At 39.0% G+C, this 72,089-nt stretch overlaps 2 long non-coding RNA genes across 2 annotated transcripts; one reads left to right on the forward strand and one right to left on the reverse strand.

Moving 5' to 3' along the window:
• Window positions 1–2,369: 2,369 nt before the first annotated feature.
• LOC310889259 lies at window positions 2,370–30,688 on the reverse strand. Its single transcript, XR_014576485.1, has 4 exons — window positions 30,651–30,688; window positions 29,894–29,995; window positions 14,139–14,275; window positions 2,370–4,004 (listed from the first exon to the last, which is right to left on the reverse strand). It is a non-coding gene; the product is annotated as an uncharacterized lncRNA (long non-coding RNA).
• On the forward strand, window positions 17,798–31,950 carry LOC310889260. Its single transcript, XR_014576486.1, has 3 exons — window positions 17,798–17,931; window positions 19,619–19,680; window positions 29,653–31,950. It is a non-coding gene; the product is annotated as an uncharacterized lncRNA (long non-coding RNA).
• Window positions 31,951–72,089: the final 40,139 nt, after the last annotated feature.

The following is a 72,089-nucleotide window of genomic DNA, read 5'->3' on the forward strand; positions in this document are numbered from 1 at the left end:
TGGAAATTTAATATTGCAGACTAACTCCTTAGCATCCAGAACCTGAAAACCACTGATGCAAACTGCTGCTCACTGTCTTACTTTGTTTTTGAAAGGCAAAAGCGTTAAGAGGAAGACTAATAGAACTACTGAAATCTTTTAAGAATGCGGAAAGTTGGGTCAGCAATGCAGCATATTTCAGAAAGGGATAGAAACAAAAGGAGAACAAAATGGACATAAAAACAGTAAAGGGAAGCATCACAGTAACTACAGCTATAGCAGAGATGTCATTTTCAGCAACAAAATGGATTACTGTAAGATAACCAGACCCAGAGGCAGTTGGAAGAGATTCTAAGCAGGTAAATACTATTCTTGGAGCTTGTGGTCCATCTGGTCAGCTTCTTCCATTCTTCTCACTGGGCTTCTGCTACTGTCACAGTGATCTGTTTTTTTTCAAAGCTGGAGCAGTTACATTCCTATAGGCAAGCTAACTGTAAGAAAAGCTTGGTAGAAAATAAATGCCCACATCAGTGTAACTCTGGGAAAACATATGAAATACCATGCTCATTTGTCAAGCTAGGTACACAGACATCCTCCTGGCAGGCTAAGAGAGAAGAGCATAAAGCATCTTCTCAGCTCTGCAAAATTTTCTCCTTTGCTTTTCAGAAGTCATGCAGAACTGAGCATTTGCTTGTAATTCAAGGCAGGTATTGCTTGCTGCCTCAAGTCTTCTAATCACCCTTAGTATTTATCTGTCAGTTTCCCAAAAGCATACCTTTCTATTATCATGCATCCCTTTTGTGACAGCTAATTCTTATCTTACTGATAAAACATTTCATCAGATGTACTGCTAGAGGAAAAGCAAAGTTGCTTGGAATAGAAGCAAGATGCCAACACCATTCATATTCAAAGCAAAACTGTCTCTAACAAGTCAGTCTTTTTCCTTTACAATGAACATGTGAGAATTCCTGGAAATTTCTGAATTACTTTTTTTTTTTTTTTTTCGCTAACCTGCAATAATACATATGAAACATAATAGTGATCAGAATGCACTGAAGTACACCTTAGTATATATGAACTCTGAGGACAGATTATAAATAGAGCGTGGGTTCTATTAATTGTATGAATAAAACTGCAGGACAAATAGAAGTTTTTAAAATCCTTGCAACAGAAAACTACCTGTTCGGTAGCTGCGAACAGCTATATGTCAGTCGTCACAGAAGTAGATATGCCCATGTCAAATAAGTGAGTACATCTTAGCAGCAGTCATCAGGGACTTAGTGCTAGCATGTGATAATAGTTTTGAATCTATAAACAACCCACATTGGCTTCTTGTCTCTTGTCACCTGGACTAAAATTTATGCAGGTCTTCAGGAAGATGCTTTTTATAATGTTTTTAGAATTTCACTTGCAATTATAGAACAAATAGAGCACTGACAAGATTAAGCTACATATCCCCCCATATGTAGTAGAAACAGTCATCATGAGATATATGCTCATGAATATTATGTGCACTTCAAAAGAAATCCCCTGCATGCATAAGCAATAACTCTTAGTAAACAGAAGCTGTTTGCTTGAACTGGTCCAGTTAGGATTACATGCTTCCATGAAGGCTCATATTTTTAAATACTCTCCCAAGACCATCCATTGAAGAAACAAAAGGAGAGAAAGAAGGCTTAAAAAAAAAAAAAAAAAGAGGATTGACATTTTTACTGCATAGAAATACTGTAAGATTTTGCTTCAATTAATAGCTTAATTGACTATAATGACATATCCGACATCTGCAATTTCTCTCTCATTGTGAGATTGAAAAATAGACGATTAGGGTAATTTCATTCAGCCTGTAATGCAATTGGATAGAGTATTAAGCTTTCTTTGTCCTGGAGTATCTGGTACAATGCTGAATATATAGGCAGGATTCACACTAATGTTTAAAAATCAACATGATGCTTCAGGTTCATGCACAATACATTCAGTAAAGCTCACTCAATGTACAAAGGAACTGCTTCAAATAATGTACCTGCCTAAATGATTTTTCCAAGGTATTGTAAGTACAGAAAACATGTACAAAAAACAATCTCCAGTTATCTTCTCAGTCCACATGCAATTCCATATAACTTTTATAGGGACATAATAAAGAATAATTGTCAAAGAACTACAGTGCAATTCTTAGGATAATCTGGTCTTTAGAATTTGATGAGTAAATGACTTAATGATCAAAAGATAATTCATACAGTATTATCTATTTCTCAGATGTTAATACAAAGCAAATTGCAGTGCAAGCTTTTTAAACATGAAGCAATACAAAATGAATCTGAGCATAATAATCACTTTTAAAAGTTTTCAAGTTTTATTTTTCAAATACAGTTTGTTTTTTCACTGATAGAACCAACAACTTATTTACACGTAGGGAAAAAGGTAGAGTATACAGGGTTGTCTTACCTAGTAAAGTCAGTTTTGAATGTTGCCACAGTTTATGTACACACCATTCAGTGTCAAAGATAGAAGATAAAGCTCATGGTAACAGGTAAAAGAAACTCATATGGGATAATACCAAATCAACTGTGAGAAAACATCTCTCTCAATTTGTATACTTGATGTGGTATTAAACCATAGGTTAACCCATTTAAACAGACTTGTAGACTGCTTCAGCATTTTTAGGATGTAATTTTCTTGGCAAATTTCTTTTAAAATCTCTTTCTAGAACTGTGTATTCCACTGCACTCACAGAAATGGAAGATGAGGGTGATTGAGAGATACAGGTGGGGTATGTAGGGTTGATCCTTAACACCTAGCTATATAAGAAAAGCAACAAATTCTGCCACCAGTGTTTCTGTACCCATACAATTTGAAAGAGTCATTTCAGTGGAACATCAGGATTAACAAAATGGTGAATACTAAACTACATAAAAAGCTTTGGGAAGCACCTTCACATAGTTATATGCTATAATTGAGGATGAATACTGACTTATACTAGATTTGACTGCTGAATATCCCAGTCCCTTTCGAAAAAAATGTTTGTATTTATTAGAAATAATTTGATTTTGTTTTGATTTCTGCATTGCAGAGCAAATACAATACATTATCAGAACAAAAGATTTTGATCAGTCACAAACATGTTCTTGAATTTTCCTTTGCAGAGAATTTGAAAAAGCCAGCTTTTCATTCTGATTCAGAGTGAAGCAACATGTCAAAACCTCTGTGTGTTTTAGGAAACATGTCCAACTTTTGTAGATTTCTACTCAATATTAATAAAAATTGTATTTTAGTCACAGCCTTATATAAGCCATCCCAAAATATTCTCTTCAAATGGGTCTGATCATGGTTTTCTGTTTGCTGTAGTGAAAGCCACACATAATTTGGCTTGTAGATAAAGTGAACACTTGTTCATGTCCACTGAATGTATAATTACGTAGCTGTTTCTTTTGGTAATTAAGATCAATGTGCCTATCATTCAAAGAATGCAAATTGGTTGGTATTATGCCATGAATATTTCTGCGCACATGTCAAATTGTCTAGAATTTACATAGAAACAAAAGAAAAAGTTGTGAGAACAGGGATTTGAACCATCCAAATTACTGTCTTAAAATAAATAAATAAATAAATAAATAAATAAATAAATAAATAAAATCTGCACTACTTTATCACAGCCTTTCCTTCAAAAAATTGAATTTAAATGCAAATACCTATTTGTGTGTAGTCTGTATAATTAAGATTTTAGTATATTATACAACCATTATGATTGATGGCTCACCTTTCAGAGAGACTGACATGAGATAGACTGAAGAGGTAGGGAATACCTTACCCTTATTACAGATTTAATATTTTCTTTATTTGACAGGCAGAACACCTTACATGATCTAATTAACCTGATCTGATAACACTCTTGGGTTACACACTTAACTGTCTGAGGCTAATCAAACACTGTTGGTAGTTGGGATGTCCTGTTCCTTCCTGCTGTCAGAGTTCTTCTGTATGCTACCAGTGGAGACTTCTTAAGACGCGGAAGACTTGTTGCCCTCCACCTGAAGGAAGCAGTAAGGTAAGTCAGTGAAAATTAAACATACAGCCTGATACAGTATGCTTCATTTTCTGGATAGAGGGGTATCTGAACTACCTGCCAAAAAAAAAAAAATGCATAGAAGCTAGTGTGAAAACACTCAAATCCTATGCACTGAAACACAACACTAACGTCTATCCAAATATGCATCTACAGGGCAGGTTATATTCCCTATAATCAAAACGTGAAAAGACCTGAATAACAATTGGTTTAGATAGATCAGAAAAGAAGAGAAAAACAAGAGTCCTGAAATTTTTGGAGAAGATTTTTGGAGAACTACTTTGAACAATATTTAAATCCTTTTGAGTCTTAGAATCCAATTCAGAAGAAGTGAGTTGAGCACCCATTCAGTAGATATTTCATATAATAATGCTAGGAATTCTAAAAGTAGGCTACAAAAATCAATTCATTATTTTGGGATTCCAAATTAGTGGAGAGATGTCTGGAGAGAATAAGAAATGAGTATATTTCGAGCACAGAGGATGAGAAAGGATGTAAATAGGAGATAACCAAGAAAAAGAGAAGACGAGATAAACTGCTTTAAATCTTTACATTCCAATTAGCACACATACACACACAAAAGATTTTATAGTATTTTGCCTGATTAATGTAAAAATAATTTTCTAGTCCAAGCAGTTTAAACTTAATTAGATTTTACTAAAGAAATTATTTATCTTGTTTAATCAATATGGAAAGTGGGAATAATTTTTTTAATGAGAAGATGTTGTTAAAATTATTTAATAGACGGACAGACACCTGAAATGTATATTTAAGCATGCTCTGTCGGGGAAAATCAGGCTACACCAAAGGAAGAGGACCATTCCATATGTGTTTCCTTTAGATCTTGGCTATACTATAAATTGGTTTCAACATAGCTGCGCCCTTTCTTGGTTGCAAAGTATTTTAATTTTTACAACAGTGAAACTCCGCTGAGGAAAACTAGCTCCCATGCAAAGCAGAAATGCCACATACAGATAACCCGAGTAAGTTCTGAACAACCTGTTTCTGCCTGTGTGGTTCAGCTCAGCACTGTCCAAAACCACAAGCTCAAATCCTGATGGATACTTAGCTCAGTCCTACCTATGTCCCAGAGGGAATAACCTTATAGAAAAAAAAAAAAAAAAAAGGGCCAGAATGAATGAGGTACAGGAGTCATTCTTGTTTAGAAGAAAGGTTGGCTGATACTAAAAAATGTCAGAGGCCATTAAAAGTATTTGCTTTAAGATATTGTTTCTGCTGACCTTCTGACATATGTCTTGACAGAACATTATCTCACACTGCCTACTTGTAGTTTTAGAGGAAGCTGTCACTGAAGCTACTGCAATAGCTCACTCATTTATTTGGTAATTCTTAGTAAAAGCTCAGTATCTCAAAGATGTTCTACATAGCCCCCATTCACCAGCTATTATAACATTGAACAAAAGTGTCAATTTTCATTGAGAATCCCAGTAATTTATTTTTTGTTATGCTTATCTTTCAGATGAATGCCACTGTGTCCTAGCTGACAAGAGCATTAATGTACTTGGTATTCATGATATGCTAAAAGTTTTCCTGTCTCATATGTTCAGATGTGTTGTTATTCACGCAGTTTTAAAGTTAACATTTTTGTCTAATGACTGTAGTTTTTACACTTTCATTCATTTATGCTTCACATTTACTACATTGCTGGATTATTGTCATTATTTTTTGGTTCATTTCTCCAGTAAGACCTTGTACTAAAGAAAAGGGTGAGGTTTGTTCAGACACATCCTTCTTAAAATATCCATTTGATTGCTGATCAAACAAGGTAGTGGTTTTTCTTTCCACTCTTTGTGTTTAATGGGCTTGGTTTGCCCTTTCTTGTTGCTCTTCAAAGATATTTAAACAGGAAACGAGAAAAGTGTCCTTTCTTCCCTCTTCCAGTTCTTTACGAGGTGGATAGCATTTATTTTCTCAAGTGCATGTTTTAACCTTGATTTTTACTTTACAATATGGGATAGAAATAGGACCTTCTTCACAGAGAACCAATTCTAGCCATTTAGACTGTGAAATACGCCCAATTTTTAATGACAACAAGTGAAAATTTTGTAGTGGAAAACAAAGCTCCTTCCCTGGCTATTTAGGGAGTTGAAGCTGAAAGGTAAAAATTGGCAAGGAAATTAAAAAATGAGCCAGTGCTACAGCATTTTATGAAGTTAAGCTTCTCATGTTTACAAGAACAATTCTACAATTTCATGTATTCCAAGAAATATATTTATAACTGTTATTTGAAAACATTTCTTTGTTTCATTTCTGCAATGCCCCTGCCATGGGCAGGGACACCTGCCAGCAGCCCAGGCTGCCCCCAGCCCCATCCAGCCTGGCCTTGGGCACTGCCAGGGATGGGGCAGCCACAGCTCCTCTGGGCAGCCTGGGCCTGGGCCTCTGCACCCTCTGAGGGAAGAATTTCTTCCTCACATCTAATCTAAATCTCCCCTCTTTTAAAGCCATTACCCCTTGTCCTATCCGTACACCCCCTGACACAGAGTCCTTTCCCAGCCCCCTTTAGGCACTGTCAGGCAACTGTAAGGGCTCCCCGAGGCCTTCTCTTCTCCAGGCTGAACAACCCCAACTCCCTCAGCCTGGCTCCATAGCAGAGAGGTGCTCCAGCCCCTTGGTCATCCTCGTGGCCTCCTCTGGGCCCTCTCTAACAGGTCCCTGTCCTCCTTGTGTTGGGGGCCCCAGGGCTGAGCAGAGGGCTCCAGGTGGGGTCTCACGAGAGCAGAGCAGAGGGGGAGAATCACCTCCGTCGCCCTGCTGGTCATGTTATATGACTAGCATTTCCAGACTCCTTTATAACATATATTCACAGAATCACAGGTTTGATGTGGAAAAAGACCTCAGGAGCTCATCTGGTTCCAGCCCTGCTCCAGCAGGGCCACCCAGAGCAGGGTGCCCAGGCCCACGTCCAGGTGATTTTTGAAGATCCCCCAGGAGGAGACCCCACAGCCTCTGGGCAGCCTGTGCCAGTGCTCAGCCACCCGCACAGCACAGAAGTGCTGCCTGGTGCTCAGGAGGAGCCGCACGTGTTCCAGTTTGTGCCCACTGCCTCTTGTCCTGGTACTGGGCACCACTAACAAGAGCCTGGCTCTGTCCTCTTTGCACCCTCCCTTCAGGTGTTTATACATGTCTTTGACTGACATACCTTGCCTTAAGGGCGTGTTGCTGGCTCGTGCTCAACTTCATGTTCACTAGGGCTCACAATCCTTTTCTGCCAGCTCTTCTCCAGCTGGGAGGTCCCCAGCATGTCCAGGTGTCTGAAGTTGTTCCTTCTCAGGTGCAGGACTTCTCCTTGCACTTCTCCTTGTTGACCCACTGGTGTATCTGCCACTACTCTGAGTTTTTTTATCAACAGACTTGCTGAGAGTGCACTCTGCCCATCATTCAAATCATTAATGAAGATGGTAATTCCATGCATGTCAAATTTCATGCATGTGGAGAAGCATGGAATTAGACCTGTTCTGACAATAAGGTTTAAAAATGCAATCTCGCATGACTAACAATAAATGGCTATTTTGACATTTGAGTCTGTGGTTAAAACAATTTTTTTGTATCATACGTATTTGTAAAATAATGTCAGCTTACTGTGGTCTTCCTTTAGACAGCCCAGTGCATCTCTGAGTGATGGAGAATGAACACATGACTTTCCCCCTCCAAATCTGTATTATGTGCAAGAGACTTCAGGAAGTCTTCCATCCGTATGAAAGCTATGCATTATGAGCTCTAGTACTTGAAAGCTACATAAGTAGAGGTTCCACAGGAGAAGGTAAACTCTGTCCTACTGCTATTTCCTTTGATCCAGTTTCTATTTAGATATATCAAAACTTAGAGGGAAGAATCAGCTGTCATCATAAGAACCAGGCACTTCTCTTTTAAACTTAGAACTTTATCTTTTTACTTTTAAGTGCTAATGCCAGATAAGGAGGGGAATACGTAGCTATTTGCTGAAGGAGGACTAAAATTAGTATTTACGTATATGAGGATTTGGGAAGGAATGAGAAAGACAAACACATGGGTGAGGGAAAAAGTCTCATATTCAGATTTGTCACATTCCTAGTCAATGTAATTGCTAAGAGTTAACAAAGACACTAAATGCTGGACAAACAAGCTTGTTACCAGTGCATTGTGACTTAGCTTGCATGCAACAGTTCATATCCATTGGCACATTGCATCTCACTTCCATTCTGATCCCTGGGCAGTCCTATCTTTTGTCCTTTAGTCCCCCTGTTGACAGGATGTACTGAAAAACAGATTCTGCCAGAAGGACATGACTGTAGGGTTCTGTTCTCCCACTCCTATGGTGGCCATTTGAGAAATGGGAATGTATATTGTACATTTTTTTTTGACAATAGTAAGCGACATTTCACTTATTACACTTAGTAAGGTCCCGAGTGTAAGCGTAGTGAAGTGTCATGTGACACTTGATATCCTTCCCCCCCATACAGAAATAACCACTTCCTTTTGAAAAGTAATTCAGAGTATCTGAGTCATTAAGGGTCTGTCTCAGAATATGATTTCCATCACGTTGCTGTTTTTGTGGTTTGCTTATCATGTGAATTATCTACATCAGTCTTTTTGTCTGTTTCACATTTCACATTTCTCTCTTTTCACCCTTGCCGTCTCTAGGGAAAATAAAAACATAAAATTTGAAGCAAAGGTCATTTTAGATTTCTGTTCATTTGTTTTCAGTATCGTTATCTGAGTTACAAGAGTTACATTAGCGATGAGATTGGCACTTTCTGTCAGTTGGCACTGATTGGCCCTGGTTTGACAGGGTGAGACTGTTGCCTGTAGCAATAATAAAAGTAACCTTAAAAAAGCCAAGAAACCTGTTGAGTAAATCACGTAGGGTAAATTCATGTTTAACTATTGCTGCAGTGCTACTAATACTAAAAGGAACTGATAACAATAGGGAAGGGTTGCACTGAACTTCTCATTTCCTCCAGTGTCCCTTCTCTTGTAGCATATTCAGTGTCTTAGCTATTTTAGCTGACTTTTCATATTGAAAGCTGTCTCTGTCTTTTTATATGAAAGGCCCACAATGTAGTTCAACAAACAGGTAATTCAGACTTTGAGTCCCCTCTCTGTATAACTTGCCATCCCGCCTTCCATTTAGATATATAATTTCCTCTTCTAGGAAAGTGTTTCAAGCTTTCTTACCATCAACTGCTTAACATCTGATTCTTATCTTCTCTTTTACTTAAACTTTTGCCAGTCTTCCAGTAAAGAAAAGTTAAAGTTGCTTCCTTTCCCTTTGTTATTACACTCCTTTCTGAGTTCGTGCGGATATACTGCTGTAGTTTCTGTGCAAGATAATGTTACATGAGGAGATGTTTGAAAGCATAAAAGGGCAGGTAGTTATTATATTAAATGTTGTAGCCTACAAAGAAAAGAGGTGTGAGTTGAGACTCAGCTGGGAGTTATACATCCCATGAAACTTCACTCAGCCTACAGTTTTGGGATGGGCATTCTGCAACTGAGCCTCGAGACTTCAGTCATGATCAAGAAGATGGATTGGTTACAGTTTTTAGATGTAAAAAAAATCTTTCAGACTTTGGGGGTTTCCAAACATATAGTTCTTATTTAAGAACAGTTGTGCTGTAAACTTGTAGCTTTTATATATATATATATGTTTAAAAGCTTTTTGTGGCAGATAGTAATTAATATTCTACCTGACTTTGCATATGTTCTTTGGTAATTAAATTCAAAGGAGGAGGAAAGAAAGGAAATGCAGTATTCAGTTTCTGAAGTAACTATTTTAAAAGACTCCAGAAGGCAGAGGACTCTGTGACACTATTAAACACTGAAATGATAATTTCATTTCATTGTGAAAAATTTATAATTTATAATTTATTTGATCTGCACTCAAGGCAAAGCCTCATTAATAAATTATTGTACATTCACTGCTTCAAATCTTGTTTTCTTCACTTCAGAGATACTACAACATCCAATAACACAAGGTGTTAAGCTTACAGTCTGTGTGTTCTTACACACTACAAAATCTGCAGAATTGTGAAAGGAATAGACTGTCCATTTCCTACTAGCATTGTTTAGAGTACTTCTTACCTCATTCTTACTACTATTTTCTTGCAACTGAAGGCTGCTTGGATCACTTAAGTGATCGTTAAACCACTTAACAATGACAAAGTCCACTGCTGGAAAGCTGTGGAAATGATTTTCTCCAGAACTGATTCCAGAACAATCCAGAGGAGTTCAATAGAACAGCTTCTTTCTCTGTGAGACGTATTTGTGAATATTGCACTTGGTTTTCATCTTCATTTAGGATTTTTGTTTTGTTTTGTTTTGTTTGGATGGTGGGTGTGGAGGGTGTCAAGTCTCAAATGAAGAGTAGACCAGAACAAGCCATGAAAGCACAAAGAACTGATACATCTGATGCATACTGAAAGCATATTAAAACGTCTGTGTATGGCATTCAGAGAGAAGACAAACATTAGCTTGAATAGTATTTGATTGTACTGGTTAAAATTTATCTCTGTGGTAACTCCCTGATGTTAAAAGAGTCCTTTTTTTTTTTTTTATCCTTTTTTTTCCTTTGTTTTTTAGCCAAAAGAGCATTATTTTTACATTTTAGTAAATATAAAAATATGATTAATTTAATGTAAGTCTGAAATTTTATATCAACATAAATCAAGGCATCTATATTTAGCCTTCCCAACAAAGCTAATTCATTAGTAGGTCCAAATATGTCCAAGCCACATAAGCAAAACTAATTCTTGTGTAGATGTTTTCTTCAAGTTTATTTAACTGTTCCCTCTCTTGCCAGGTCAGGCAATCTTGACCTGTCAGATGGAGATTTATAACAGTTATATGCACCTGGTTTTTTTTGTTGTTTTTTGTTATTGTTTTGCTTTGGTGTGGGTTTTGTTTATTTTTTTGCCTTGCTTATGTTGTCGTTGGTGGGTTTTTGTGTGTGTGTTTTTGTGGAGGGGGTTGGGTTGAGTTTTTGGAATTATCTACTAATCTGAGATTTTCTGCTACAACTAGTGAGTTAGATCTTAAAGAACTATATCTCAGTTTAATCAGCTTTTATATTTTTTTCTTTTTGAAACTGAGAAAAAAATAAAGGAACATGAAAAATAAAGCTCTTTCTGACACTTGAGACAGTTGAAATGGAGTTACTTTTACCGTTTTACTTTTATTAAACAATCCAGAAGTTTTGCTGTTTTCCATTGAATTATTCAAGGGCTCAGTACCTAACTGTGAACTAAAATCATTTAAATATATTTGTTTCTTTTTAGTCTTTCTCTTGACCACAACAAGATATGCAGATTGAGTTTTGCATTCACTGCAGTGACAAACAACTGTGCTTTATCGGCCTTGCTTTTCAGTAGTTAGGACTAGTTTCATATTTTACCAAATCAAAAGGACACTTGAGATATCTTTGATTCTGTAGAGAACCTGGACATACTAAGTATCTGAATATGATCGAGAGAATGTCTTGACTGCAATCACTTGTAAATGGGTTTAGCGGTGAGTAGAGATACTGATCTCTACTACTGAGATTTAAGCTCTCCATATCATCACTTAGCTAAACACAAACATCCCTTATTTCTCATGTCCTTCAGTGACAGTATCTTCTTGTTTCAGATAAAAGGAAGCTTTGCTGCTTTTATTCAAACCCTACAGAAATTAAAGATTGCCAGAAAATAAGCTGTAGTTCATGGACTTTACCAGATAAATGTTTAAGCCTCGCTCTGTGTGGTATAAATTATACCACCTATCATGTCAAGCATGGACAAACATCTGAGATTCCATCTGATGTCTTCCTGCACCTTACCAATTACTAACAGCTCATTTGAAGCTTCAGTTCAGACTTGACATATGGAACAGAAATATTTTACTGACTCAAACGTTCAAGCTTTTATAATCAGCAAACATTAGTATCTCCTGGGCAACTAGTTCATGTGTTTTGAGTCCATAGTTGAAAACAGTAAAGCAATTAGGTATGTTCCCAGGCTACACGAGAACAGGACAGTAACAGGTATTTTTACTATTTTCCTTTCTGCAAACATAATATTTTGCATCTGTAGTGTATTCAGATATAATGATGCTTTAAACACAGAAAGGCTGGTAGAACAGGTTATTATTTGAAAATACATCAGGCACATAGATCCCAGTTCTTATTAATATCACTTGTTCTGTTTTCATTTTTAGTTCTTCTAAAAGGATGTGCACCCGTGGGGAAAAAATATGTGTTTCTTAACTAAGCCTAACAATTGAGGTAATAAACAAACTCTCTCACAGACCATTAGGTACATGGCTAAATAATGCCCAGTATTTAAATGCTATGTAAGGATCAAGGTAGATCTGAGAGAAATGAATACTCATAACTAAGAATATTGGCTGAAAGAAGGCAAAGATTGCGACAGTCCTGTAGTTAATATGTTATTTGAAGAGATTTCCCTAGCAGATGGACTAAGAAGGTGTTTGTTTTTGTTTTTTTTTTTAAAAACTAGAAATATTGGAGATGCTGCACTGTATTTTGTTTGTTTGTTTGCTTTCTCACAGCTCTTTGTATAGCATCATAACTGCATTGTATGTGAAGATGTACTTCTCCATTATATTCCTTCCTATCCTCCTGTTTTACGCATCATAATCAACATAAAGGGAGTACATAACAACACTGCTACTTGAAGCCAAATGAAGTAACATGGTTAATGTTAATAAAGGCCATTATCTCTGTAGACAGAAGATCTCAATATGTTCTCTCTTATCTACTTTATGACCTTCTTTCAGTCAGTTCATTCCATTGCAACACTTTGAACTCTTCAAGCCTCAGATTTTCCCTCTGTCTCTTGATTATTTGGACTGAATTTCTTCTGGGTGGGGCTGGTTCTCTTGCTGTTCTTGCGCAGTATGTCATGCAATGCAGATTGACCTCAGTTTTGTCAAAATGTAAGATAACAATCGTACCACTTTCTCTCTCATTTGAAGGTGGTTCATCCTGGTGGAAAACTATTTGCTGTGCAAGCATCCTCCATTGTTTGGCACGGATTTGGCAACCACAGTACCAGTCAAGCTCTGGTTATGGTTGTTCATCCTTTTCCACTTTGTAACAGTATTCTCTTATCTGGCATCCAATTACACTAGTATCTGTATTCTGACATTTTCTATGTATATATAATGATAATATTTAATCTTTGCTTCAGAGAGCATGCTTACATACAAAAATTACGACAGTAAGGCATGTGTGAGGGATGGGAATTCTGATGTAGCATATTGGATGAATAAAACCTTGACACTGACTACAAGTAATTTATGGAAAATTTATTCTGTCCACTCTGAATCAAATAATTCTGCATGTCTTCTTGCATTATTTGAACTGATGATGTCCTTTTAAATCTTTCACCATACATTTGTACACTAGGGTTTCAGTGACTTAAAATGTGTAAATAGAAGTAGCTGCATAAAGGATGTCATAGAAACATCATCCATGAGAACTTTGCTGCTTAAAAATGAAGTATGCTAAGAACAGAGATTTTTCTGTTATTAATGAAATGGATTGCTTCTGATAAATGCAAATAGACAAGAGTGATAACAAAGTCATGAATTAAATAGTTGCTTAAAAGTAAGAGTCACATAGCACTGCTGCACATGACACCTTTCCACTGCAGTTTATTCACTTCAGAATTAAAAGAGGATAATCCCTGTTTTGAAGAGAACAAATGATGAGTGGTCTGGAAAAGTTGCCTTATTCTTGTAATACATAAAGTGACATCAGGCGCATACTGCTTTAGATTTCAGATATTTTCTTCCAAAAATAAGTGGTTTTTTTGTTTGTTTGTTTGTTTGTTGTTTTGTTTTGTTTTTCTGGCAGTGTTGTAAGACAACCTGGTGTACTCAGAAATTGTTGTCAGGTTTAATTTGTAAAGGATAGACAGGTGGATCATAACAAGCTTATTTCAGATGAATGCATGGTCATGATCATAATTGTTTGCTGTTATTCACATAAAATCTCTGTGGGTGATAATGCCCTAATGAATAGAAAGAAGCAATAAGAAGAAGTTAAAACTGTCTTTTTAGTGATCATGGCACCAATCTGAGGAGTCTGTCATCTTACCTGGTTTTCAAGTAATGCTTTTGAAGACAGGTGAGGACAAATACCATTCTTCTGATAGGATTGACTGAACTGGCTGATGTACAATAATGTGGGAAATCAGAAGGTAAATGGGATACCAGCTTGAAGGTTACATATGTCTACAAGAAACCAAAACATGAGCTTTGTCATAATTGCATTGCCAACAACTGCTAAAATGTAGATTACTACATTCAAATGAAAGGAATTCCCTGAATATATTGTGCCATCAACATCTATTAATTGGGCTCAATGATAATTTGTGATACATGTATGTATATGTACATATACATTTCGGTGCATATCTACATGTACACGTATATATATTATGTGTGTCTCTATATATGTACACAAACATACAGGATTCATCTTATTTAGCCATGGCTGTTTATCACAGATATCCTGTCCACTGCAGGTGAGTGAACTATTTATAATCAATGGAAACACATAAGGACCTCCAGTAGGCATTTCAGTTTGTAACAAGGCTGATGTCAAAGAGATACCCCCTTGGGGGGTATCCCCTGACAATGCAGGGCACCCATCCTAGTTTAAGCATTCAACTTCTGACCAGCCTAAACAAGGAGAAGTGAATCTCACCCACTGTCCCCCACAATTCGAGCTAGCCTGTCCTTACGGTTAAAAAAATATATGTTTTTTTAACTGTGATTCTACCTTCCAATTTCAAGACATGATATCTTGTTATACCATTGTGTGCTATGTGGAAGAGCTATCTCTTACTAATTTTTGGTTTAAATCAATAGATTATGGTGAAAGGCTCGCTTGGGTAAATTAAATGGATTACAGTCCTGTAAAGAACCACATGGCTTTTGTTCAAGGATTCATCTCTTTCTGATACCACACACTATGCCAGTGCCTCCAGCAACAAACAAAATGTTACCATAACCTTCCAGCCTGTATTTTCTTGCTTAAACACCCAGGAATCACAACATATTTTTGATTTTATAGCAACGTGCTGGAAAGTACTATTTGGATTTTTTATCCCTCATGACCAGCAAGTCTTCCTGATGAACACTGGGAATTGCCTCTCCCAACAACAGCTGCTACTGTGCTACCTACAATGGTAAAATCGGGCTGTCTGGGTCAGGAGGGTGTCAGGTAGGAGGCTTATCTGCCACCCACCGATTTGTGTGGTAACAACTTAGACTTCTGTGGCAAATATGGGAAGGTTGTTTGGCTTTTGCTGAAAGCAGGGGGAAGCACGCCTGTAAGTTCGCCTGCTTTCATGTGAGGGTTAGGGTATGCCTTTTGTATATTAAGAGGAAGAAGAAACTGCCTGACACATGGATATGGCTATAGTGATTACCAAACTTGAATCCCCCTGCTGGATTTCATCAGAAGAGACAGAGTTCATGTTCAAGGAACAAAATCTAAAACTTGAAAGGTTTCTGTTTGATACAGTATAAGTTTTTATTTATGAGAGTCATGCTATTTCTCAGTGACTTTAAGAAATACCTAATTTTTCTTCACACTGTTGTCCATTTTATTGGTAACGTGTTGGTCCTGTACCCAATAGTGAAATGTTAAAATTCACATCTTATTTGCACCAGCTTTACAGTATCTCATAAGAATATTCACAGTTATTTGTGATACTCACCATACTGGTAGCAACCAGGTTTTCAGCTGGTAGAGCTACATGTTAGAATTACACTTTCACTGATGTAGTGAAAAATGTTTTATCTCATTCACCAAAGACCATATGAAATTGGTGTTAAAAAATGGGATCTGTCATTAAATCCAATCCAGATTTATTTATTTATTTTTCTTCCAGAGGAACTAGACTGCTTATTGACTTAATGTTTTGATGATAGAAAAACAGAAAGCAACTTTTCTTTTAACCCAAGTATATTTTAGAATTTTCTAGCTGCAACAAAATGCTTAACAGTAAGCAATACAATACAAATATACAAGAAACTTAGCCAACAAATTTGTTAGTCTGCACAGAAAGTGTCATAAGTATTGCTTTCATCTTCCCATTAAGGATCTGGGTTTCAGATTTCATTTCAAGGTACGTTCTTTCCGCAATAATCCAAGTGGAATAGCTGAATTTAAACCTTCTGGTTTTGACACGACTTATGTGTAGTGTTTGTTGAAGCAGTATCAGTCATCTCCATACATCAACTATAGCCTTTCAGAACCTGATACAGATCTTGTTGAAATTACTGAGAAGCTATTTGTTGACTTCGGGAGGTTATGGATCTTGCTTTCAGATGTTAACAAGAGAGAGCTTACCATATAAATTTATTGTCAGTGTCAAGTGCTAGCAACCTCTATACAAGACAGACACTTCCTGGAGAAGCTGGCAGCCCATAGCTTGCACAGGTACACTCTTTGCTGGGTTAAAAACTGGCTGGAGGGTCAGGCCCAGAGAGTGGTGGTGAATGGAGTTAAATCCAGCTGGCGACTGGTCACCAGTGGTGTTCCCCAGGGGTCGGGGTTGGGGCCCATCCTCTTTAAGATCTTTCTTGATGACTTGGATGAGGGAATTGAGTGCACCCTCAGTAAGTTTGCAGATGACACCAAGTCAGGGGGAAGTGTCGATCTGCCGGAGGGTGGGAAGGCCCTACAGAGGGACCTGGACAGGATGGGTCAATGGGCAGAGGCCAATGGGAGGAAGTTCAACAAAACCAAGTGGTGGGTGCTGATCTTTGGTCTCAACAACCCCATGCAGGGCTACAGGCTTGGGGCAGAGTGGCTAGAAAACTGTGCAGAGGAAAGGGATCTACGGGTGCTGGTTCACGTTTGGCTGAACATGAGCCGGCAGTGTGCCCAGGTGGCCAAGAAGCCCAGCAGCATCCTGGCTTGTATCAGGAATAGTGCAGCCAGCAGGAGCAGGGAGGTGATCGTCCCCTTGTACTCTGCTCCGGTGAGGCCACGCCTTGAGTACCGTGTTCAGTTTTGGGCCCCTCACTACAAGAAGGACATCGAGGCCCTGGAGCATGTCCAGAGAAGGGCTACAAAGCTGGTGAAGTGCCTGGAACACAAGTCCTGTGAGGAGCGGCTGAGGGAGCTGGGGGTGTTTGGTCTGGAGAAGAGGAGGCTCAGGGGAAACCTCATGGCTCTCTGCAGCTACGTGAAAGGATGGTGTGGGGAGCTGGGGGTCGGCCCCTTCTCGCAGGTGATAGGACTAGAGGGAATGGCCTCAAGTTGCACCAGGGGATGTTTAGGTTGGAAATTAGGAGACATTTCTTCTCAGAAAGAGCAGTCAGGCATTGATTGGAATGGATTGCCTGGGGAATTGGTGGTGTCACTGTCCCTGGGGGTGTTTAAGGAAAGGCTGGATGTGGTACTTACCAATGTTACACACATGGTTTATCAACAGTGGTATTTTCCAATAAGCCCCATGGTTTAGTGTGTGGTAGGGGAAAGTTGGACTAGATGTTCTTGGAGGTCTTTTCCAACCTTAATGATTCTGTGATTCTAAGATTGGTGGAAGCTTTATTTCATAAGAATATTTGTCTTTGAGACATTGCGTTTTGAGAATTGTGAGTTTGCTTGAACACAGAATATTATATTCCACCAAGTGTGGAAACATTCCTGTGGGTGAGGGTGAATCAACTCATTTGTCTGTATTAGTCACCAGGGATCTGTCTTGGTGCAGTACAGTCAGCCCTTTGCCTTTAGAAAAGAAACCAGTAATAAGTGTAAAGCAAATCATCCTCCCCTCATTTGTTTCTGTAAGACAGCAGAAACACTTATATTTTAAAGATAAACAGAAGCAAGAAAAATGAGCTAATATCCTTGTAGGAACACAATGCAGGTTTGTTTCATCTTTTCTAAAAATTAAAAATGTTTATGTTAGCTCTAAGAATGGCATGCAGCCATCGATACCTTTTAGTAATACTGATAGTTTCCATCTCTTGCATTCAGTGTCTTCTACAATGTAGACTTCTTTTTACTTCTCTTTATTCTAAGTTTACAGGAAGTGTGAGGGTCTGACTGATTCCTTGCATGTAAGAACGTAGATACAGATTGCCTTTAGCTTGTTTACCCTTTTGCTCCTTAGCCTGGGTGGACCAGACACTAGCCTAACACATGCATTCCTTATAACTCATAATTCTCTGCCAATCCTGTAAACACTGATTTTGTTGTTGTTGTTGTTTGCTTGTTTGTTTGCAGAAGGACCAGGAAAATTTTCTAGACTATCACTATTAGAAAGATGGTGAAGAAAAAAAAAATCTCCCCTCTGTGGTGTTATTGTCCTTGTAAAATTAGTTTGTCATTCACTTATCATATATTTTTCAACCAGTCTCTGAATTTTCTAAGAGATTTATCTGGATAGTGACTGTGGGGTAGTTTTTTCAGATCTTTACCTTTGTTTTTGTTGCAGCTGATCAGCTGTTTCTATGGCAGACATTGCTCATTGGTCTTATTACAGCAATGCTTTTGGAGTTTACTGAAAGTCATGGCCTTTGTCGCTCTGCACAGTACAGTTCAGATTCTGTCTTCTGAACAAATATATGAAGTCTTGAGTAAGAATGTAATGGACCTTGATGTGGCTGTATTCTCTTTAGTTCATCTCAGCTGTTCAGCAAGACTTCATTTTTCCACCTTGTTCAATGAAGCAGTAACAGAAAGAGACAGTGAGTAGATGCAATACCCTGATGTTGATTTACAATGCCATTGGTTCTCAAGGACTGGCAACTAGTAGCATCTTAGCATTTATATTCCCTGCCTGAATGCAGTTATGCCAAAATGAGATTTATCATACCATATTTTCTCTTTCAAAGACAAGTACCTTTGGAATTTTATGCTGTAATCAGCTAGGAAAAAAATGTCACATGCATCAGATGGTGGTTGACCTTTTGGGCATTGTCTTCTTTGATGAGATTAAGTCTTATTTAGCAGTTATTGAGATGAAGTGTTCTTTCTTTAAGCACTCTTTGCTTTCCTTGATATTTCAGCTATCATTATCTCTCTGGCTTTGGCTTCAGCTGTTTATTTATTAACTGCAGGTAGTAGACTCTGAGAATTGTTTCTCTGATGTGTCACTCGTTCCCTAAGGATGCCACTGAAATTGTTCCTTAGGTTATCAGACAGCCATCAGTACTTGCATCAAACATGGTGTTATTCTTCTTAATAGGAAACATACAACGTTGACTGATGGGCATTATCCCCTACATCTTAACAGTTTTCAGTGTAACAAGCACATCTTTCTTTAGCTTTCTTTCTTTCTTTTACGTTTGTTCCTTATAATATAGTCATGAGAATATTAAAAAATAAAAATAAAAAATCAGTGAAATAATTAATAGGTAGATCCAAATGTGTATTTGAAAAGAGGGTTAGATGATATTCGTGCTTCAGGAAAGTAATCTTAATCGTAAATATCTGGTTTTGCTGCTTAAATTCAATAACCCGGTTGTCAAAAACCTGGGCATCAAGGAAATCACTATCAGTTCTGCCTTCTGAATGTTTTTTCCTCTTTTTCACTCATGTTTTGTTCACAGAGTAAAAGCTGACTAAGACTGAATGCTAAAAAGGAGAACATTTTCAGCAATAACATAATCCAGTGAGTTCCAATCTACTAAAATATTTTAACTGTTAAAGTTTATTTCAGCCCCGTAGTGGAGACCTCCAAAATTGCAATGCTTGTGGACTTTTATGATTCAGTATGTTTCACAGGTATGGAAAGACTTCAGATGCGGCCTTCCAGAGATCAGTTTCATGGTGATCACAGTGATAATGCTACTGATGCATTCCTTTAACCTTTTAGCACTGAGATATGTCTTTTGGAAAGGATACAGTTACGCAGTTAACTCTTTATCTTCTCACCTATAGAATATTTGCTTCAAGGGATTTGATAGGACTAACATTGTGGTCTGTTATTAGGCTTTTCATACCTTTTTCTATCTTAAAAATTATTTTTTCTCTCCTAAATAAAACATATTGACCTTCATTTTGCAGCAGCTTTGCTAGTAATCACAGGCAGAATTTTGTTCTAAAGGTTGAAAAAAAAAAAAGAGGAAAGGAAAGGAGAGGAGAGGAAAGAAGAAAAAGCAGCTATGAAAAGCAACACAGTCCATTATGTAAGGAAAATGTCAGTGTTTGCTATTGCTGTTATGTTGATACTGCTTAGCTGGAAAGTACCCAGAGGCACCCATTAGAGGAATCTGCTGTAACAACATGTAATGCTTTGAAGTTTTTAATTGGAATAGTATATCCTACCCCACTTGTTAATATCTCCTGCCTGAAATTTAACTAAAAATGCAAGTATCCGTTGCAGTGTCCAAGGCCTGCTACATGTTCTTATGGTATCAGAAATGTCTGTCATTACTTCTAAAGAAAATAGTTCATGTCAAGTGCTAAAACCACCCGTGTGTTAAATTGGTGTGATGGGATGACCCCAGCTAGCAGCTAACTGCAAGTAGCTGCTGGCTCACTGCCCCCCAACTTGGGAGGAGCACCAGTGAGAAAACTCATGGCTGCGATAAAAATAGTTTTAAAAGTGAAGGCAAGAGGAAGGAAAAAAAAATGACAAAACAAGTGATGCAAAGGCAATCACTCACTACCTCACACAAGAAGACTGATGCCCAGATAGTGTCTGAGCAATGGCTGCATCCCCCAAAACACCTTCCTCTTAGTTTTTATTCTTGACCAAGATGTTATGTGGCATGGAATATATGAGCTTTTTGCCCAGCCCCAGCCTACCTGCTGCAGAGGTAGAGTGTATAATAGAAAATGCCTTGAGTCTGTTCAGCAGCAGCCAAAATACTGGTTTGTTACCAACACTCTTTTAACCACAAATCCAAAGCACAGCAACATGTGGGCTGCTACAAAGATAATGAGCTCCACCCCAGCCAGACCCAGTGCAATCAATGATAACTTAAATAGCACTTACGATGAGGGGAGAAGAGAAAAGCATATGCAGAGCCATATAATGTCTTTTTTTTTTTAATTAAATAATAATTAAATAATTAAAAAACAAAACAAAACGTAATTTGGGCTAAAATCTAAAACATTTCATTCAAGTGAATACAAGTTTATGTTGGAGAACTCCCAGCAATATTTCTCTGTAGAAGATGCTCATAGCACACCTATACTCCTTCGAATACTAAGTAATTTTCTTAATAATGTTTGAGTGGAAATAAATTGCAAAGCAAGTTCATTATTTTTTTACCATGGCATGTAGCAACAGGACAAGAGGAAACAGTTTTAAACTGAAAGAGGGTAGAGTTATACTGGATGAGGAAGACATTTTTCATAATCAGGATGGTGAGACACTGGAAGAGGTTACCCAGAGAAGTTGTTCGTCATTGGAGGTGCTGAAAGTCTGCTTGGATGGGGCTTTGAGCCTCTGTGCAGTAAGATTGATTTTCAAAGTTATCTGAGCACAGCAACGCAAACGTAAATATTGAATCCACACGTGTGATAAGATCTGGATTAACAAAGCAATCTGCAAGACGTACACACATATCTATTTAGGTTCTTTAAAAACGGGATGTGAGCATTTAATCTTTTGCACACAGCTTCAAAATACATTCCTTCTTTTTCCCTTGTGCTGTTCTTAAACCCATATCGGCTGGTAGAATAAGCCTACCTTATTAAAAGTTACTGCTCAACAAATTTGCTTTGAAGACTTGTAGCCTGTGAATGTACATACATTGAACAGAATCCTTAAAACTATGTAGTAATAATTCTGGAAACACATTTTGAGGGAAAAAGCCAAAACTTAAAATTGGTATATACATGAGTCCAACATGTCTTAGTAATTTTACAGGCAAAGAAAGACGGCAGTTTACTTGCATTTAGTTTGCAAAATTTATATCTTAGTCGATGGAATGTCTGTAATAAGGGACGTCTTAATGCCCAAGTCTGCATCGAGTGTTGACTTTTTTGTTGATAGAAGAACTGTCCTTTCTTCCTCCACCCTGATTATGGCTGAATGTGCTAAGCTGCTCATCTTTGCTGAGCTTCTTAGTGCATACAAGGTAAGCTAAGATGTATCAGATGTATCAGTGGGGGGGACTTTTAAAGCTAGCCCGTAGCCCTATTACTTCTTTTCTGTGACCTTATTTAAAAGTGGGGACAATTACAGACTGGTCTTTTGTGTGGCTTTGATGGCAAAAGTCAATGTTGTTGTCTATAAAGTTTAAGCCTTATTAAATGTCATATAATCTCAGCTGAGACACCGTGATGTTTATGGTTCAGTTGTTCATGTTTCAGAACAGATCATTGGAGGTTGCTTTGGGAATTTCTGTGGTCACACTCTTCAGATTTAGAAGAACACAAACCTGATGTGCATTCCACCACTGACTGTAATGCACCTGCGGCACTCATGATATTCGAAGAGAAGGGCATCTATTATACAGATATCAGATGGCAATAACAATTCCCAGACTTTAATTTGAGGAGGCAGATGGCCTTGGACTTAGTAAGGAGCTAGCACAACTGCTCTTGCGACAGAATATTGGTTAAGATTCAAAAACCGTTAAACTTATCCTCGTTCTGATTCATAGCTAGCCATTTTGATGTGGGTAAATCATTTGTTAGGGTGACTGTGGTGGAGGCTTGAGTTGTCCTGAGATGTTTATTTCTTGACTGTGGTCATTGGAAATGTGCCTGAAATAACTGTATTTTGCAAAAAGTGGGTATCCAAACTGTGTTGGAGGATATATGAAGGCAACAGAAGGTCACAGAAATATTATAGTATTTATATAATATTTAAATATATTTTTACAGTGTTATAAATATATTCTCATATTATTAATTATATATATATTATAATATTCAAATTAAAAAGAACTTGTAAGTTTGAATGGGCAACAATTTTCCATCAGTGCTCTGTAAGGTTCAGGTATTATATACATTACTGACCAAAGCTTTCTATCTGTTCTTTGACTTATATAATTCATTTGAAATTGAAATTCCTCTTTTGAAATTCCTGAATGGGAAATTGTTTTCAAGCTTTTGAGGATGTCTCCTCAAAATGTGATCAGAGAATGACACTAACTAATGTTTTGACTTAGTTTCTTTCCTACGCCAAAGTTGATTTCACCTCCCAGAAGCAAAAGGTCTCTGAGCTTCACACCCAAGTGATATCCTTCAGAGAACCCTTTACCTTGTAAACCCTTTACCTTGTTCTCTGCAGTAATAATGGTAACAGATGGTAACTGCAGGGGAGTCTTTTCTAACTGCAGGGGAGTCTTTTTGCATTTAAATTTGTCTAATTTTTACCCTTAAACTTCAGGTTCCTTCCCTCCAGTGGAGAGAAGGGATTTACTCCTATTCAGGGGTCTTCTATTAAAGCACTATTTTTCTGCTGAAATTTGTACATTTCTTAAGTTGAAACTAAATTAATGTCATTGTACAGCATAAAAACAAATTTATACTAAAGAAAAATGAATATTCCACAATGTCATTCTCCAGTACACAATGTCAAAAAGTCCTGATCCAGAATCATCTCAAGTGTTTAATTATTCTGCACTCAGCTCTTGTTTTTATCTTCTCTGCTAAATGAGTTCCTGCATGGCAGCCAAAGGAAGTGGTGAACCACCCCCGCGGAAGACTTTATATTTGGCTTTAAGAATACTTTTCTACAAGCTTGCAGTGGTTGCTTCAGCACCTACTGCTAATATTTTGCCTCTTTTTCAAGTGGAAAAAAAAATTCCTCAAATTGGAAAAAAAAAAAAAAAAAGAGGCATTGCTAGTACTCAAATTATGCATTAGATTCAATAGAATTTCCATTAAAAAGGAAGTAATGTGGGCAATTCTTAGATATGCTCCAAGTTGCTGGTGTGATATTGCTGTACAAAAACCGGTATGAAATCCTCCGAGTTTCCTGTTAAGTGTAATTCTAGGTGAAAGGTTCTATGTTACTGCATTGTGCACGTGTGCATGTATTGTACCGTGACCTTTCCTGGTTTATATTCTCCAAGGGCTTTCATTATTGAACATTTAATTTAATTAGTGAAAGCAACCTACTCTCAGATCTTAGTTACTCTCAGCCTAGTATGTTGGAAAAATAACACCATCATGTACCAGAATGAGATGTCTTCATAATTCAGAAGTGCTGTTGCTTGACAAGGGTGGGAACTGTGTTAGTAAATTTTGTTTTCTCACTACTGCTCTTTCAGTGCTAACCACAATTTGCAGGTTCAGGTGGATGGAAAGGATTCATACACTCGGATCATATTTGCTGAATAGCTCTGGTCACAGTACACATTTCCTTTGTTCAAAATTCCCCCAAACCTCAAACCACAGAATGATTCAATTCCAGTCACAAAGTTGAATGAGCAACTTTGAGACTCTAAAAATATTGAAATCAATGATTATCACTTGTGTAGTCTAGAAACATTGGTTTCCTGTATGATGAGATGGTTCATTTTTTGAAGCCAAACTCACAATCCCACTCTTGCTGTGAACAATGTCTTTGAACTGCAGTTGCTCTAAAAGAGACAGACACTTCTTAATAGTCAGTAAATTAACAAGCCAATTATTTAAAGATACTTTTAATAGCAGGAAGTATAACAAATGCCTTACATGTATGACAGCTGACAACTCCCTGCTTACGAACAACAGAAATATTATCAGCTGGGAAGAGTCTCACAACATCCTTCTCCCACAAGCTGAGGTTTATTCCAGTGCTCCAGTTCTACCTGGCTTTACCTTTCTGCTTGGCCTTATCTCTCAGACTATTTAGGAAAAAATCCAGAAGTACACTGGTCACAAGTTACCTTGATCCACTCACTGAACGAATACGGTTTCTGCTTAAAAGTTTTGCTGATTTTTCCTGGTTTGGTCATTTGTTCTAATACAGTATGCTAAGCACTAGTAGATGAATTATAGTCAGTGCCCATGAAATCTTTGTGGGTATTTTGTTATAATTTTCATTGACTATTCTGGTGTGCTGTTAAATAGAGAGACTGCATTTAACTATTCTAGTAACACCATCTTTTAATTTTTTTATTATTCAAAATTTATCACAGAAAAAAATTATCACAGTAAGGATTTATTCTTTCAAGAATTCCATGTTTTCTACTTTTGTAGGCCAAAATTCAGACTGCCATAGCTTCAGTTGTGCAGAAATTCTATCTCTAAAAGTCAAAATAACAATGTCATAGATTCAGGAAACTTGCCTTGTTATAATGTCTGTGCATGAACAATAGTAATTTAAATTAGAATTTAAATTGTATTTTCCTCAGCTTCTGCAGATCATTTAATGCCATCTATGCCTGCTTTTACCATTGCTGGTCTATATTTTTTTTTTTTAAATTTCGACAATCGTCGAAATGTCGTTTTTTAAAAAACGACAGTGTTTTTCTGAAATTAAAAAAAAAAAAAGATAGAAATTAAACTCTATCACAGTCACACACTTAAATGTGCTGCATTTAACAAATCCAATTACTGAAGAAAAAAAAAAAAGTAATCTTTATTGCTTTTATTTTTCATTCTTTCTCCCTGGGTTTATCTCCCATATGGTGGGAATTCTACATGTTGTATACAATGTCACATCTGAAAAGTTGTGTAAATATGAGATGTAAAATTCATTTTTGTGCATCAAGTTATTCATTCTGAAAAGAAGTCACAGAAATGATATATATTGTTTTAAAGAAACATGTTTAAAATCATGGTATTATTTTATATACTTCAAGGAAACAAGATTTTAATGGATTTTTTTTTTTTAATAACCCAACTTATTAGTAAACTTTCTGAGAGCAAAGCTCATGCTTTCTCATTTTTTTAATACTATTTCTGTGCAAAATAGCATGAGAGAAGGAATTTATGTGAAAAGCTTCACAGATTGGTTTAGACACTGAATTGTATGGACCAGTTGTCCTGAACTGAGCTTCTGTAGCTGAATTTAAGCGAGAAGAAGCTCTCTGCAGGGCCTCATCCCTCCATCAGCCATCAGGACAGGACACCAAACTGTATCTTTACACCATCTCTCTCCAAGCCTTGGTCCAGAAGGACTGGTGAGGCAGAATTGCATGGAAAGGTGGTTGTAATAGATGAAACTTTTCATTTATTTATTTATTTTAAAGAGGGATCTCATCTTGGAAGCAAGTGAATTGTAGAAAGACCAGTGCTGAGGCCCGTGTTAGATGATGATGGAAAATGCTGTGAGCCAGAATGTCCTTTGAGTCAAATGCTGTCATTAGAAGGCACCTCAAGAGACCAAATTGCCTTATCCTCCACAAATTAAATTGGGCAATATTTCCACTGTTGCCAACAAGCGTTAATTGAATAAAGACTGGAGCCACACGCAGCCATTTGGAGTTCAGTTCTAGTAACGCAGTATTTCTAATTTCTTAGCAAAGCCTGTTCACACTGACGAGTAATCAGAATTTACTTTGCAACTGTTATCTGAACTGCAAGCCAAAGTAGCATACAAAGTAAGTTTGGGGAATGTGTTGCTACCTGACATTCACAGTCCCATTCATGCTATCCAGCTTCATGCACTTTATGGTAGAACACAAGAGTGAGTGAAATTGCATGTCATTTCTAATCACTCTGCAGCACTGAAAAACAAGCCGAAGGAGAATAGGAATTGCCTGTTTTAATTAAGCATCTTAGCAATGTCCCCAGTAATTACAGAATAAATGTAGGCTATAATGGCACCGGATGCTAAACCTTTAATATGGCTAGATAAATATGTGACCTATACAAAGGACACGAGAATTAATCCACGCTCTTGTTTATCATCCTTTTTTATGATCTCCAGAATTAACAAGGATGTTCTTTATTTGTTCGGTGCTGCATTTTGGAAAAACATTATTACCAAGTCATGTTTTTGCTTTTTGCTACAGTTTAAGTGCAAAATACCTTCAGACAGACTGGAAAGATTCAAATCCAGAATTTTAGTAATATGTTTCTTTACTACCTTTATAAATGTTCAAGGCCAATTTCTCTCCATTCACTGAACTCCAGAGCCTGCAGCCATTACTCATATGATGGGAAATGTATGAGTCTGTCCAAATTAAAGCCTTAAGTTTTGGACATGTGGAATATAAGTTAAAAAAAAAAAGTGGCAAATAAGTAAAAAATAGTAAAGTAAATAATAAATGTTTTGAAGTGTTTTTTTGTGCTGTATGATCCCAGGTAGCACCAATCCTGAACATATCCTAAGCCATCTTGTAAAAGAGAAGCTGCTCACAGCTTACTGACACCTGCTGGGGACCCCAGAGCCCACCATGGCCTTGAAATTAGCCCGGGAGCCTTTGGCAGCCCCAGGTCACCTGCTGACTTAACAGATCTCACTAGTCACTTTAAGGCTAGTGGTACCTGCCAGTTTTAACACAACCCTTGCCACTTGCCAGGTGCACTGACTGTGCTGATTGTAGCCTCTCACTTCTGTCTAGACACCACGCTAATCCCTGTCGACGATCCTTGGGAACTCGCCTTCAGTTCTGATTAATAACGACTAATGTTGTTTTTCCAAGTCAGATGTGGGCCCACAGAGTAGGCTGATACCTAGTGAAGGCATCAAATGAAAATACTGGTGCTTTATTTATTTATGATGATTACTCTTAAAATCCAGATCTAAACCTCACATCAGTCTCATTTAGCAGAGGTGGTTTCAGGTGTCACCACATCTGGCTGCCAAGCCCACTCCTCTGCTGGCTATTGCCACTTTCAAAACTGAAGGAGCAAAATGAAGCATGTCCACGCTTCAGTTTGTCCCAATGTGCTACCGCAAGCACACTTTTTAGCATTTTAAATATATCAAGCTGTAAAGCAGCACAGCTCTAGTATGGAAATGCTTCTTACTGCATTGTGACTGTTGTAGGAGCAGTAAAATCCAGTCAGTGGGCAGGAAAGTCACCCAACTGTAACCGTGTGGTAAATGTACCTTTGTAGAATCCAAGGAATGGGTTAGTGGCACTGTTAGGACTAGGACTGGGATTTTCTAGGTTTATTTTGTAGTCTCAAAGATTTGTTTAGAAGAGGAGAGACTTGTCTCGATGAAGGTGATGCCGGCAAAATCTGAGTTAAAGATACCCAGACTAATTTCCAGCAAAGCTCGTGAAGACAACATACTGCTCTTTGTGAATTACAAGGTCTGCTGTACAAACACATTGTTGTCAGATAAAATAATACAATTTATGGAATCACTGTAGTTGCCAGCAATTTAATTAAAAAAATAAATAAAGAAAGAAGACCAAGGCTAAAGAAGGAAGTGGCCTCAAGAATACAGTGAGATAGGAGCAGGGAAGCAGGTCCTGTGGAACATATTATGGACAAGGATGAGGGTGCTAAATCCAGGTGTATCATCTAACAAACATGTATAACTTGTGGTTTTGGCATTGTGCTCTTTGGACATGTGCTCTTGGCATGTGCTCTTTGGAGTTACTGCCTGTGGCTGGGGAAGGTGCAGGACAAGGAGTCTTTTACTTAATGGTGTGACAAATAGCTTGAGCATAGCCAAAGAAGCAATTCCTGAAATGTAAATTATTTCCCTCGGAAGGCAATCCTCTGACTTACTGCTCTGGTAACAAGTCTGGTACATGTCTGGTACAAATGCTACTTCAGGTTAGCTGGCAAGGTACAAGAAACAATGATGTCCCACTTTGAATCAATCAGTTGCCCAGTTATCCTCATTTGCTGCAATGTGGTTCATATTAGAGGGCAGTCTTTTAAGTACACACTGGAATTATTTCAGTTTAAACTAAACCAAATCTACTCTAGGAGATATTCGATGTGCTTCTGGTTATAATGGCTGTTATGCTCAGGTCCCCCTTCCCCACCAAGTGTGTACAACATCAAGATAAGCTCCTCCATTCCAGCTGTGTCATCTAAAATCTGCTCCTACTGGGCCACAATCCACCCTAATGTAGAAAAGGGCCAGCGTTAGTTTGCCAGAAAACTTGCTTCTTGTCATAAAATTAAATTCCTTTAGATAAATGTAACTTTTACCTTTTAACTCAAAGTTCACTTAATGTGTGATGAAGTAGCTTTTTACAGAAATAAACTTCTTCTAGCTTAAGATGAGTATTTATTCAATCTACAGTTGCCTAAATGTCTTGACATATATCTTAAGATATCCTGTTTTGCTATAAAATTATGCAAGTAGTATTTTTATAATAATTTTTCAGCATATCTAAAGTCCTAGTCAACCCTTCTATGGAAGCTGCCTTACCATTTCAACTAAGTAATTCAGAAATATGTATTTCATTGCTGAAGACCGCTTACTTACTATTTTTTATATCAGTCCTTGCAAAATTTCAGAGAGAAAAAGAAAGTAGATGCTGTTGTGTTATATGTTAAAATATTCTGATGTAAAATAAGTGCAGTGTAACATCACTTAGAAATATCTCTATCCATCCATTAAGTTATGGAACAAAGCCTGCTTTTATAAGTAATATTTCATACTACTTTTGACATAATGTGCAAGTGAGCAAATAAAAAACACGCAAACTAAAACATTTAAGAATGCCAAAATTTTCTGATAGAAAATAAATGGGACTGAAAACGTGTTTTTAAAAGTGTATTGTTTTTCCTGCTTTGCCCAGATGTGATTTCTCATTTCTTTTTCTTCCATTAGGCATTAAAAATATTACCCGAACCCACTGAGTTTTAGACTTGGTCTAACCTTGGCTGGCATACCTTCACATCTCTTTTCCCACGTGAATTTCTCTGTGCTACCCATATGTGAAAGAATGAAGATTGTACAAGAAATATCCACTAACATTTTGTCACTATTTTTGTGTCTTCTGATGACAAATACACAGGACAGAAGTAGTCTTCTCCCAGAGATATGACATTTACTTGTATTTAGAGCCTACCGTTCTGCCAGAGCTCCAGCCTTTGATCATCTGTGGTGACCTGGGCACTCGATGGATTGACTCCCTGGGTGCTGCATCTGGACACATGTCTAATAGGACGGGCTGAAGAAGATAGCAGAGAGTGAGAAGCCTATTTCTGAACCACAAATTCAGAGGTCCTATTGCTCTCACAGTTCAGCAGATCATGTTCTGAGCCCAGCTTTATTCTGGATGAAACCACTTCACTATGGCAGCAACATGCATGCTTGCCAAAAATGCACATTTGCACTTGTATGTTGACTTGGGGGACTAGTGACACCAGAGACCTTGCTGGTAATTTGAAGATTGACTAGAAATTTCCTGGCAGAATATTTTTTTTTCACCAGAAAATGATAATCACTACATCAAAATGAGTCAAAGTTAACAAAGCTCCAACTGTGACTCACTTAGACTCATGCTAGCACACTTCTTGTTAGTCCTTTCCATAGGTTTCTGTAAATCCAGAGCAGGGGACAGAAACTTCAGAAGTATATGTGGTAGGATGGAGAGCTGGGGAGTTTTCTTGGTAGGACATTCAGGTGAGTCAGTGCATCAGGCAGAGCATTCAGAAGTTCAGTGTCTTGTGCTTACAGGCTCATCTGATGAGACCAACTGACCAGAGACCCCTGAGCTGGGGAGCTCCATCACTGACCTGAGAAGCATCCTGCTTTGATTTTGCAGGGTTTCCAAGGCACCGAATTCAGGTTTCAGCACTGTTTGTTCATTAAGAGGGACTTACCTGTTTGGGAGTACACTGTCAACCATTGTTATAAACTTAATGGGCTGCAAGGACTGTTCTTTAAAAGCATTATTTAAAGACATATAAAATTCAGGACCATGCTTTGCTCAGCTGTGAATTCCTCTGACAGAAGAGGTTATCCCACGGGTTATAAACTGTGCTTGGAATTTGATGGTTAAAAAAGTGGTAAGCACCTTTTTGAGTCATTGTATTTTTCATATCGTGTCTGATTTGTTGCAGCAGGCCTTAGCATTTGCATGGAAAAAAGACACCATGACTCACTGTGATGCAATGCAGTGGAAAGTGGAAACAAAAAAAAAAACAACCAATAACAACAACAAATTTTGAAGGTATAATATTCTCTCAATAAAAATGACAAATATTAGATCTGGATTTCTGCAACAAATTAACTCTTTTGGTTACCCATAAAAATAGGGGGTATTCCTCTGTTTCCCATAATTATAAGTTATGGAGCAATTGTTGCTTCTGTGCATTGGGCTTAATTGGCAAGGTTTTGGTAGCAGGGGGCTGCAGGGACAGTCGCTGTGGTCAGAGCCCAGCAGCTGCCCCATGTCAGAGAGGAGCCAGCTCCAGCTGCTCCAAAAGGGACCCGCCGCTGGAGATCCTGAAGAGCTGCTGGCTGTGGGCAGCCCCCGCAGGCTCAGTTCAGGAAGGATGGCGTCTCGTGGGAGGGACCCCGCGTGGAGCCGGGGCAGAGAGGGAGTGGTTTTACTTTGCTTTTAGTTCTCACTGCTCCAGTCTGCTAGTAACAGGTAATAAATTGCATTAATCTTCCCATGCTGAGTCTGTTTTGCCCATGATTTGTCCTTACTTCAACCCATGAGCCCTTCTTCATCTCATTTTCTCTGGGTGCTCTTTTGAGGAGAGGGTGTGATAGAGCAGTGTGTTGGTGCTGAGCTGCCATCCGTGTGAAACCACCACAGGATGTTTTAGTGACAGTACTCTGTTTATGACTCCTATCTTGATCATTCATCTCCACTGCAGCAGAAAGCACTGAAGCTGCTCATTGAAACTTCCATCCACAGTAGGAGAACGGTGTTGCCCGGTTCAGTCCAAGATGCTCTTTCATTCATTGTCCTGGAGCTGTTTTTTTCCCTTCTCATATTCCTACTCTTGTATTATTGTCTTCTCATGCTATTTTCTACATTGACATTACTAGCTAACACAAATCTCTCAAGTCCCTCATGTCACAATCTTCCATACTTTTTTTTTTTTCCCCACCTGTCCATCTTCTCTAATTTCTGTTCTTGCCTCCACCCATCTCAGGTTTTCTTACTCATCTCACTATTTGATTTTGTTCCATTTGCAAAGATCTATACCAATTTAAAAGTTGAGTGACGTGTCTCCTATTTAATTTTTTTCCTCCCCTGAGAGATTAGGAGATTAGTCTTGAAAAACCACTAATAATATCCTAACTTTAATGTTAGGTCCCTCCAGAAGTGCAGTCCCACCTTCTCTCTGTTATGCATAGCAGAAGCTGTAGCCGTCAAGCCTAAGATGCTGAAACAACCCTATAGCTCTCAATTGTTTCTTCTGAGCCTTCCTCTTATTCTGCTCCCTCTAGGTTTATGCAATAAACTTCTATAAAACATAATGTAAGGCCACTGTAAGAATATCTGATTAACACCTGAAAATGTCTTGGAAAAATAAGCTGAAGATGATGTGGTGAAGTACAAGCTATGGTGTAGCTAGGGAAGGATAGCTCAGGTTTGTTCACAATAACAGCCAGTCCCTTACTTAGAAATCAGCATTATTGTGCATTAGGAGCACCTGTCTAGAAAAGGATGTAAAATATTTATTATGATGTTAGTCCAAACCTTTGTTTACAACACACTAACTTCTGTGGATAGGCAAACTATGGGAGACCTGTCAATGGCAAAAAGTATGATCTTATTTGACTTCATTTATGTCCTAGAAAGGGGAACAAGAAACACATTGAGGAAATGTGCAGATTTTTCTAAGCCAGGAGAAGCTGTGAGCTTTTTTAAAAAAAAGAGAAATACCACAAAGGAACCTAGAAGGAGTACAAACCTCAAAAGAAATGTTGGTGGTTTCAACCTGAAAAAATCAGAAATATTACATTTTAAGGAGTCTGAAACATGAGGGATGAAAACCTGAGAGGAAAAGAAGCTGCAAAACATGACTTCAACTAGGAGGCATAAACAAGATACGAGTTTTCAGAGAAAAAACTATTTATTCCCAAGAATATTTCCTAATACTTGTAATCACAGTCACCTGACATTGCATAGGCACAAAACAGAGAGCAATATGTTTGGACACTTCTGTTGTATGGTCTTCCAGCATTTGGCAGTTTACCATTTAGGCATCTCCAGAAGATAGGCACTAGGCCTGGTGGGATTACTTTCATACATGGCATTTTACTTGAAAGTTTTCCTTAACCTTTCTTTCATGAATTTGTCTAATCTCTGAACCATTTTGGACAGCTGGTGTTCAGAACCTTCTTGATAATGTCTGGAACTGAACCTTCTGCTCAATGCTGATTGTTACATTATTAGAATAAACAATAAAAATGGAGGAATTCCAGAGAAAAGGAAGGAAGGAAGGAAGGAAGGAAGGAAGGAAGGAAGGAAGGAAGGAAGGAAGGAAGGAAGGAAGGAAGGAAGGAAGGAAGGAAGGAAGGAAGGAAGGAAGGAAGGAAGGAAGGAAGGAAGGAAGGAAGGAAGGAAGGAAAGAAAGAAAAAGAAAAAGAAAGAAAGAAAGACAAAGCAATGAGAACATTATAAAGACAGATTATGAGGTAAGAGTTGAGCTTCAGCTAACAAAGTTGGCAAACTGCTGAGAAATGCAACGGGTATTTGAGTAATCAAAACTATATAAGTTAGAAATAGCTAATACAGCCAATGTACGACAGATAGTAAGTATGTATGGAGTTGGATGAAGTTAAGAATTTATTTTTTTGCATAGAAGTATATCTCAGGTTAATGCCTGAAATTTAGAAAGAAAGAAAAGCCTCACTGATAATCTCTTTTAGCTGTAGATAACGGAAGTAACATCAATCCTAGTATTTAAAGCTCTGAACACCAGCCAGAAAAATATTTCTCCCCTGATTCTCCCGTTAACAGTCCTGTCCTGAGAGATGTTGGTTTTACTATTTGTAGACATAATGTTTTGTTCTCATCACTCCTGCTAAAATCTATGGCAAGGAACCTACATATCTCCATTACCCACATCTGTGGATTTACTTCATCTGACTCTTTTCAGCTCCCCGGAAATATCAGCTTCCTTGCAGCCATAAAGATTTGAGTCCATTAGCTCTGAAGAGTTCTGGATTTTGCGTTAAAGGACAAAAATCTCATGGTATGTTTAACACTTCCTCTTTGGGTCACTTTGCACAAATACTTTTAGTTGTGAGGAAGAAGACTCTGCAAAAAAAAGATGTATATACAGCTTGAAAGCGTAAGGTAGTTATTTGTTGGCTGACACATGCAAAAAAGAGATGGGACTTCATGGGAGAAAAGGCAAAGCATTAATATGCCCACCATCCTGGTAAAACACTTGAACAGAGATAGAAATAGACGTGTCATTTTCAATCCACTTTCTAACAGTGCATAAAAAATAGGGATATATATATAAAAAGAAAAATACAGAAAAGCTCTAGTTTTATTGTGATGCTTGTCATCTAGAAGCATGTGGCAGTGAGATGCTCCTCCTGTAGAAGCTTCTGGACCGATGACAGTTCTGTCTTTCGTCATCCCCACCATCTCCACTGTATACAACAGAGATGTCTACAATGTCTACAACGGCCACTGGAGAACACCAGGCTCTCCCTTCACATTGTTTGGCCGCTGTGCTTTGCCCTGGTAGCTGCACTCCGGTGTTGCCATCTCTGTGGCCAAACTCTACCTGTGAAAAGACCCTTGTGCAGGGTCACGCACTGTAGGGATATACAAAATTTCATGCTACCAAAATTTTGGTAGCAAATTTTGTGGCATTTGGACCATGCCAGGTAGCATTCTCCCAGACATTGCCCAGGGCTGCTCCGGGACTGGGGCTGGGAAAAAAGAACCCAGCCAAATGGATGTGAACTGTGCTATGCTGCCTGCCTCCGGGGGCAGGAAATCAATGTGTGTATGCAATACAGCACATCAGAAAACAGGGATAGGCGCTGGGGCTGGTGTTCCTTGAGAGGAAAATGTCACATGAATTCCTCTTGAGGAGGCAAATGGAGATAAACGACTGACAGCTTCAACAGGATTTTACTTAGAAATAATTGTAAACAAATCTCTTTATCCCATCGTCTGACAAATAGCCAACTCTGAATAAATGTGGCAGATGCTGACTTTATAGCTACTGTGAAATTACCCAGTAAAAGTAAGAGAGTCAGGGAAATTTATTTCTGTTTGTAGCCCTCCATTATTTTCTACAGGCAGACCAGCAAGAACAAGCTGAGGTTTACCAAATCTCCTCTGTCTGGGTGTCAGTTCTTGCTCTAGCCATGTCTGACCTTGCAGCTAATTTTCATTTTTATTTCTAAAGGAAAACATTGCAACAGAAGTAGCCAATGTTGTATTGGTTAAAAATGCTGCAAATACCATATTCTTCAATTTAGAAATATAGATTTATCATTTTCACCAAATTTAATGTCAGAAAGAAAAATGAAAGAAAAAAAACTGACCAATGCATCTGAGTGAAAGAAATCTGAGAAGGAAGAAAGAAAAAATGGCCAGCTGTTACAAATACAAGAGATTTCAGGATTATCAAATTTACTTCAGAATTAGCGCAGTATTATACTGCCCTATATTATACTGAGGAGCAGCATTGCTGTGGCCAGACATCAGGCTAGTTTTGTCTCAGTTGTTTTTTGGATCTCTCACTCCCAAACTCTTTTTTCAGTCTCATTTAGTTCTACAGCCCATGTCTGTCTGAGAGTGAAACACAATATACCACTAAATTCCTCTCCTTTAGCCTGAGTGACTAATCCTGAATCCTTGTCTGCATTGCAACCATTTAAAATATTTCTTTGTTGTTAGCTGTATTGTTGGGCAGCTAGAAACAGCTGAACTGAAAAAGAGTTTGTGCCAGCACCTGCAGCTGCAACAGCAAAAAGAGCAAACCTGCTACAAATGCTCCTCTTAGGTCGTGTAATCCATGTAATTTCCCGTAATAGCGTGGTGTCTCATAAGCGGCATTTAAACAGCTCATACATAAACACTGTTCAGGTAACTTTTATGTTGGGCCATAGGAAGTATTGGTTCTTAATCTGTCTTGGTGAGATCAGATAGATTTAAAGCTTGTCTCATGGAGAAGCTGCTGAAGTATGGGCTGGATGAGCAAGGACAGAAAAACAGCTGGGCCCAGAGTCTGGCTGGAGGCGAGTGGTGTAACCCAGGGGTCAATGCTGGGTGTAGGCCAGCTCAACATCTTTGTTAATGGTCGGGATGGGGGTCAGCAAGCCTGCTGATGGCACAAAAGAGTGGCAGAGACAACAGAGAGCCGTGCTGACATCTGACAGGCCTGTGAAACAGGCCTACAGGAGCCTCACGAAGCTCAACAAGGAGAAGCACAAAGTCCTACACCTGGAGGGGAGAAGCCCCAGGTACCGGGACATGCTGGGGGCCCAGATGGAGGGCAGCTCTGCTGAAAAGGCCCTGTGGTCCTGGTGGACACCAAATTAAGCATGAGACATTGTGCTCTCCTGAGGAGAGGCTGAGAGAGCTGGGACTGCTGGGCCTGGTGAAGGGGAGGCTCAGGGGGATTTCAACGATGATATATCTCTGAGATATACCATTCAAGAGAAGAATGGAAGAAATAGAAATAGAAATAAATAAATATAAAAATAAAAACCAGGGCTAAAACTGTAGCTCCAGAGAAATAGAGCCAAAGCAGGAGAATCTCAGATGGCAAAGGTGAAAAATACGCAAAAATAGCAAGGCCTCTGGAACTGCCCATCAACTTGCTTTCATGGTTATGAAGTATGATTTTCCCAAATGCAATTCCCTTTGTGTGAATTGCTTAAAATTTAAGCATTATGTATTTAATATGCCTCCTGTTTTCTGTTCAAAATGTCTTCTAGGAACTTCTGAAATAAAAGCAATAAAAGTAATAGTGGTTAATAAGCTTAATATCTAACTGTATTTTCAGAAGGTAGTTATTTCTACCTTTTTACACTGACCTTCAAAAATAGCAGCATTCAAAAAAGACCGTATTTGTAAAAATAAAATGTCAACTATAATTTTTATCTATTATTTGCAATTTGCATCACGTTGGAAAGCATCATGTTGGAAAGCTGGTCACGCCAGCTCTGCTGTAATTTCTTGGGGCTAACTTCCTTCCTTATTATTACGTAATGCTAGGATTTTGTTCACTGAAAATTCATTCAGGATAATTCCAAGGGAAGACCAGCAGACTTCAGAATATTTATAATTTTAGTCTGAGATTAATGAATAATGACATAAGGGTTTCACTCTCTTCTCCAAAGTTTTCACTGGCAGAAAAAAAAAAAAAAAAAAAAAAAAAGGTCAGCTGCATTGATAGTGAATCAGTACAAGGTAAGATCTTAAAAACAATTTCTGACAAAGCAAGATACAGTTGTGAAGGAACTAAAGTCTAACAGAAGTTTCTAACTGGCAGGGAACTCAGTTTAAAAGCAAAATCTGGAAGGCTAAATTCAGTTAGAAATCTTTTTCATAACTAAACTTCAAGGAGTGCAGCTCTATGTTCAGCCATATCTGTTTAATCGGAAAATGGAAAGTTTTATATTGGGTTCCATGTAGACAGGATCAAACCTGAAACTCTACTTATGACTTAATAAGTCAGTGAAACAATGCAATTGTTTAGATCTGATAAACTTAAGCAACCTTTTTTCTTTCTTTTCTTTTTTTCCCTGTGCTACAAGAAAAAATGTCTAGCTTTTATGTATCCAGGAGAATTAAAAGAAAATTAGAAGAGAGGAGAGCAGATGTAGAATGAGCTTATAAAGCCTAAAGGAATAAAATAAAGCCATGAGGAGATACAACTATCCAGGATCTTTTTACTGGGCTGTTTCTTGGACCTGGACACTTCAAAGAAATAGAATTCAACACCTACTTAAATCCCACAGAAAGTAAACTGTTACAATTTTTAGCAGTTCCCCAGCTCTTATTTTAATTTTTGCAGGTTTTTGCACAAGGAAAAAAAAAAAAAAAAAAAAAAAAAAAAACAGTATTGAAATGAGGAGGAGGGGATATGTCAAAATATTCCATCAGACAGAAAAAAAAAATAGTTTCAAAGATGAAAAGCTGTAACCAACTTTCTTATAGAGATGTCTACATGTATTTGGAATTGGGACTGTTTTATATCTGTAGAGAATGAACCTCACTGTTTACGTGGGACCCTGTAAGGAACAGATTCTTTCTGCTGTTGATTGAGCTTATGATGCTGTGTCATCCATCTGTCGTTGTCCCAGACTGTATGCCATTTCCTCAAGATCTGAAACGATTGTGGAAGTTAGTAAACAGCCTTCCTCTTTTTATTAAATCATCATCAGGTAGCTTTTACAACAGCAATGAATTGGAATGCATTAAATTACAAGTGTTTTTATTTGAATAAGACATATCCATAAAGAAAGGCCTTGAACTTTTTTCTCTTATATGAACTATTCATTGCCATGGACTCCAAATAACTCTTATATCACAGAAATTCTCATCTGCAAGAGGCAAGAAAAGGCATTTATAAAAGCATACCCAAAATATTTCTTCATCTTAGAATAAAGGCATTACTAAGGTACAGATTACATACGGTATTTATAGATAAAACAGTTTATATCTACAAAAAAATCAGCTTGACTCAGTCAGAGATTCATGCTGGTTTCACCAAAGACCAGGAACGGTAAGTAGAAGTTTCCTATGAAAGTATCTCAAGGTCTTGTCACACACACACACTCTTGAAGATTGAATCTTATAGGAGTCTATATATTTGTATCATGCTTTGCTGTGTTTCTTGTTTAGGCAGTCTCAAGGGGTTTCTGGAGCAGAACAGAAAATAAAGCTAAGTGTCAGTGCATGGTCATTTCTGTTTTGTTTTGTTCTGGTTTGTTTTATTGTTCCATGAAAAACAAAACAAAACAAAACAAAACACAAAACAAACAGGAACATATCTGTCTCAGTCTTTCAAACTTGTCTTCACACCTAAGTTTTCATGACTTTGTTCTTGCTCACCTTGTCTCTTGTTAGAGGAAGCCCACTGCAGCAAATACACCGGTACGTGACAGGGGGCTGAAAAGAAAATAGATGCAGATGTGCAACAGCTAAGGCAGAAACAGATGAAATAACAGCTACCCTCACTGCGATCAGAGTTATCTGCAAGGCTCATTTCTCCAATTTACCCTTTCCACAGTAGATTACTTTCCTTAAATGCAAACACAGACACAGACTTATATCTGCCAAAGCTCTTCTTTCTGCTAAAGCTCTTGTGTCAGCCTCTGAGGAAGCAGAGAGAGAAAGATCTCAGACCTAGGGCAGAATCCGGAGATGCTGCCCCGACCATTGCCTATGATGCCACAAATCTCCCTCTGCTGGATAGTCATTTGGGCACGCTGGGATCCTGAGCTTCACTTCAAAGTCACTTCTTTGGTCTGTGGGGACAGACTGACTTTTAGGGCCGCACAGACAGGGAGTTTCAGGGCTCAGCTGAAGGAGGCACTACAGGCGCAATGCTGATCCCCACAAACATCTCAGTGCATCCCACCCTACAGCTGCAGCTGTGGAAATGGTCCAGTTTACCATCCTAGGCAAAATGGTTGAGATTGGCGTTTTCGGTGTCGGCCCGATGGTGGGAGGGTTAGAAGGGTTCACCACTGATCAGAGCTCCGTCTGCGTCCCGGTTGTGGAGGCGGTGAGGAGCAGTATCTCTCCTGGGGAGCAGCGCAGGGGATGGTGACACCTGGAGGGCGAGGAGCACGACAGCAAGTGAGTACCCAGACCTTAATAAAATACGTAGTATTGTTTACCTGCCGTGTTTTCCTTGGTTTTAGATTGCTGAAAATCTTACAAGGAATCTGGGATTCTTTTTCTCCCTTTTTCTCCCTTTGCTGGCTTTTCATTTTGAAAACAAATACCGGTGAACCTTTCTCATTTTTATCTCTTTGTTTTCTTTTCCTTCCTCCAGACAGTGTGTGTAGTTCTTTCATTTCCAAACACGAGGGAAAAAAAAGAAATGTCCTGAGAAATTTTTCTATTAAAATGCTTAGATTGCTTAGCTGGGTAACTCATGGATGACCTCGCCCTCTAGAGGTATTAGCCCATATCCTCACAGTGCTTCCATCAACCAATTTTGTACCTATAGCACGTAAAATCAAGTATCACTTGAGCAGAAGATGCCAGAATATAGGTTGTGCCATGATCATGGCATGTATTCATGTCCAAAGCAGTGTAAGAAAATAATAGAGGAAGCAGAACAGATTTACGTTCAACACAGTGTTGGTAACTTGATTATAAATATATATATATATACACACACACACATATATTTACATGCATAAGGAGAAGGAAAAAGAGTTCACACATTTGACCCAAGACTCATAAAATGTATATATTCTCCGAGTCTATTCTACTTGAATATATAGTAGAGACATGCCAATATACTTATACTGACTTTGAATAATAATACGAAAGAAGCGGAGAATATAAATAAATATTTTAAATTGAAAAAGAAACTGGATGTTTTCTGAGTTTAACTTCTGTGATGTTTTCAGCACTCACTTTAAAAATGTTTTCACACTTCAGAGATGTCCAAACATTTGTCAGCCATTCTTTTGCATGAGATCTTCTGTATTTTCTACATCTCAATTTTCTCTCGAGTTCTGATTGCTTATACCCTAAGGTGTTTTAATTTTTTGCCAAGATTACTTTTCATACTAGTCAAATTCCCCAAAAGCATAGATATTTGGTAGATAAAAACTGAAGTGAAAACATCAAAAAACAAATGACTTTCTCTCAGTCTGAGAGTATTTTATAATAAAATGCAGTTGACATGGAAATAGGTGTAGGTATTTCCTTAGTTCCACTGATGCTGTTCTGACAAATTTGCTTTGGGTATCGGTACAAACTGAGATGTGCACAGGGTGCATTCCCCAACCAGACAGGGGCATTTGCAGAAAAAGGAATTCCACAGCCTTACCAAAAGGGGGACAACCTGTATTGCTCCAATGACTCTTCTCCTTCAGATCATCCCCTTGCTGTACACAGACCTGGGAAAACACATGCTTGATGTGAAGAAGGTTAGATATGGATCAGAAAAAATTCTGTTTCTCTGGAAATGAATCTGGAAGCAAACACTGCCAACACCCCCACTTCTCACACTTCTTCCTTTGCACCTTTCTCATGATCTTTACACATTATCAAGCAAAAGGAAGATGGCCTGGTGGTCTGTCATCACTTCAGCTGGAGGAGAGAGGACCCCTGTTTTTTCTTTCATTTTCAAGAAGTTTGCATTTCAAAAACAACCTACTGCTGGCAGTTTGGGTCCCAGATCTTTATGAACCATAATCTTTCCCCAAGATGAGCCCTCTGGTGGAAATTGCTTTCTAGTGTCACAAAAGGTCTGAAGCTAGACATGAAAAAATAATCCAATTGTGTTTGTAACTCTTTCACCAAGGCTATCACAGGCAGAGGTCACTTAAAAAGGTGATTTCTGCCCGAGAGAAGAATCAGCTTTACTAAAGAAAATAACCAATAGTTTATTTTTTTGGGGGACATAAAAAAAGAAGTGTAAGTCACATTGACCTCAGAAGTTTAGACCTGACATTCTGATCTGTTTTCAGAGAGTATCTGAATTTCTGGGAAATAAAGACCATGGCTGAAAAATCTGTTCTTAGAAATATTATGAATAAGGGAGTTTGGAAGATAAAGCCTTTTGTTGCATGTTGTATGTATTATTTAATTTGTATATCTCAGAATAAATCCTTCTGAGTTTATTTAAGAGCTAACATGCTAAATATTGAACAAATATTGATATTTTACTTGTAATTTTCTGTTTACTACTTAGGTTTCAGCCTCAATTATTTGTTTGAAGAGTACTAGCTGGTTGCAATATTCCCTTGACTATAGCAGTACAGTTTCACGCTTCATGACATTCCTATTTAATTCCAGTTTCAGATCATAACATTTTTGACACTCAGATGTTTTCATAAGGTTAAATCAAGAATTCTTTGCTGCAGGTAACTTGAAAGTGCAGCCACAGAGCAGACAAAAGACAGAAAAGAAATTATTTCTAATGTAGGAATATTGCCTGGGATCTGAAAAAGATGAGACAGAAATAATTTTCCTGCCAGAGAAAAATCTGAAGAAATTGCTTGTCTTAAAAAAACCAACAACTAGGCCTGTAAATTATATGTAAAAGTAAATAGTTAAACCTTCACTCATCTGACTTTTACAAAGATACTTAAAAATCATTAAAGAAAACAGAGACATAAGGGAAGGAAACATCTACATTTAAAAGCTGCAATGTGCAACTCTTAGTCCTGTATTTTGTTTTAAATGATGCAATAGAAGTAAAGACACACAGAAAAAGGCAACAGGGTGCCCCTGAAGAAAATTGAGAAAGAGCTGCTGTATCAAGAACTGTTTAAAGCCAGACTTTGCAGTCTGGAAAAGAAATGACAGGATAGAAAAGGAGGGAGGGAAATCTATAATGCCGTGAGTCACACAGGGAAGGCAGATGGACAGACATTTTTTACCATTTCTCATAAAAAACGAAGGTACCAAGGAAGGTGGCGAGTTCCAAAATGGTAATGGAGAGAGCAGACAAGCCAGCACTAAGTTGGTAATTTTCTTATACATACATATATGAAATGTACATATTTGTATGTATGGAGAAAGAGAAGAAGAGAGAAAGGATATGCTGCTTCTCACAACTTAAATGGTGAAATTCTTTGTTGCAGTATGCTATGGATGTTAAAATAGTGTTTTGGGTCAAAAAATGATTGGAAAAGTTCAGAGCAGAAATTTCTTATAGCTCTGGAGAACACAGGCTTGGGATGTTCATGAGCTGCAAATTGCTGGGGGAATATGTTACAGAATAGTGCACTTCAGAGCACGCTGAGGCAATTATGGCTGATTTTATTACTGATACTGAACAGGACAAAACTGTGATCTGTCACGGTAAAACAGATGCCATTTTCTTATAATAGAACATTTCACACTGTATATTGATGCACACAAAGAAGCACAACAATCTTCTATATACGTTTAGCTTAGCTGTGGTCCGTACAGCAACACTTAATTGCAATTACGTAATACAAGTCTGTGTTTCCAATGAATGCTGGCGTTGAGTTATTCCCCTTAGCTGTCCAGTACCTCGTGAAGCTTTTAATAATCGCAGCCGGGCACCGAGCCGCAACGCTCTTCTCAGGAAAATCCCTACGAGCCTTTATCAATTGCTCGGGACCTGAGGAGTTTGCGGGACGCCTCCATCCCAGCCCGCAGCAGCGCCTGCGGCCGCGCCACGGGGCGGCACTGTGCGACAAGGCATCCGCGCACCGAGGTGGTGGTTGCTTTGTTTGTTCGGCTGGGGGGTTGGTTTGGTTCTTTTTCCTCCTTTTTTTTTTTTTTTTCTTTTTTTTTTTGTTTTGTTTTCTTTTTTTTTTTTTTTTCCCCGCATCTCTTTCGGCTGCTGAACAGAATCGAGTTTGGTGGGTAAAGCTATTTATTACACTCATCGCTAAAAACAGATAAAAAAAAAAATTAAAAAAGAATAAATCAAAATATATGGACACTCAACCTCATCTCCTCATGAATAATTTAGGGTAGCAGCAAGGAGGCTTGTTTTCCTCTGAATGCAGCAAAGATTTCCACTTGTTAGTCTAGATCGGGACTAACCCATCCCGTGGGAAGCGTTTTCTCACGGTCGAGAGCACTTCTCGAGGAATGGTTATGGGAACAGAGAGGTGGGCTACCTGACAGTCTCCTGCCAGTACACCTGGGCTGTGGTGGCACTGGGATGCTCAGCAGCAGCGTGGGGTGCTGCTCCTGCACGTGGTGGAGACTGCAGGTGAGGCAGGAGCAGCGCCAGGACAACAAGGCTACAAAGAAAGAGCACGCCGTGCTGTTCCTGTGATGTGTAGCACGTGAGATTACTTCAGGCTGGCTTCAGGTGCAAGCCAACATGGGACACATAAAAACATGAAGGTAAAAAAATAGTTTCAAATAATAATAATTGTCCCCTAGAAGCCCTTCAGGTTTCACCTTAGTCTCCCAGCAGTGTCAGATTTAATGCCCAAGGATTATGAGGTCTTGGTGACCAGCACATGCTTACAGAGATATATGAGGTGCAGCTCTGGACAGTCAAAATCACAAACATATACATATATTTAAATGTGAAACTATTTGTTTTACTGTGCTTTTCTTTTGAATGCTACTCAGCCCGATTTCAATGTTGATGGGAACAGGGGAAGCACCCCAACACCTTTCTGCACAGTGTGGATATAGATGGGGGCTATCGAGGTCCTCAGCTATGCTGCCAACTGCTAATGTGTACTGAAGAAAGACTACACTGGCTTTAAAAAGGAGGTGAAAGAGGATTTAAAAAAAAAAAAAAAAGGTAAAATAAGGTCTTTTTATTGGCCATAGATTATCCCAGAGAAACGTGATAAAGGAAGGAAATAATTTTGTTAGTATTTCCTCATATTGCTCTCTCTTCTCTGCACCCAAGCACATGTCCCTTCCCTTGTTCATCCTGGATCTGTCCCACCTGTTTCCTCAGTGTGAAGTCAGACAGCCTCCTCTTAAGTCCTTTTTTTCCCTCTTCCCATCGTTTCCAAAGACCATCCACACCCCATCCTCAGGCAGCTGGGAGCAATCAGAGGAGGATGAAGTCGGTCACACCCCAGGCATCAAGGACTACTTCCAAATGTCGTGTGTCCACATGAAAACAATTTGTCCCTCTTAAAATCTGAGCCTTCTGGGCTCGGGAGAAAAGGATGTTGAGATGTCACACTGCACTGAGGGAACACAAGATTGGCCAAGCCGTGGATGATCTGCTCTCCAGGCTTTGTCCCCTGGCCAACCAGCCTGGTATTGCTGCTGTCCTGCTCGCTTTTGGTGAGCACCAAAGTGCTTCATGTGCTCCTTTCTATCTTTTCTATACCGACACATTTGAAGTGTTATGCTACATCAAAGAAAAGGTTGCCAGAGGTTTTTCATGTGGGCATAAAAATACATTTTCATTTTGCTCTCTTGTTCGTGGCAGATCTGTTTTGACTGTTTTCTTGTTGTTTTCAGAATGTGAGCCTGCGGCACTGAGCTTGCATGTAGAGTTTTAGCTATTGACAGAATTGCTGTTGTGTCATGAGGAACTGAAAAGAGGTGGTTTTGTTAAGTTTAATGAGAAACAATGCTGACATGCGTGCCTGTAACAAGTATAGCTTTTAAATTTGCTTTGTGATTTTATTGTTTTCTGGTCTAATGGAAAAACAACATATTTCTCTGTTCCATTTTCACCCACACAAGACATTTCCTACTACATAATCCTCTTTGACTATTGTGTGGTTTGGTATAGGCTTAGCTGGATGTTTTGAATTTTTTACCTCCTAATTTTAGGAAATACTGTTCTCATATGACATAAATGTCATGGCCAAACTCTTCAAGTTGAAGCATTTGTGGAGATTTCTTCTTCACTTTTAACTTTGCTCATTTGCATATATTATTATTATTATTATTATTATTATTTATTTATTTATTTATTTTTCCAAGGAATTAGGCTGTTGTTTTTTTTGGCCGTGGCATGCCAAAGTTTTTCTGCCTGTTTATATCCTGACTGAAGTACTGGAAGTTGTGTGATGCAGAAGGCAAATGAGTATTTCATCATTCTTGGTAAATCTGGCTGGACTTCTTTTTTTAACTCATCTGGTGCAAGTTGGTCTGCCTTCACTAAAACCAGTGAAACTGCATCAGCTTTTGTCCCATGAAAATCAAGCTCTACAGGAAAAATGTACCAACAACTTAGAAATATTAATCAACACTGGCATAAGTGGGGACCTACACATGTGTAGAACATGTGTACTTGTAACACATACTTTTGTTTTGGTATGTTAAAATGTTTTGTGGTATATGAATGCCTCAAGTACATGGCATCATACTTTTCAAAAAACTTTAAATATAGCCCTGACTTAACTACAATTGCTTGACTGAGTCTTTGCCTCAAAAGAGCATAAAATGCATGTTGACTGTGTGATTAGTTTCAGTATGAAGACTTCCTGTTATTTTCACAGATGATAAAAATTATATTTTAATCATAATATTTTAGTGGAGCAAAGAAACGAGGTAGTTTTACGTGCCAAATATGTTTTCCTCTTTGCTCATATTACTTCTTTTTAGTTGTTGAGTAAAATGATGTCTGTGAAAATGAAGCAGGTTTCTTTGGAAAGATATTTATGCCATGTAGCACTGAAAACCTCATCAAAAATGTCTTTTCTATGAATCTGAGCTTTGTCTTTCACATTCTATTGCATAGTGAGAAGCCTGCATACCAAATGTAAAATAAGAAAATAAAAATAGAGTTCTTTTGCAGTAGATTAATCTGGAATCATGGTGGGAAGAATGCTTTCAAACTCTGCTGAAAAATTAACTAAAAGTCTCAAGTAGATGACTTAGAGTCATAAATTCTGACTTATGTGCATGCCTACAAAAACCCTAGTGTTATAACTGTATTCTAGCAAATATAAATTCAATTGCATTCTAGGCATTCAAAGTATTTTAATAGATAAAGTGCACAAAATTACAGAGAAGTCAGGCTTTTAGTATCCACAGAAATTCACAACCTTATTACGGAAAGACTAACCCAACTGCTTTCCAATGGTGTTATTCCACTGATTGGGCCCATGTTCCTTGTTGCCCCAGGATATAGTTGTACAGGATATGGAAACCAATTCTTGAACTGTACAAGCTTTAATATAATTTAGAATAGTTTCATTTTTATAGAGGTCTGGGAGGTTTGTATATACTGTTGGGAAGGGCTTTCAGAATACTTTGGCGTCATCAATTGCATACAGATTTCTGTCTACAAAAAAAAAAAAAAAGAAAAAGAAATACTCTGGTTATCTACAGCTGTGTCACACATCTTTAAGCAATCAAGAGGCACACTGGAGACTGAATTGAGACAGATTAAGACTGCTTGGTAAGTGGTGAGGAGGAGAGGAAGGCGTGCTCCTCTGCATGGACGTACCTAAGCCTGAACAGTTTTCGTCGTGCTTAATCCCGTGGCAGCAGACCTGACACAGCAGGGTGTACACATAGCTGCCTCAGGCACCAACACTGCTGGTGGACACACAGTCTTCTCGTCAACAGGGCGAATTACACAGTAAAAGCTGCACTCACTATTTGAGGGCAACCTCACCCCTCCAATTACCTCCAATTTTGAAAATTCATGCCCCTGAGCTATCTGAAAACATCCAAAAACAACAGTCAGGTTAGTAAGATTGCAATGCCATTTGGTAATAGAAAAGCTGACTTTAAAAGGCAGATGCAGCTTAACTGTGTTGTACAGAACGCAGCGAATGCTCATATACATTGCCAAGAAAACAATGGCATGTTTGGATTTTTCTTTAACTGAAATGGCTGATTTATTTTGCTTCAATGCATCCCGAGGTGCACAGTTTAAAGAAATGAGACAGTGGATGAATTTTAACCATTTTATAAAGTCTGCTTCAATTTTCTTAGCCCAATCAAGTTATAGCTGTGGGCTTTTGAGACAGGGAGCACAGAGTCAGTCCTGCCGAACAACATCAGAGACTGGAATTAATTCAGCGAGTATCTTTCTGGCATTTTAAAGAGTATTAATTTCTGAGATATTTGCAATCAAAACACTAATTCTAAGATGACGCTGATTAGTGGCCATTGTATCTTACCTTTGAAATCAATGGTGAAAGATTCAGAGCAAAATGAAAATTAATGAAAGGCCCCTCTTGTGGTTGTTGTCATTAGAAAGCAGGTGAACAAAGGGGAGGTTTCCAAGGTGATGAGTTTACCTAATCTTTTTTTTTTTTTTTAAGATACAGTGCCATCATCACCTTACATCTCATTAATTTCTACTAAGCAGAATTGTGAGTGTGTGAGAAATTCAGGGCAGAAATGTCTGAAATTGGGCATCTGCAGTCACCGGCGTTGAGGCTGGGAGAGAGCTTTTTGGACACAGAGCCTACTTGTCTACTACGCTGGGCAACACCTCATCTAAACTTATGAAAGCTGACCCTTCCTCTGATATAAACAAGTGCAAGGCCTCACTCCATAAATCATAAAAATAAATATTTCTTATCTTAGAAATCTGAAATTCTGGCATTGTATAAAGAACCCCCTCAACCTGAGCACTGGAGAAGTACTGATAAATGTGCTAAAATTGACTAAATTCCATCCTCAAATGTCAGGAAAGTTCCTCAAACTATAAATATTTTAGGGGAACTGGTATAACACTTCTGTTACCTTATTAATAACTGCTGTAATATCTATCTCTCTATATATATTTCACATCAATATAATATATTCAAAATAATACATATAATTTATTTATTTAATTATTATTATTTATTATTATTTATAATTTAATTTATAATTCAAAATAATATATATATTTTTTCATGAATACATTTAGTACAAGACGTTTTCTCATACACTGATATTACTTTTTTTCTATGGCAACTGCTGCAAAGAATTGAACTGTAGATTCAGTATAGAAATAAGTTAGAAACATGGTTTTGGTTTGGCTTTGGATGTACAACAGAAGAAATGCAAATATTTTTATTTGCTTAATAAAAATAATATGCAGGGGAACATTTTCCTGGAAACCAGTTTAACAGACAAATCATAAATGAACTAGGTTAACTAAGCCACCTAAAAGCATACAGCACCAACCAAGGAGCCAGTTCTATGGAAACTAGATGAAAAGTATGGGTGTCCTTCAGTGAAAATGAGAGAAAAAGTGTGGAATCTTGAAAAGTAATGTAGGTTTAACCACTGAAAATTAGATAAGTTTTCTACCATTGTGGCTCACATGTAAGAAGGCTGGAAAGGAAACTGATGTCTTTGAGGTGTTGTTGAAAATGTCTTGTGCATATCCTGGATAAATAAGTTGATAAATGAAAACGGAAATCAGAACATTCAATTTCCTGGTCCCTTCAAGTTCACAGATGGAAAATAATCTTAAGAAAATAACAGAAAAGAGCAATGGTGGGTCACTGTCAAATAGAATGACCAGTAAATTATAGATATGGAGTTCCAGTGTGGACAGCTTGTGCCTGTCTGAATAATAGACTAGATCAAAGGCACCTGGACATTTTACTGTTAGACACCAATATTTTACTTCATATTTTGAACTTATCTTCGATAAGATCTGGAGCTGGGAACAGGGATTTGATTGATGCTCATGTTCAAAATTTTAACTATTACCAGCATGATAACATATGATACTTTGAGAAAGGTTTTGAGAACCATCAGGTCTTATAGCAGCACTGTCTATTCATTTAATTGAAGAAATATTTACTAATTTAGCTATGCTCTACCCATGCAAGCCTTACTCTGGAGCATCAAGAGACTAGTTCATTTTACATCCCTTTCAGAAGTGTTTGGCAATTTACATGTACAATGATTCTTCCTTACTGATAACAAAAACATGGATCTTGCCGTGGAAGAATCCAGAAGTCTCTCTTGGTTTGCTTACTGTCAAAAATGTTCAGACAGCAGCAGACAGCAGCATGTGGAAAGCTCCCCTGCCTGAAAAGAGTTTAGATTTAAAATTTCTGCTCTTGTTTTGTGCTAGAACAGGTTTCTTTGGACCTCAGTGTCCATTTCTGGTGTCGTGCCCTTGGCTTTATTCACAGAATAACCTACAAATGGAAAGTCTAACCTCAGCATGGGAGTTCACAGATTGAAGAAAATCTATTTAAACACCATTGTTAACTAGGGCAGAGTTTTAGCCTTGCTAAAATGGGCTTTGAGAAGAGATAATGGTAGGAATTAAACCTCCTTAAGGCAGTATTAAAGGCAACTCAGATGAAGGGAATTATTGGCATATAATTGTTATATGTGTCTTTGGACCCTAAAACTGTTGAAAAGTTAAAATAATAGTTAAAGTACAATTAATTCTCCTAGAGCCAAAAGGATTTTCGTATTCTGCCAGCAAATCTTATCCGGTACTTAAATAGCCTCATTAAGAGAAACAAATGTCCTGAAACCTCAATAACCTATGAAAAGAGGAGTTATCAAATGAATTCTTAAATTCAATAGCAAGAAGCATGATAATTCCCATAGTATAATTAGCTGAGAAGTTGATATATTACATATTAGAAATAATGGCTATGTCTAATCAGAATGAGTTCTTCCCCATATTTTTCCGTTCCATTAAAAAGTGAAGTACTGTCAACCTAATTATGAATGTTGGTAGGCTACAATTGTGAAATGAAGAATAAAAGACAAAATTAATTAGTCATGTTAATGAACCTTTGATTTCATTTATATCCTTTTGGTCTTCTGGGAAGAAAAAAGATTCCCTACTACTGCAAGGAATAAGCTGTTCATTATTATTTTCACCTCTTCTCTGCAGAGACTGGATTCTCATTGCTTTTCTTGCTTATTTATCTGGAAAAGCTTTTTCTCCTACCTGTTAATGCACAGAGATGCAAGGTTCCTAACAACGCAAATTCCAGGAACATCTTACTACAGTCCTCTGATGTGGACCTTGGGGTTTTGGAAATGTACTTTCTACTCTGGAACCCAGTGGTGGCTACTCAAGCTCTTTTTTTGTGCTGAGCCTTCTCACACTCATTTCACAGAGGAGTTAGCGTTTAATCCATTAAATCACTGCAGAACACAGATTTATGTTCTTCTCTCCTCAGAGAGAAGCTTAGAAACAGCTTCTTCTGCTTCTAAGCCGTGTGCCAGCCTCATGGTCTGCTGTGTTTTGCATGCTTTCCAGGCCCCAGGGCTGCCTTGGTCTATTTTATGCCCACATACAACTTTGTCAAAACCTGTGCCAGTGCCTGACCTCCAGCAGCTCCAAGCCAACAGGGGAAGCACCAGTGTGGTGGCACAATGCACACGGGTGTATGGGGGCAGACAGGCAGGGGGGAACGTTGGGAACTGGGCATGAGCATCCCCTGCTGTGCTGCTCTATGGTGGAAGGGTTCCAGAACAGGGTCAGCCATGCTGTGTCTCAGAGAAAAGGGATGGAGAAGCTTGTAAATAAAAGGAGTTTGCTGCACGTCTCCAAGGGCTTTGCATGTGTAGAAATATGCTTGAAGTCTTCTGCTTGTAAAAAGAGCTTAGGAAGGATTTGTCAGTAGTTAACTGTGAGGATAAAAGAGAGAAGTTCACTTCTCAGGTAACGTGTGCTCCCTGGTTGGGCTTTTTGCATGCCATGATGAAAAGCTTGGATCAAAACCCTCACCACTCAGTCCTAGGCTTGAACTTGCACACAATCCTTTTACATGACTCTCAAGGGCATCTGATGGTGTTAGCAGGGTCCTGGGGCACCCCCCTGGTCACAGCCCAGACTGTGTCTGAGTGGAGAGGTGTCCTGGGAGCAACATGAGAGAGGACAGAGTCTCATGAGGCGCTACATGTCCATGGAGAATGACAGTGGTGGTGCAGCCAGCATCTTTCTGCCACGACACACTATTGCTTTTCAGGCAAAGAAAAGCTTTTCCAGGGTTGTATTATTGAAGCATTTAAAGGGTGATTTCATTACATCTCACTGAAGCCTGACCTCTAGAACAATGTTACTCGGTAGAGTATGAGTAAAAATTAGGAATTCAAGCTGTTTAATTCCTTCTGTACCCCTGCTCTGGTGAGATTGCACCTCAAATACTGTGTTCAGTTTTGGGCCCCTCACTACAAGAAGGACATCCAGGCCCTGGAGTGTGTCCAGAGAAGGGCTACGAAGCTGGTGAAGGGTCTGGAGAACAAGTCCTGTGAGGAGCAGCTGAGGGAGCTGGGGTTGTTTAGCTTGGAGAAAAGAAGGCTCAGGGGAGACCTTACTGCACTCTACAATTACCTTAAAGGAGGCTGTAGTGAGGTGGGGATCAGGCTCTTCTCCCAAGGACCAAGTGATAAGATGAGGAAAAATGGCCTCAAGTTGCTCCAGGGGAGGTTTAAGGTGGATATTAGGAAAAATGTCTTCACTGAAAGGGTTGAGAAGTATTGGAACAGCCTGCCCAGGGAAGTGGTTGAGTCTCGGAAGGTCTTCAGGAAATGTGTAGATGTAGAACTTAGTAGCATGGTTTAGTGGTGGACTTGGAATTGCTATGTTAACAGTTGGATTTGATGATCTTGGAGGTCTTTTCCAAACTAAGTTATTCTATGATTTTAAAATTCTGAAAATTTAAAAAAAAAAAAAAGGATTAACTGTAATATACATGCTTATCAATTTATAAATATGACATGGGGAGAAAACAACATATGTGACACATAGTAAGGGATGTGAGTATATTCCAAACTGTATTTCTTGCTATTCAGCACTTTTTCCCCTAGCACTCAGCACCTAGAGGAAAGGGGTAAGAAAAACTACCTGGCATAGAGCACAGCTTCCTTCTAACAAGCCCATTTCTTCCCCATGGAGTGCTGTGCTGAGGTCAGTATTGCTTCTCTTTATACTTGTTGTGGTTTAACCCGGCTGGCAGCTAAACACCACACAGCCGTTCGCTCACCCTCCCCCCTCCCTCTCTGGGATGGGGGGAGAGAAACGGGAAAGTGAAGCCTGTGAGTTGAGATAAAGACGGTTTATTAAGACAGGAAAATAATAATAACAATAATAATAATAATAGTGATAATGGTAATAGTATTAACAATAATAATGTGTAAGAAAACAAGTGATGCACAATGCAATTGCTCACCACCCGCTGACCGATGCCCAGCCTATTCCCGAGCAGCCGGCCCCCCCACCCCGGCCAGCCACCCCTATATATTGTTTAGCATGACGTCAGATGGTATGGAATACCCCTTTGGCCAGTTTGGGTCAGCTGTCCTGGGTCTGTCCCCTCCCAGCTCCTGCTGCACCCCCAGCCTGCTCGCTGGCAGGACAGAGCAAGAAGCCGAAAAGTCCTTGGCCTGGTGTAAACACTGCTCTGCAACAATTAAAACATCAGCATGTTATCAGCGCTCTTCTCATCCTAATCCAAAACATAGCACCCTACCAGCTACTATGAGCTACTTAACTCTGTCCTAACTGGAACCAGGACAGATATCCACCCCTTATTCCATACCATTTATGTCATGCTCAGGTTACACTCTGTCCAATACATTCTAATTAATCACCATTTTCATCTATGATATATAGCAATCATGGTAGTGATGACATACAGTATTATATAATAATTAACATACTACAATTCAACTCATGGGCTATTCTCACCCAGTATCAAATCCCCTTGAGGTACACACCGGACCTCCCCATTCTTTTGCATTACCCACCAAGTGCATCCAGGTCCCTGAGCAAAAGCAATTCCACGAATAGGTTTGCCTTTTCCTGAGGCAGGAGTAGCCCAGACTGTTTTACCCAGCATGTTTCTTACGTGCACTACAGGAACTTTATCCCCTTCTACAGTGCGTAACAGGTTTGATTGGGCAGGTCCAGCTCGGTTGGCAGATCCCCTGGTATTGACTAACCAGGTGGCCTTTGCCAAATGTGTATCCCAATTTTTGAATGTCCCAGCACCCATTGCTTTCAGTGTAGTCTTCAACAGTCCATTGTATCGTTCAACTTTTCCAGAGGCTGGTGCATGATAGGGGATGTGATACACCCACTCAATACCATGTTCTTTGGCCCAAGTGTCTATAAGGTTGTTTCGGAAATGAGTCCCGTTGTCTGACTCAATTCTCTCTGGGGTGCCATGTCGCCATAAGACTTGCTTTTCAAGGCCCAGGATAGTGTTCCGGGCGGTGGCATGGGGCACAGGATATGTTTCCAGCCATCCGGTGGTTGCTTCCACCATTGTAAGTACGTGGCGCTTGCCGTTGCGGGTTTGAGGGAGTGTGATGTAATCAATCTGCCAGGCCTCTCCATATTTATATTTCAGCCATCGTCCTCCATACCAAAGAGGTTTTGACCGTTTGGCTTGCTTGATTGCAGCACATGTTTCACAGTCATGAATAACCTGTGCTATAGTGTCCATGGTCAGGTCCACCCCTCGATCACGAGCCCATCTGTAGGTTGCATCTCTACCTTGATGGCCTGAGGTGTCATGGGCCCATCGGGCTATAAATAATTCACCTTTATGTTGCCAGTCCAGGTCCACCTGAGCCACTTCAATCTTAGCAGCCTGATCCACCTGCTGGTTGTTTTGGTGTTCTTCAGTAGCCCGATTCTTGGGCACATGAGCATCTACATGGCGTACCTTTACAACCAGGTTCTCTACCCGGGCAGCAATATCTTGCCACAATGCCGCAGCCCAGATGGGCTTGCCCCTGCGCTGCCAGTTGTTCTGCTTCCATTGCTGTAACCACCCCCACAGGGCATTTGCTACCATCCATGAATCAGTATAGAGTCGACGTCAGTGCTGAGTACAAATACCAGGTTAAAGTCGTGACCAGATATTTCATCATTTCATAAGCCATTGTTACACCGCACAGTACCATAACAATCTTAAACCAGGGCCCGGAAAGGATAAACAGTGCAACAGGGAGCACATACAGAAAGTAACGCACCATAAAACTCAATTTGGAATACAGGTACAGCAGACTGGAGATTAAGGCAATCAACATCGTGACTAGCAACTATTAAGCAGGTCCAATACTTATACCAATTTTAGTTTAACACACTCTGGTCAGATTTGTCGATATCTCAACCCTTCGGGCCCCACGTTGGGCGCCAAAAAGACTGTTGTGGTTTAACCCGGCTGGCAGCTAAACACCACACAGCCGTTCGCTCACCCTCCCCCCTCCCTCTCTGGGATGGGGGGAGAGAAACGGGAAAGTGAAGCCTGTGAGTTGAGATAAAGACGGTTTATTAAGACAGGAAAATAATAATAACAATAATAATAATAATAGTGATAATGGTAATAGTATTAACAATAATAATGTGTAAGAAAACAAGTGATGCACAATGCAATTGCTCACCACCCGCTGACCGATGCCCAGCCTATTCCCGAGCAGCCGGCCCCCCCACCCCGGCCAGCCACCCCTATATATTGTTTAGCATGACGTCAGATGGTATGGAATACCCCTTTGGCCAGTTTGGGTCAGCTGTCCTGGGTCTGTCCCCTCCCAGCTCCTGCTGCACCCCCAGCCTGCTCGCTGGCAGGACAGAGCAAGAAGCCGAAAAGTCCTTGGCCTGGTGTAAACACTGCTCTGCAACAATTAAAACATCAGCATGTTATCAGCGCTCTTCTCATCCTAATCCAAAACATAGCACCCTACCAGCTACTATGAGCTACTTAACTCTGTCCTAACTGGAACCAGGACAATACTATTTGTCGCTAAGAAATTGTATTTCCTAAAAGGAAAGAATAAGGCTTTTCCTCAACTCTGGGACACCTCAATTTCTTGCATTAGAGAGAGCTTCAGCTCCTGTTAAAGGAAGTGAATTTAAGATGATGCCTAAATGAAAGGTTCTGTCTTTCATGTTACACTGAGTATCGGAGGTTTGCAAGGGGAAGAGTGACTGAACACTGAATGAGAATTACTGAGCCAAGTACACAGAGGCTGCTTCTATTGTGGTGAGTGCAGCAGAGATGGTGACTTCTCATGTAGAGAATTACCTTAGGGTCTAGCGAGGTAGATCTGCCCCTCCTGTGTGTGGAAACGTGACTACTTTGTTTTCGTCGGCAGATGTTGACCTTTTGTGTTGAGAACATCAATCAGAGACTTTAAAAAATGGACTCATAATTGCACTTTTCAGGTATGAGACTTTATAATGGAAAATGTAATTAATTACTAATCCTTTCAAATATGCTAGCACACAGCATAAAAAAATAACAGCAGAAAATCATAAAATTGCTTTAAGAAAATAAGCTGTGGAAGCTGTACTGTCTGACCTCTTATTCCTTTTGCGTGTCAGATTCCTCCAGAAGTCAATGGAGATGTGGTATTTTGAAGTATCTTGGGAACATTGATTATTACTTGCAAATACACAGACATTGCAATTGTAAACATATCGGTGAGTGAAAATTACAAAAAATATTTCCATTATTATAATTCAAATATTTAAATGAATCTGTCAGGAGGATAGGACTATTTTAATGTACTCATCTGAAAGTCCAGTTTTCCCTGTTCTACCACATAATTTTCATAAGAACTTGAGGCTGCAGTCACAGACCAATCAGGAGAACTGAGTGCGGTGGGGTTTAATATGCCAGTTCTAACCTTAGTCTACTTGGCTCAGGTAACCATGGCACCAGAAGATAAAATGCCATGGTTTACAGATGCATGGTCAGAACTGAGCTGTGTAGATGTACCAGACGGAGCTTAGAGATCACTGCAGTGCTCTCCATTGCATTGCAATGATGCTACTACTCCAGTCCTGCAGGCAAAACTGATATTCTAAAAGGCTGCTATCTCACAGATATGTTAGAATACTAATTACACATGCAAAATAATAAGCTACAGGCAAGATAAGGGAGACACTGCTCCAAAAGGGATTGTGGGAGGCACAGGATTTTTGACCAGAAGCAATGCAGATGTTTGGGGCTGAATCCAGAAATCACAGGTCAATAACAGCCTTCCAGATGAGGTGGGAGGAAGCCACCAGGACATAACAGTGCCGAGTTCTGACAGAAATTGCAGTTTTCTGATGAGTCTTTTCATCAGAACACTCTCCAGTTCTGCACATAAATGTCTTAGACATAATTCTTTTCACTTTCTACAAATATTCAAGTTACTTGCACAAAGTGATGGCACAGACTGAAATTTAAGCAACTGCTTCAAAACATGAAGAAAATAATGGATCTATGAGCATGTACAGGGCAAAAGGAAGTTGATTCAACGACTGACACTACCATCAAAAGTTGGTACACCTGACATCTGAGTTGCCATTTTACATCTTACAGAGGTGCTGAAAACTGCTTTTGACTACATTTGAAATGAAACCATAGTGATTTCACACAGATATTTTTCTGTACTTGAACGTTAGTGTTGGATTCAACACCTTCTTTTTAAATTTCTGAACCATTTACTGAACACATAGTTTACATATAGGAACATGTTCACGTGTGTTGTGTTTACATGGCAAGGTTTGAGGTATTGGGGGTGCTGCAGGGTTGGCCTTTATGAAAAGAGACCAGGAACTGCCACATGTCCCGTTTAGGCAGCTCCAAAACGAGCCCACTGTTGGCCAAAGCTGAGCCCAAGGAGAGCCCCCGCAGGAGCAGGCCCCGGGCCGGAGCTGCAGCCCGTGGAGAGGAGCCCACGCAGGAGCAGGGGGTCTGGGGGGAGCTGCCGCCCGTGGGGGACCCGTGCTGGAGCAGTTTGCTCCTGGGGGATGGATGGACCCCGTGGTACGGAGCCGTGTGGGAGCAGTTCCTGAAGAGCTGCTGCCTGTGGGCAGCCCCCGCAGGCTCAGTTCGGGAAGGACGGCATCCCGTGGGAGGGACCCCGCGTGGAGGAAGGGGCATGGAGGGACCGTGAAGGAACGATGGAGACAAAGCGTCAGGGACTGACCACAGCCCCCAGTCCCTGTTCCCCTGCGCTGCTCAGAGAACTCTGGAGTGCCAGCCTGGGGCCTGCTCCTGCGGGGGCTCTCCATGGGCCGCAGCCTCCTCCAGGCCACATCCACCTGCTCCACCAGGGGCTCCTCCACGGGCTGCAGCGTGGAGATCTGCTCCGTGTGGGACCCGTGGGTGCAGGGGGACAGCCTGCTCCACCAGGGGCCTCTCCACAGGCCGCAGGGGAACTGCTGCTGCGTGCCTGGAGCACCTCCTGCCCTCCTGATGCACTCACCTGGGGGCTGCAGGTATGTTTCTCATCCCTCCCTCCCAGCTGCTGTTGACCAGCAGTTACTTTTCCCCTTTCTTAAATCTGCTCTTAGAGAGGCGCAAACAATATCACTTATTGGCTCTGGCCAACAGTGGGTCCTTCGGAGCCGGCAGGAACTAGCTTGGGACAGCAGAACAGAAGCCACCCCTGCAGCCCCCACTACCAAAACCTGCCACGTAAACCCAAAACAGTAGTCAATAGTGAGACACATACAATAAGTTTTTTATTAAGCTAAGCAATCACCATTTGAAGTAGCAGAAAACTGATAGCATAATATTTCTTCTACCTGGCTACGTGTTAACTACTCTGATGAAATTGATGCAGTTTGTCAAATACAATAAAAAGTCAATATTTTCACCATGGTGCCAATAAAGGATATTAAACAATTATTTCAAAGGTCTTGTTTACAACTTTAAAAATATAAGTTTTGTAGCTTGGCAATAAAACACCTCAGATTTAGTAGTTCTGCTTTGAAATTTATGTAGTTTCTGGTGAAGCCATTTTAGAAGATTTCTTGGTACAAAGGAAACATAGTGTTTTACTTTTATGTTTATATAGCCTTTTTTAACCCAGCCACATAAAGTTTTGCACCTTATCTGTGGAAATTTGGAGAACATCATGATTTTTTTTTTTCTTTTACTTGTGGAAGAAAACTTGAAAAGTTAACAGCTACTCAAAAAGGGAATTTCATTTTAGTATCCCTTAAAAGGTTACTTTCCCAGGATACAAAATAATGTATAAATGTCAAGTAATTAAATCATTACATAATATGTGAAATAAAAACAAGCCAATCTATAAAATTCATTCCCTAGGAATTTGTGACAACAGGAAAACAAGAGTACTTTGTTTCAAAAAAACCCTTTAAATCTAAAATAATAGACACATGTATCTACAAAAAAAATGAAGGCTTGATCTTGTTAAATTTTAGGCATGACATTAGTGTGATTAAATGTGTTTTTTTTTTTTTTTTGGAATAAGGACTAAAGTAACTCTAATTTTCCAACATGATCAAAATGATGGTCGAAGATGATCAAGTCAAGATCATCAAGTTTGGTCAAGATGACCAAACATACCATCAAAGCAGATGCTCAGTGTTCCACAGATAAACCTCTATTCTTGAATCTTACAACACTTTGTTTGCTTCTGACAGCTTTGTAAACTCCTCAGAGTATTTTCTGCTCTTGCTTTTGTCAAAATACTGTAAAACCATTTCCAGTAAGCCCTTGACTCTTTTGTGTGCTTTTCCTTAAAAAAGTTACAAAACATACTTACATTTCAAAATCCTTAGTGCTAAAATCCCTAGAAGGTGTAAAGTGTATGATTTCACTTCAGAGTTTAATACTTCACAATTTACTACCCAGTTCTATGTAGTAGAAGACTTCATGTCTATGAACAAAACACTCTGAAGTCAATGTGAGAATGTAGGTTTTTGTACCATATGGCATGAATGTCTCACACCACAGAGAGCTAAGATTAATTTATGACTTTCTGATCTCTATCCATTTTTTTTCCACACAGTAGAAAAATAAAGGATCCTGGCAGAGATCTGCAAGTTCTTTATAACACCTACGTTTTTGTTCTTTTTATGAGAGAATAAAAGACTATGTTAAATACTATAGAACAATACATAAAATAATATAAAACAAAAGAATCTTCAGGAGTTTATGTAATAAACAGATGAAAAAAACACTCACAAAACAAACAAACAAATAAAGAAACAAACAAAAAAAAATCCACAACCAAACAGAAAATCTCCAATATCTTTGATGTATTACAAGACCAGTATTTACACATAACAGATGAAGAGGGAATGTTTCAGGATGAGAACAGGTGGAAACCTTTAAATTAAATATGCTATTTCTTTCTCCACTGGTTTGACCCTGTAAAAAGCTTTTATTCCTTTCTCTGGTCACCATTATTCAAAAATGAAGGTTTGTACTTCTATGTGGACAATAGCAGCTTCTTCCATAAGCAGATGTAAGTTGACTTGCTAGACGGGAATTTATAGTGTTAATTTTCTTGTGGTTTGATGAGCTAAAGGATGACACTGGTTTGGTCTGACATCCAAGTTTGACTTGTAATCTTCTAGCAGACGCTTGCTGGAGAAACAAACCTTGTGTGCAGAGCACCAAACAGGAAAATAATGATTTCTAGTTCAACACAGTTTTGAATTTGGCCTGTGTTTGCATCAGCATTTTGAGTATGTGGCTATTAGACATAAGTTTCAAAGACATAACAAAGACAAAGCGTGTTCTCTGGGCTGTGCTGTCTGAGCTTTCTGTGAATGTTTTATAGCACCTTTACCAGACAGAGAAGTAATATTAGAAATATTGGCAATATTAATAAAGTTAGTGGTATAACTGTACAAAAGATACTACGTGTTTAGAGAAAAATGCAAAAGCAGTATCGGTAAAGACTGGGAAGTATACGTATATTGTATATAAGTATATATATGTATATTTATGTCAGGGAGAAAACAAACAAAGATTAGCATGCATTCTGCATTTTTAAAGACAGAACACAGTCTTACTAATGAGCTGAGTCTAGGAAGAGAAGTCACTACTACCTTGACTGTTCCCAGCATGTCAGAGAAAACAAAACTAGCTCTGCTTGTTTCGTCTAGCACAAGAAAGGCTGAGAGGATATGTGTCATTCTCTACACTATTTCAGGACAATAAACATCACAGCAGAAAACAAAGCTATTTAAACCATATGCCAATGTTGGCAGAAGAACTTGCGGGTAGAACTACAATTGAAGACCATAATGTTGGCAATTAAAAGGAAGTTCCTGGTCTGGAGGAAGGATCTGGCCTACTCCACTCACATTATTGGTCCAAATTCTTGGGAATAGGACATTTTCTGAGAATATATATGACAAGGTACTACACTACGGGTAGGATCATCTATTTGTCATGCTAATCCTTTACTCCATAACACTTCAGAAAGCTAAAAAATACTTTATTTCAATATTCATATAGGTGTGTTTATTTTCTATCTATATTTTTATGTGTTTATGTTGGTTTCCATAACATTAACTATGAAATTTTTAGTTGACCTTTAGGATGTTTCTGAGTTTCCCTTTGGCTGCATACTTGCAAAGCAGAGAAGAAGCATCTTAAAATATCCTCAGGTGTTCTCTTGGCTTCTCATGCTGTACCTCCTCTTTCATATAGGGCCATAATTTATTCCTGATGTTGCTTGATTGCCTACAGGGATAGAAACAGTGAAATCTGCTGTTTGCTTTTTTTCTGATTGGCAGTATCTATCTGTTGCTGCATGCAAGACTTAAACCAGTTCAAAGCTGATAAATCATTGTTTTTTACTTCCATCTTTGCAGGCCTCCCATATGCTTCCTCTGCTCTTCAATTTTAATGACAGTAATAATAATAATCTTAATACACAGGAATGTATTAAAAAAAAACAAAAACAAAAACACACAAAAACCAAACCAAACCAAACCAAAACCCCTCTGTTTTATTCTGGTTATTTTAAACCAGATAACACACTTTATTTTTCAGGTCTGGATAAATTTCAGTTGAGAAAATTCTCTCTACAACATCCTAAGGAGTGGAAGTGGAATGGGAAATGCTGTTCTCTTCTCCTGGGTAAACAATGACAGGACACAGAGGACTGGCACAGAGCTGCGCCAGGGGAGGGCCCGGCTGGGCATCGGGAAGCATTTCTGTACCCTGAGGGTGGCCAGACACCGCAACAGGCTTCCTAGCGAGGTGCTGGGTGCCCCGAGCCCGTCGGTGTCCAAGGGGCATTTGGACAGTGCCCTCAGTATTGTGCTTTAACTTCTGGTTAGGAGATGGACCGGATGATCTTTGAAGGTCCCTTCCAGTCGACCTTTCCCCTTCCCCTTCCCCTTCTCCTTGCGCTTCCCCCTCCCCTCCCCTCCCCTCCCCTCCCCTCCCCTCCCCTCCCCTCCCCTCCCCTCCCCTCCCCTCCCCTCCCCTCCCCTCCCCTCCCCTCCCCTCCCCTCCCCTCCCCTCCCCTCCCCTCCCCTCCCCTCCCCTTCCCTTCCCTTCCCTTCCCTTCCCTTCCCTTCCCTTCCCTTCCCTTCCCTTCCCTTCCCTTCCCTTCCCTTCCCTTCCCTTCCCTTCCCTTCCCTTCCCTTCCCTTCCCTTCCCTTCCCTTCCCTACAAAAAAGCCCTCCTTTTCCCTGCTGCCAGAACACTGGATAACAAAACAGAACAAGCCTAATATTGATCCCACTGATACTGTTAAGACAAACCCTTCATATTTGATAAAATTTATCTGTTTTGATAAAAAATCAATTTTTAAAGTATCACTCAAGGTTTCCACAACCATAGCACTTCCTCTATTGCCCATGTAAAAAACCATCCATGGATATTTCTTGCCTTGCACTGTAGCAACAGACAAACTAAGATCACTGCTCAGTATAACCTGATTTCTATTTTTAAAAGATCACTGACCTTCTAAACACAATATTGATTATCAGTCACTGTTTATCTGTGGGGGAAAGCATTTTATAGATGCTTTCTGAAGGCAGCACAGGAAGAATAGAAGAATATTATGTTTGCAGTATTTGTAGAGAAGGCTCGGTGGGAAGGTGCCAGGAGAGCTGAGTAGGCATTAGGAGGAGTAGAGGACTGGGTGGGAGGAACTAGGGGATGTAAAGTGTGTGAGGGTCCAGGTACTCTTTGTAGATTTTCAGGGTGAGGTCTGCTAGAAGTGATCCATTGGCCAGTTTTGGTAACGATGTGAGGCTTTGAGGGCCTGCTGGCAGAAGCAGGCGCTGTCTTCCCCTTTCCTTCTGCCCCGTCATCCATCTTCTCCAACCCTACACTTCCCCGCACCTCCACTCTCACTCAACGTGACTGCATCTTTTGAAGTAGCAAGGAATGTGTCTATGTCCCTAAAAATGAATTTGATGCATCTCCTCAGCTGATTGTGCAAGACGAGATACTGATGACTGATGCCCAGAAATATTCTTACTATTGTAAAAACTGCAAAAATAAATGCAAGTGGAATAAGTTCAATACAGTTTTCAGCATGTGGTTTCAGTGCTTATCTGCCAAACAGAATAAAGTGAAACAAGATAAAACATACAGAAGAGGAAAAAAAAAGATCATTACGTGCCACCTTTGCCTTTTAGAAGAGTGATGAGCAGGAAGATGAGTGCGTGAGTGGGAAGACTCAAATTTGTTATGTTGTGAAAATGAAAATGTAGTGAAGTGTAGGATTGCATAGCTTTGTATCCCTGTGGTTTATACAATTCACTTTTTATATTTTTCTTTACTTCCTTCCATTGTCATTTGCCTCTGTATTCAGTTTAATTTTTTAAGGTAAAAATCCAAAATAATTTACTTACATTTCATTTATAAGAGAGAAATTTATATTGCAGAATATTTTTTTCCTTTATCTTTTATCTTAAAAGCTATTTTAATAAAGATTACTGAAAATGTCAGTTCTCGCACTATAAGGCAAACCTACAATGCAAAATATTTTTAATTCTTTCAAACTTTCACTGATCTAGGAAGAAATGACAGAAGTATATTAAAATTAGAGACAATATCTAATAAAGTAGGAAATTACATGAGACATTAAACAGAAGCATTCTATTCCTGATAAACTTAAAAAATAAAAGATAAAAATAGTTGTTTGTGCCTCCATAGCAGGCTAATTGATGTGGACTGGGGCAGAATCTGCACCTTTCAGTCAAAAGAAGTTCTTCTGTAGACAGCACTATAAGAAAGGGAAAAAATGGGAAAATGTCCTTGCTAGTAAACTGTTTTAGTAGTTGTTTTAGTCAATTTTTGTCCACTGAGAACCCAGTCCAATGGGTACTATAAGTGACTAAATGTCATTTGTATCCAGTCAGAATAGCACTGCTTTAATAACAAGCCTCCCAGCACTTCTGGTTTAGAAATTCAGTATTACTGCACACAGAGCCTGCCCCTCTATGCTTGAGTCAGGATTTGAACGATTTAAAACCAAAAGTCACTGCCAGCCATCGTGGTGGATGTGGTCAGATTTCCCTCCTGTGTGACAGCCCTTTGATCACAGCACCAAAGGTGGCACGATGAGATCGCTTTCTCATCACCTTCTGACTCCTTCTAATGTCATCATCATCTGAAATACATTCTACTTTATAGAAATCAAAATGTTTTCCACAAAACAAAACAAAACAAAACAACACATAACTGAGTGCATTTTTTTCTTAATCTGCCTGTGTTAAGTCTTTCTATTTTATTCTTCATCTACCTTTGAATTTGATTGCTAATGTCCACATTTCTTTCTGATAATTTTAATTATAGACTTTTGCCCATTTGAATGGGTAAATGTTTTATTCTATGGCAATTAACGAAGTTTGTGACTTCTATTACTTTTCTGACCAACTGGGTTCATCTTAATCCAGGACCAACCAGGACCCTTACAGAAACCTTCGTTCCCAGTAACTTGTCTGTCAAATTGCAGTTCTGGGAACAGCCTGACCTGGTCAAACTGAGAGCATTACACATCACACCTGTCATGGGAAGATGGCAATGAAAGGCTGCTGAAAGACATTTCTTGAGGTTGCAAGAAATCAAGTCCCCAAAACAATGAAAAGGCTTAAAAATGTCATTCCTTCCTGCCCCACAGGTTTGGTCGTCATCTCTGCTTGCTGTAGGCTTCTAATTAATATTGGTTTTCCATTGAGCTTTTGGCTTGGTTTGGATCACCGTTAGAAAGCCTGAGAGCAATCGCTCACAGGTTGCACGGCAGGTCACAGAACCAGCTCTGAGGGTCACAGTGACCTGCTGAACTCAGAGACCTCTTAAAATTGCTGAAAACAACTGTGTTTTGGTGTCTTGGTGAAACCAAAGGCCCTCTCAGAACCTGAATTTCCTGCATCAGGCTCCATGAAGTTAAAGGATCTTTTGCCAACATGTTTCCATGCCTTCCCAAAACCTTGTTAGCCTCCATTGCTTTGTGCTCTACCAGAACAAAACAAGGCATGGGATGGGGTGTGGTGCTCTGAGCCCTGGGAAGGTGCCCAGGAAAGTGGTGCCCAAGAACCTACCCCCACGCACTGTGACCTTGTGACTCCCTGCTCTAAACCCAGTGAGATGCAGGAGGTACCCAGGCAAACAACTAAAATATTACAGATTTGAGTGCAGAAACAGAGAGGCTGGATCCAAATACGGAACTGATTAGTTTTATTTTCTCTTCAGTTCTAAGCTACAGATCCTGAAGGCTTGTTAGTATTATAGATTGGTAGTGGATTGAGGCAACTGCGATGCAGTGATGTTTATTTGCAAAGGCTATAGTAAATCTCCCTTTTTTTTTTTTCCTAAAAGGAGAAAAATAGAATGACAGGAGCAATCCCCTTGCTCACAGTCCCAAGCCATTTTTATCCAATAGTTGACCAAAAATCTCTGCCTTCAGGCTGATGCTCTTCTGCCTTTTTAGGTGTAATCCAGCTTTGCTTTTGTCTGTGCTTATGTGTGTGTGTGTGCTATTTCTGTAGCGTTTATTCTTCTTTCCAAGATGAAAGCACACTGTATTTCCAAACGCATCCCAGCAAAATATTTGCATAGGCATTTCCTTTGTTTCAGGTGCTGACAAGGCCCTGCGGTTTTGTTAAAGGCTGCTCTTCTACAGCAAAAGAACTCAGTTTTCCTCCAAGCATCCTACCACTGGCACCTACTGATTGCAGTGATATTTTGTTCCTCCTGTAGCCATCCCCAGGCCTACAGCTCACTTATCCCCATTTTAGCTGATCCTGCTGGCTGTGAACAGAATACTTACAGGCAAATGCCTACAGCACACGGCAGCGTGATGCAGACACATACGACTGACAGCACACCTGATTTAATTTCTCCTGGGTCACAAACCAGAAGCATGAAGCCAGCTCTCTGTGTCTTTGCATGCCTTTATGAATACTAGGCAAGACACTGTCTCCCCTTCCTGTTCACAGCGGTGCTTAAAGCCTTCTGTGCTTCCTAACACACCAGGAATGTGGTGCCAGACTACCCTGCATGCACATCTGATACTCTGTGAAAGGGACCAAGTAGTGAAAACATACACAGAGCCTCACTGTGAATAGGAAGGGACGGAGTGAGAAGAAAAAGAGAGAGCTGGGAAGGATTGGAAAGAATTCTGTCTAGCCTGGGAGAACTTATTTGAGAAAGTCACCAGAATTCAGGCTGCATATTTTAATGCATCGTTCCAGGAACCTCCCCTCTCATCTCTCCCTATGCAGAAAGAATTAGTGTGGTAATATTGCCAAGGATCTCGGGAGAGTGGGACACAGAACAGCACCCAGGGTTTTCCCTGGGATGTACCCAACACGTAGCTGAATGGTTTTACCATTCTGCTCGAGTGGCTTGGTAGGTCGGAACTGCTGACCCACTGAGTTGTTACCACTATCGCTGTTGAAACACAGAAGGAGTTATTTCAGCTTGTGCATCTGTGGTGTGCTGTGCATCTTCGTGAAAGCTGGATAGAAACCTGTCTTTCAGCTGTGTGTTTGAGGGGGTTTTTCAGTGTTACTGGAAGAAGTTTTCTTTCTCTATTCCACCTTCATCTGTTTTCTCCCATTCCTACATTCAATAGGGCAATACACATGGAACAGAAAAAATGTAATAAAAGAAGAAGAGAGAGAGTCCATTCTGTGTAATTATTAAAAAATCCCATATGCATAGTATGGAAGGGTTCTCTTTAATGGGATGTATCTAGCAAGATTGTTTATTTTTTTTTACTGATACTCCTCATCACTATTAGCTCAGCAGGAAGCTAAACTAAAAGGCATAAGCAGAAGTAGCAATAGTGGGAAAAACACCTATAATCACAACAGTTTGAAAAGAGTGTTTTCCAAAGTTAATACACTTTTTAAATTGAGAAAGTTAAAAGTAAAATACTTTAGGAGCAGAAGCAAAGTTGACTCTTGCTGCTGATGTTAATGAATTGGATTTACATGGAGCTTTCATCCAAGTTTTCTAAATTTTGTGATTTTTTTTTTCAAATGTAAATAATAAATGTGTTTATTTCTCTAGATATCTTTTCAAATCATATTTTTAACAAGATACTTACTGAAATCTAAGTGCAGGTATGTAAGAAGTAGAGCTGGGAATGCAAAATTTCTACTAATAGATTATTTACATTAATTTAACAAATGCTGAGTATTTTGGATTAAGTCAGATTACTGGCATGGTTAGAAATCAAGGTACTTACATCCGTAAGTGCAAATCTGTAAAGACTGATCCCTTTTTCTTGTAAAATCAATTTATTATTGTAATTGTATGTGAACACCCTAATTCCCCAAATTCCCAGAACATCATCGAGGGCAAAAGGTCAGAACCCTAAAGCTGTCAAAATCAGTGATATCTATTCATTGCACTTGGCAGTGTTTTGATTTCCCTTTGGTAGCTGCTCATTTAGCACTAAAGCAAACCTGACTCTTAATCAAGCCACAGCATTAGCTCTTCTAATTACTCTGGTAACAGTCCTAACCTCTGTGACCGAACTGCTTCTGGAATGCAGTAAATGATCTAATATACTGCTCGCTTGCAGCTCAGAGCAGAGCACACCCTCCTTACAAGTTCTCAGTTGTTGTGGTGCTGTCCATGAACTGTCAGAAGAGCAAAAAGAAAACTTTACTGCCATAACTTCTTGCTGGGTGGGGTAAACATGGGTGAAGTATTTGGGCAGAGTAGTATTTATTAAAGATTTTGCTGAAATGTTAACTGATAAAGTAAGGAAGAGAAATGAACAAACATTGAAAATTGCTATTAACTTCTTTACTTCTTGATTTCATCTCGACCTCTCTTTATTTCCCAACATGGTGGAAAATGTGTGCATTATCTGTACGTAACCTGTAGTTAATTTGTAAATTATCTTTGAGTCAGAGGAAAAAAAAAAGGAAAGAAGGAAGGAAAAAAAGGAATGAAAGAAGGAAGGAGGGAAGGAGGGAAGGAGGGAAGGAGGGAAGGAAGGAAGGAAGGAAGGAAGGAAGGAAGGAAGGAAGGAAGGAAGGAAGGAAGGAAGGAAGGAAGGAAGGAAGGAAGGAAGGAAGGAAGGAAGGAAGGAAGGAGTGTATTCAATAGCTTAACCACATTTAGATTGCTTTTCACTGGTAGCTTCCAAGAGAATGGAATTGATGAGAACTGTATTTTCCAGGTTGTCCATCTTTACAATAAAGCCAACTTTCCTCCCAGGGCATTTTACTGCTTAGATCTCAGCCTCACTGAAAGCACACATATGGAGACACAGAAAGGTAAATAGCAAGGTGGAGATTTATGTCTTTTGTTTTCCTGACCCCTTTTCTCAACATCAGCAATCAATGGTGGAAAACAATCTGCAAGCAAACAATGCTACTAAGTTGCTGAAGAAAGATTCCTATCCGTTTTCCTACCAAAATAAATAAATAAATAAATAAATAAATAAATAAATAAATAAAAAATCACCTTTGTTAGTCCAAGAACAGTCTTTTTAAATTAAAGTTCTGTTTTAAATATCAAGATACATGTATTAACAAATGTATGCACTAATGTGTTTTTCTTATACCTCTTTCTTCTTATTTCTTGCTTTCTTGTAGCTAAAAGGGTTTGGAAGGCTTGTAATAGCGTACAGTGAAAATCACTGGGTACCTTTCTGCTGATTATACTGAGCTGTATCTGGCCTTGATACCCATTTGCTTTTAAAAAATATATTAAATTGCTGACGGGGACATTTTAAGTTAATTGATAACATTTTCAGTTGATGTTACTCTTGCAAAATTGATAGGTAATTATAAAAAATCTCCACTGCAGACCATATCTATAAAACATCATGATGTACTGCATGATCTTTACTAAGATGTGAACAACAGCCTGAGAAAAAGCTGTTATGTGTGCCCAAAAGCAAGTTTATTTGCTTTACAAAAGCAGTGAATTATGCTAGACACATTTAAGTGCTATCCTCAGGGAAATTCTGTAATATTTCCATATTCAGTGCAGATCTAGGAGAGCAGAAGTCCAAGGTCCCAGTAGGGGACAGACAGAGTGGCTGCCCTAGAGCAAAAGGCAGGAGGACTGCAGTGTCCTCAGCATGCTCAGCATTCAACCATACCCCAGTTTTCTTTATTTTATACCCCGATGACATGAGGCTGGAAGCCCTTGATCTCAGTAGAGTTGACATGGTGGTTTGCAGCAGAAACCCCCAGGAAGCTGTGCACCTCAGCTGCATGTAGTTTTGCTTCAGGGAGCAGTATTAAAGAGTTGCTTATTTCACACATTTTTGTGTCCTGTCCTTGGAGAAGATGAGATAGAGCTGTTTTGAGCTTCATTCCACTCCCAGTTTTAATGGAGTTATGCTGACATATTTTGATTGGTTTCCATAGAGTTACTCATCCCAGTGCGAGTGGAGAGGCATGACCAAGTTTATAGTGGCTTCAAAAGCTTGTCAGTGCTTAATGATATCCATTCCATATGTGTTTGCTTTCCATAGAAATCAGCTACAGCACAAACTGGAAATAATCATGTCAGCAAACTGTTAGGATTTTATGACATATTTTAAAACTTTATGTACCGATTTATTTTATAATGTTTGAATATAATATGCTTACAGAGTTGAGTTCAAAAACAACGTTTGTTATTATGGCTGTCCGAGATGCTCTACTTTGAGAAAAGGCATATGACTTCTCTTAATACATTTCCTGTTTGAATGTATTTTAATAACCAAATAAACTGCTTCAAGGGGTAACCTAAATAAATCAGTAATAAATAAATCTCTTCAGAAAGCAACATCTGGTCCTTTGAGAATAGGATATTTTTGTTAATGTAGATGCAATTCTAATCACTGGCACTAATGTATATGTTTATAAACAGCCTCACCATGACACTGAACAAAGCATAACAGTTTAAATCAGACATTAAGGCTAAACAGTATCCTTGAGTTATCTCTGACTATATTGCTAGGCTTACTTGGGAATGATTATACAAAACACCTGCCTTGTAAGTTGTGTATTATTAGCTCGCAATGCTGTATATCCAGTGAAGCTTGATAGCATCTGGTTTTCAGTCATGTTCTGCTTTTCATCCACATTTCCCTCTGAGTTAAGTAAGACTTTGGGGTTTTTGTATGGGAAGAGGAGGAGCTAAGTGACTTTCCCTATGTAGCCATGTAAGCCAGCATCCTACTACCTCCAGCTTTTTGGACCAAATGACAATTCACCTATTCTAACTGTGGTACCTAATGGTGGCCTCTGACAAGGCTTCTCCTTGCATACCTCTTGAAATACTCCACACGGGCTGTCCCCACTGTGATAAACCATCCCCACAAGGACTTTTTTGTGCCTTGCAGACATTTTGGAACAGAGTCTACATGTTATAGAAGCTCTTTAATTATTATGAATGGTGTCAGACATTAAAACACAGGCTTACAAGCAGGCTGAATGTATTATAATTGTAGGTATTATGCATATGTTTTCTGAAGATTTTTACTTTCTTCCTATAATGGGATGACAGTAATTAGACATGAAAGATATATTGGAGATCTGACTCAGTGCACTTCCAGTGAAAGAAGTGTCTCACAATTATTTTAGTCTGTCTTGGATAACTATCATCCAATCCATTTTCTTTCAAAGAAACATTAATATCTCCAGAATGAGGATGTAGCTGGTACCAGTCTGACACAAAATGTATGTGTTTTTTGATTACACTGCACTATTATGAACAGAAGTGTCAGCTCAGCTCTTCTCCCCTACATCCCATGCAGACAGTTAACATCTCTTAAAGCCAGTGCTGTAAAGAGCTCTTGACGAAACCTTCATTTATTATAACAAAATAAAATCTTCCTGTCTTTTATTTGATAATTAGCCTCCCTGCTATTCTCTACCTTCTAGTGATTCGACTTCTCAGACTCCTTGATGACTAAGTAAAATCATTTACATGTTATATATTTTTGATTAAAAACATAAAAGAATAAGAACATTGTTTACAAAGAAAAATAATAAAGACATTATATATGAAACTTGCTAGGAGGAATAAGACTACCCATTTGAGACATTTCCAGACAAGGATTATGGGGATGTACTTCTATTTGGTTTTCTGAGTATGCTTCTACATATTCTTAAAAGCAAGATCATTTTAAATAGTGATACATTAAAGTAAGACTAAAGGGTTTTTGGAAACATTGAACATAAACTGAAAACGATCATCTGCACCAATAATTTGCATACATTAATGAATAGAAAGAAAAATAGAAAGGCATTATCATAAACATCTAAGTAGATTAAAATGTTGAAATCTCTTATTTTGTTGTGCTCTTCAATTATTAGAGAAACCCTTACCATCTTATCTACACATTTACACTGGAGTGGTTTACTGGATGTGAGAGTTGAGTCTAGAAATTCTTGTTTATTATTATTATTTTGTATTCAGACCACAAATCTTTTTTTTTTTTTGAGCAAACCCTCTTTTTTATTTGAGCTATTAGGACAAACAACGACTGAGGCGTATGATGAACATTTTATATTTATTACCTGGAAAGCAATATGTAAAAGTTTTCAGTTTTGGAGTGCTGCTGTTCTGTTCTTTCATGCTTGTACTATTGTGTTTAATTTCATTTTCTGGTTCCAATTTGTGTCCTGGCTTTTCTTAAGAGTTTCTTTCAGCCAGATCAAACACTGTGTCTCTGAGTGTCTGTAGCTTGAATTCTAACTCACTCTGCCATTCTGAATAGCTCAAAAGAAAGAGGGGAAAAAATTCCTCCAAAACTGGACTTACTAGGAAATATCTGCTGCGAAGTACCTCTAGCTATCCTTGTGATTCAAAACAGATTTCCTTCTTGAAAACATGTACGTCTTGATTATTGTTTAGATTTGCCTCTTGTAACAGGATACTGCACACATAAGCAATGTGAGGTGGCAAAGTAAACTTGTAAGGACAGAAGACATTTAGCTATCCCTGGTGGTTAGATGTTTTCTATCCTTACTCTGCCATCAAATTTTCAGCTAGACCTGAAACTGCGCACCAAAGTTCAGTGAGATGATCAGTGAATGCTGGAGTTGAATAATCTTGCACCATGACATAGCTCATTGACTGGAAAAATGCAGTTTTGCTAGATCCACAGTTATACAGAAACCTGGCACACTTTATCTGCATAACTGGGCTAGATTAGCAGGGGGATGCTGGCATCCTTCTCAGAACTAACACAGCAAGAGTGCTACCAATTTTGAAGTGGTGCCCTGAGCATGCAGTAATTACTTGTCCAAAATGCAAAAGGATTTAAGCTGAAATTGCCTATTTGCCACCAAAGTGATAGAGCTAACAGGGTACAGAATATCCTGGGCTGACTTTCTACCACTTTTTTCCTATAGAAAGGGAAAAGTGGCTTTGAGTAGGAGGCCTGTAACAAGGCCTTGCAGATTCATACTCGCCCTCTCTCCAATTAAATAATTTTTTATGCTACATAATGCAAATCCAACGGACAAGACCCAGCAGTCAGGATGTTAGTGGAATATGGTTTGTCTTACTTTACAATTTTGGAGAGAAATAATAACATCTTTCAGATGAGGTGAAGGCAAAGTCATTGGGGCAGG

Source organism: Anser anser (assembly GCF_964211835.1).
Source record: "Anser anser genome assembly, chromosome: Z".
NCBI lineage: Eukaryota > Metazoa > Chordata > Aves > Anseriformes > Anatidae > Anser > Anser anser.